Source organism: Marmota flaviventris, chromosome X, assembly GCF_047511675.1.
Source record: "Marmota flaviventris isolate mMarFla1 chromosome X, mMarFla1.hap1, whole genome shotgun sequence".
Lineage (NCBI taxonomy): Eukaryota > Metazoa > Chordata > Mammalia > Rodentia > Sciuridae > Marmota > Marmota flaviventris.
The window spans coordinates 38,717,025-38,777,972 of NC_092518.1; the positions used below are offsets into that span (position 1 = coordinate 38,717,025).

The 60,948-nt window shown below is 38.4% G+C and overlaps 2 protein-coding genes across 5 annotated transcripts; one reads left to right on the forward strand and one right to left on the reverse strand.

Moving 5' to 3' along the window:
- Window positions 1-8,528: 8,528 nt before the first annotated feature.
- Window positions 8,529-37,459, forward strand: LOC114085979 (KRAB domain-containing protein 4). 4 transcript variants are annotated; one of them, XM_027927292.2, is made up of 6 exons: window positions 8,529-8,610; window positions 10,417-10,461; window positions 13,184-13,310; window positions 13,628-13,738; window positions 21,082-21,125; window positions 22,705-22,791. In XM_027927292.2, exons 2-5 carry the CDS (start codon window positions 10,447-10,449, stop codon window positions 21,123-21,125), a joined length of 297 nt encoding a protein of 98 aa, XP_027783093.1. In that variant the 5' UTR covers window positions 8,529-8,610; window positions 10,417-10,446; the 3' UTR covers window positions 22,705-22,791. The 4 variants fall into 4 exon arrangements, with proteins under 4 accessions (XP_027783093.1, XP_027783094.1, XP_071462481.1 ...); XM_027927293.2 differs by having other exon boundaries at window positions 13,628-13,723; XM_071606380.1 differs by lacking the exons at window positions 21,082-21,125; window positions 22,705-22,791 and adding an exon at window positions 35,552-37,459 and having other exon boundaries at window positions 13,628-13,723.
- Window positions 37,460-38,049: 590 nt separating this feature from the next.
- On the reverse strand, window positions 38,050-48,472 carry Znf674 (zinc finger protein 674). Its single transcript, XM_071606061.1, is given in 8 exon segments — window positions 38,050-38,374; window positions 38,376-38,435; window positions 38,437-38,623; window positions 38,626-39,052; window positions 39,211-39,252; window positions 39,254-39,492; window positions 39,893-40,099; window positions 48,016-48,472. Coding segments are annotated over 8 exon segments (1,944 nt in total).
- Between the last annotated feature and the right edge of the window lie 12,476 nt (window positions 48,473-60,948).

The following is a 60,948-nucleotide window of genomic DNA, read 5'->3' on the forward strand; positions in this document are numbered from 1 at the left end:
TACAGCACCCCTTTATGTTCAAAACACTAGAAAAACTAGGGATAGTAAAATCTATATAGCCTAAACTTAAGGCCAACATTATTCTAAATGGAGAAAAATTGAAAGCATTCCCTCTAAGAACTGGAACAAGATAAGGATGCCCTCTTTCACCACTTTTATTCAGCATTGTCCTTGAAACTAGCCAGAGCAATTAGACAGAAGAAATAAATTAAAAGGGATACAAATAGGAAGAAGAACTCAAATTATCACTACTTGACAATTATATGATTCTATATTTAAAAGATCCAGAAATTCCACCAGAAAACTTCTAGAACTAATAAATCAACTCAGCAAAGTAGTAGGATATAAAATTAACATCTATAAATCAAATGTGTTCCTATATATCAATGAGGAATCCTCTGAAAGAGAAATTATGAAAACTACCCCATTTACAATTGCCTCAAAAAAAATAAAATATTTGGGAATCAATCTAACAAAAAAGGCAAAAGACCTCTATAATGAAAACTATAGAACACTAAAGAAAGAAGTTGAAGAAGACCTTAGAAGATAGAAAGATCTCCCATGCTCTTGGATAGGCAGAATTAACATTTTCAAAAGGGCTATACTACCAAAAGTGTTATACATGTTTAAAGCAATTCCCATTAAAATACCAATGATATTCTTCACAGAAATAGAAAAAGCAATCGTGAAATTCATTTGAAAAAATAAGAGGTCCAGAATAGCCAAAGCAATCTTTAGCAAGAAAAGTGAAGTAGGGGGCTGGGGATGTGGCTCAAGCGGTAGTGCGCTCGCCTGGCATGCGTGCAGCCCGGGTTTGATCCTCAGCACCACATACAAACAAAGATGTTGTGTCCGCCGAGAACTGAAAAATAAATATTAAAAAATTCTCTCTCTCTCTTTTTTTTTTTTAAAAAAAAGAAAAGTGAAGTAGGATATACAATTCAAGTACTAATCAAAAGAAAGTTGCTATACCTGTGGGTTGAATGATTACCCAAAAGACATGTCCATGTCCTAACCCTGAGAACCTATGAATGTTACCTTATTTGGGAAAGGGGTCTTTGAACAATTAATTAAATTAAGGATATTGAGATGAGATCATCCTGGATTACTTAAATGAGATGTAAATACAAAGATAAACTGTCCTCATAAGACATGTAAGAAGAGAAGACAGCCGGGTGTGGTGGCACATGCCTGTTGTAATCCCAGTGGCTTGGGAGACTGAAGCAGGAAGATCATTAGTTCAAAGCCAGCTTCAGCAAAAGCGAGGCCCTAAGCAACTCAGTGAGATCCTGTCTCTAAATAAAATACAAAATAGGGCTGGGGATGTGGCTCAGTGGTTGAGTGCCCCTGAGTTCAATCCCGAGAAGGAGGAGGAGGAGGAGGAGGAGGAGGAGGAGGAGGAGACAGAGATGAGAAGAAACCATGTGAAAACATAAGCAGAGACTGGAATTATATACTATGAATCAAGGAGTGCCTGGAGCCACCAGAAGCCGGAAGAAAAGGAAGGAAACTTTGGAGGGAATATGACACTGCTAACACCTTGATTTTGGACTTCTGCCCTCCAGAACTGGGAGAATCAATTCTACTTTTTTTTTTATTAGTTACACATGACAGAACAACGATCTTGACATTTCATACATTTGAATTAAATGGGGTATCATTTCTAATTTTTCTGATTGTACAGGTTGCAGAATCACATTGGTCATACAGTCACGTATATACATACAGCAAATTCTACTTTTTAAGCTACTAATTTTGTAGCAATTTATTATGGCAGCCCTAGGACACTAATACAGATTTTTGTACCAGGAAATAGGGTACTCATGTAACATATATCTAAAAATGCAGAAGCTGTGGAAATGGGTGATAGAGGCTGGAAGAACTTTGAGAAGCATAATAGAAAGATCACAGACTTATTTGAAGTGACTGTGGAATATGGACTATGATTCTGGTAAGGGCTTAGAAGTAAATAAGAAGTATTAGTAGTAATTCGTAGTATTATTAGTAGTATAGTAATCTTTTATCATCATGGAGAATTACATATATTGTCATAAATAGAATATTGGTAGACATAGGAATATTAACGGCACTTCTACTAAGAATGCAAAAGGAAATGAGGGACATGTTATTGAAAATGGAGGAAAGGGGATCCTTGTTAAATAGTGGCAGAAAATTTGGCTGAGTTGTATTCTACTGTTGTATGGTAAGCAGAACTTCTAAGTGATGAACTTAGATATTGATCAAGGAGATTTCCAAGCAAAGTGTTAAAGGTGTAGCCTAGTCTCTCCTTGTTGCTTAAAATAAAATGCAAGAGGAAAAAGACAAATTGAGAAAGTAATTGTTAAACAAAAAGGAAGGAGCATTTGATGATTTGGAAATTCTTTTTAATATTCAGTTTGTAAATGATGCTAAAATTAAGAAATTCACTGTTCAGAGAACATGCTCTGCAGAGAAGGAAAAGGGTATAGCTAGATAAGCTTTTGCTGAAGAGATTCAGTGTGCAACACATGAATCTACTCAACTATTTCAGCAAAAGCCAGGAATCAAAGGGCAGAATCCATCACCTGTAGTGACCCACCAGTAAAAGTTTTGTTTCCCATCCCTGTGACCTTATACTTTACTGGCATAGAGTTCTTAATTTCAAAGGGAGGAAAGCTTCCACCAGGAATACACAACAATGATTGCATTATACTGGAAGCTACAACTACCACCCAGCTGGTTTGGCTCCTCATGCTTCTAAATCAACAGGCAAAGAAGGAAGTTGCAATACTGGCTGGGATGACTGTCTTGATTACCAAGGAAAAATTGGGCTGCTACAAGACAATGGAGGTAAGGAAGATTGTGTCTCTACTGTGACACCAGGGTATTTGCTGTCTGAAATATGAGTCTGTGAGTGCAAGATTCCTTAGGGCATCTCTTAGTACTACTACACCCTGTGATCAAAGTCAATAAAAAACTATAGCAACCCAATTCAGGCAGGATTGCTAATGAGTCAGACATTTAAGAGATGGTTTTGGATATCAACACCAGGCAAATAACTAAAACCAGCTGAGCTGTTTGCTGAGGGTAATGGGAACATGAAATGGTAATGAAAGAAGTTAGTTATAAGTAGGTACCTAATTATGACCACATGAACCATTTCAAGAATGAAGACTGTAATTGTTACAAGTATTTCTTCTCTCTTTTGATATGAATATGTGATATATATGTAGATGTATGTGTATATATACATATATATGTGTGTATAATATTTTTGTCTTCTGATTTCTTATCATCTTATCATCTAACATAAGGCCAGGTGTGGTGGTACACATCTGTAATCCTAGTGATTCTGGAGGCTGAGGCAAAAGGATTGCAAATTCCAGGCCAGCCTGGGCAAGTTGGCTAGATCCTGTCTCAAAATTAAATAATAGAACTGGATATGCAGCTCAGTGGTAGATTGTCCCTGGGTTCATTACCCAGTACCAAAAAGATCATCTAGCATATTAACAAGAGTTAATTTTTACATCACAGTAACATCACCACTCCAGTGCTTTGAGGCTATTATTAAGTTATAGGATATCAAGAAAAGTGAGCATCATCCAGAGAAAAAATTTGCATCTTCCTCCAGAGAAAAGATTGGTGTATTTTTTATTGTATGCAGGAGAGTTAGATCATGTTAGGTAGAAGTATGACTTTGTTCTTGTGCTTATTTGGAGATTAAGTATAGTTCAAGGAATTGTAATATGTTGCCAAGGTGCCAAGGGGTGAACTGTGATGGTTAGTTTTATATGTCAGCTTATCTGGGCTATAGTATCCATTTTTCAAACAAATACAAACCTAAGTATTGCAGAAATGTGATTAACATCTAAAATCAGATGATTTTAAGTAAAGATTATCCTCAGTAGTTTGAATGGAGTACAATTACAGTAGTCTCCCCTTATCCACAGGGGAAATGTTCTAAAACCTCCAAGTAGATGCCTTAAGCCTCAGAGAGTACCAAACCCTACACAAATGCATACAAATCGAATGCCTTTTCTATCTTAATCAAGGACTCATTATGCACTGTGGATATAACTCTTACAGTTTGAGGTGTGATAAGTACAACTAGCACAAATTGGATAGAAGATTCATTTTTACCATAAATCTTACCAAATTCAGCATACATTTTTTCTTTCTTTATTAATTCAAGAACTTTCACCTTTTCACTTAAAGGAAGTACTTTACAGTTTCTCTTTTGCCAGCATCACTACACTTGTGTTTTGGGGACATTACTAAGTAACATAAGGGCTACTTAAACATAAGCATTTGCAATACTACAACTGTTGATCTGATAACCAAGATAGCTACTAAGTGACTAACAGGCAGGTAGCATATACACTGTAGATATGCTGGACAAATGGAATGATTCACATCCTGGGCAGAATAGAGCCAGACAGTAGAAGATTTCAAGCATGCTACTCAGAACAGCATGTAATTTAAAACTTGTAAACTGCTTATTTCTGGAATTTTTCCAATTGATATTTTTGAATCACAGTTGACCACAGTTAACTGAAACTACAGAATGTGAAACCATAGATAAAGGGAGACTAATATATTGACAAATGATAGCTGCCGTGGATGTAGAAGACTGTAATGGTGGCTCAAGGGCAATAGGTTACCCTTCTCAATCCAGGTTCTTTAGCTTCATTTCTCTGGAAAGAGATTCCTCTAGGTCAGAATCAGTGACTCAAGAATTCCTTAAACAGGAACCCAACTCATGAAATGGGAGTCTTATTTCTTTATAGTTTGCTTATGTTTGCTGAATATTCACTGGGTAAATGGGGCCCTCAGGAGGGCAAACAGTTTCTCTCCATTGATGGGTATACTCTTGACAGTGCCATACAAAATAAACCCTGGACTCTTTTTCCAAGCTCAGCATGCTCCATGCCTGATGTTTCTATGACTGCAAACTCAGCCTCTGACCTCCATGGCATTTGGGAAGAATCTAGGAAGTTCTCCCAATTCATCTGAAGCATCTTAGGTCCTATCCCCAATGAATTAGTTTAGGGCTTCACCAAGACACCCGGGGATTTGATGTCTGAAATGTGAATCTGTGAGTGCAAATACATGCTCATCTACAAGGACAAATGTGTACAAGTGTATATCAGAAGAATGGGGAGCACAAATTAGGACTCAATATCTAAGGGGACTAGGGTCTGGAGAAAAAGACAATGACACAAACCAGTTTTGCTTGCCTCAGCAGCTGATGCCTCCATTTGCGGAGTGACACTGAAGATTTCTGCTGGCCTTGAATTCAATCTGGAAGAAGGAAGAAGGAGTCAAATATTTCAATTTTAACAGGATTCTCAAATATGTACCAAATATTATCTGTTGGCATTCCACAACATTCCCACTGCCATCTTCTTCTCTGGATTATAGGAGCTGAAAATCTTGAGACACTTCTCATACTCCCTTGTCAATGCAATCTCTCTGTACAAAATTTGGTAAAGGGAGGTAGAAGCCATACTTTTGCTCTAACAGGAAGAGCAAATAAGTGTTTTTCAGTAGATGTGAATTTCCATGGCATCCTGCTGAACTCCTTTCTAAGCTTGGAACCATGGACATTCATGCTATCAGCAATAGTTTTCTGACCTCTGGGTGGCAGAAACAACTTCCTGACTTTCTGAACTGTGGTGATTCTGAAAGCTGGTGGTGATTCCTGATCTATGTTCCTCCATACTCTTTCTCACTTCCTGGACTGGTGATGAGCAGAGTGCCTCAGAAGTCTTGTTGAGGAAGGCAGAGTTCACAACAGCCTCTTTAGTGTGGTTTAGAACACTAAAATCTATTCCTCCTATTTAACAGCCTTTTGCTACTCCTATCCATACTCCCTTTATCCTCCCTGTTTAAGCTTAACTTTTGCATAAAAATGTTTGCAGCTGGATGTAAGTGGTGATCCAGGGCAACAATGGTGCCAGGCACAGACACAATTGTGCAGGGAGAGGGCAATTTCCCACAGTATGGAAAAGTCCCGCCAAAATACCAGCATGTTTCATATTGCGGCGGAGAGGATAACAAAAACTAGCCCCATTTACCAGGTATCTGCCAAGAGCTATTCTTGGGGTTGGAGTTCTAGAGATGTTTAAAGGAACATCAGCAGGCTGTCTAGGGCAGGTGGTACTTGGCTGAGGCAGAAAAGAGGCCCAGTAAACACTGGATCCACGCCATCTCTTCCAGTAGATTAGTAGATCCCAACAGCCCAAACAGTGTTTAATTCATGTGTTTAATTCCTGAATGCTATGCCCTATCCAAAGCATTAACCCTTCTCTTTGTGTAAGCACCTGTTCCTGCAGAATCAGGATATGGGGACAATCTGGCTAGAGCCACAGACCAGATGCTTCTGCAGCTTGGGGTTTCTCCACTGTCCTCAGGACACTGTCATAATAACATAAGTATTTTCTGCCTAGTGAAAGTGATGTATGAAAAGACAGTTATTTGGACACCTCTCCTCTAGAAATAAATAGGTTGGTATCTCTAAACCTGGCCATCCTTGACATATGCACAGAAAATAGAGTGAGAAATAATTCATTGCTCACATGTCCTAGTGAAAACATGCTCTTTTCCTAGGATTTCTACACATGGCTTAGACGGAACTAGTTCCCAGGAGATTTCTGTACTGAGTATTCAGAACTGGGCTCTAATTCATCCAAAACACCCGGAGAATGTGAGGGAAATTGCTGAGGGTAAAGAGAATGAGGAGGAAGATACATATGTAAATAGAAATTAAATATCTGATTGATTCCATAATCATCTTTGACACATCTATGAAAAGTGCCTGGCATGTGTTAGCTCCAGCACAAAAGGTGTACCTCAAGGTGTACCTGGGCTGGGACTCTTTTATTCCTGACCCAAGGAGGCATGTCAGTGACCAGTCAGTTATAACAAGCACAGAGTGCACACTTGGCTTCTTTCTCCCAGAAAGTGACAGGCAACAGAAGACTTTTCTCAAAGCCACTTTGTCACTGGCTAGCACCCCCCAGAGCACACAGTTCTCTGCTACTTACTTTACAATGTATTTCCCCCCCCCCCAAAATAAACACCAGATTGTTCCAGGACATCTATGGTGCCAGGAACAGAAGCCCTTCATTTATGTTACAGGAGAATGATTCATCTAGATTTCTTCCCTCATTTCAGAAGGTTCCTGATCCTGCAGCACAACTTCAAAGCCCCTCTTCCCGGGCAACTTCCGGCCAGAGCGGGAAGTTGTGCTGGGGTTGCCAGGACTCAGCCTGACCCAGGGTCTGGCTCCACACAGCCCCGCACGGTCTGTACGTGGCCTTGCCCTCCTGCTGCTATTGACTCCAGAAGCGTGACTTCTTCCTATTCAAAGGAGCTAAAGGAAGCCGAAAGTGTGGTTTCGGTGATAGAACAGCGCGGGACTACAAATAGAAAACGGGCTTTTGCCCCCGCGCGGGAGGGAACAAGTCCGCTGGGACGTCCACGCGGGGTCCGCTCCCCTCTCCTCTCTCCAGGCCTTTCCTACAACTCGCTACGGAATACGGTCGCAAGCTCTAGTCGCTCCCTCCGGCCTCAGTGTGAACACTCAGTACCACGTTCCCTAGCAGGCGCCAAGCGCGACATTGGCAGTGTTGCCACGCCCTCGCCTCCCGCCCCCAAGCTATGGCGCATGCCCAGTTCGGCTAACTCGCGTTCCCAGGGGGTGACGGGAAGCGGAAGTACTCGGAGCGCCCGGGAGGGAGGCTCTAGTTCACAGAAGCTGTTGTCATCCGACACTGAGGTTTTGGGACTTGGCGGAGAAGTAAGGGGAGGGGTGATGGTGACGGGCTTGATGGGGAGGAATGGCGGGGCTGTGGGGTCGTGTGTTGGCGCACCTTTGGGGATTGAGTGACCCCGGCAGTGGGGTATGTTGGAGGCTAGGCTCTTGAGTCAGCGAGTCATGGATGGACTGATGGCACTGAGTCATTCAGTGACTACTACTGAGTCCTACTAAAGGCCAGGTTTCCAGACCGGTTCTCACACTAATCTGCACGGGAGCCCTATGCAGTGGTGCTGCAATTAACTTTATTTTAGAGACAAAGCAGGACAGTGTGGCTCAGTACCTGTCTGAAGTCACGTGGGTGTTAATCTCTAGAGATCCTTTTTCTTTTCCGGGTAACACTTAGCCCTTTCCAATGTGTCCTGTCCTTTATTTATTATGTTTATCTTTTCCTTTCTCCCCTACTAAAATTAAAAAGCTCCAAAGGAGAATGGAAATCAGATTTTGTTCACTTATATGTCTCCAATACATAAAAGAGGCACGTAGAAGTTACTCAACTCATGCCTTAAATTAATAGAAGTGGCACAGCTGGCCATCAGTTGGTTCTAGAGTCTGGACTCCTAGTACAGCAGTGTTGAACTCAGTGGCAATACTGGAGCTCATCATGAATGTTAAATCTTGAAACTAGAAAGAGTCACTATGCCTCCATGAAAAGTAGCATAGGGGTCGTAATGGAATCTTCTGTGGTCATTGTGTTTTCAGGGCAGAGTGTACAACTGAGACCACTGCTAACCAATTTAAGACTCCAGATTATCAGCACCCTGGCTTCCTCAGTCAGTCTAAGAAGCCCCAGCCTGAGACCTCTGGAGGAGGTGAGCTCTCTGGGTGGGAGGCAGAAATCTACTGCTGCAATGATGGCCCCAGCTATTTGCATTTGTCTCTGAGTTCCTTGATACTGCCTACTTGGGAACAAGAGAGTTCCTCTTGAGTGAGTTGGAGGAGAAGCCTCAGCCCAGAGTTGGAGACTCATAGAACAACAGTCCTAGAAGAGTTGGACCTACAGTGGCCTTTGACCTTCCATTCAGCTGAGAGAGCGAGACTGACTTAACTTCCATGTGCCATCAAATTCCATGTGCCAGTAGGTAGTTTGATCCTAACAGGGAGAAAGAGAGATGAATGTCATAGGTGGCTGGAGGCATGGATGGAACAGCTGCCCTGCTACAGTGGCTGCAATGGCAGGATGAGGCTGGGAACAGTTACACCTTTCTCCTCTCCCTAGCACATATAAGTTCACAGCATTATGCTCCCTTCTCTTGTCATTGAGCCTTCTGTATTTGAGTTGGTCCCTTAGCATTAGCATCACACACTCTGAAGTACATGCTGAATCTCCCTCCATCCTGACCAAAGTGAAGAAATACATTTTAAATTTTTAGAGTTTGGAATTTCAGAGCAATCTCCAGGCATGCTGTCATCCAGTTCTGTTGCCTCTTTCTCATGTTTTCGAAATGGCCTGAGAACGTGCCTTTAAGCTCCCCAGGGCTGATCCTGTTGTCCTGATGCTGCCATAGTGACTGTTGCAGTGTAGGATGGTTACTTTGCACTGGAGCTCCTTGCTGGAACTTTCTTTGGAAAACTTCCCAACAAGGAAGAGCATGACAATCCAAATGCCAGTGGTGTGAAAGGAGAAAGTGACAGGGTAGGGATAGATGGTGAAGGGCCAGTGAAGAGTGGAGGGCCAGGAAGGCAAACACAGACGCACAGTAGTTTTCAGCTTCCCAAAGAACTGACAGTGCTGGAATATGACCTGTCCTCAACTGTCCTTTTCCTCAGCCTTCTCAATCCCATTTAGTTTCCTTCCTCTAAACCACATCAAAGGATTCTTCTCATTCACCATCTGCCAAAGGTCTCTTCATCTGAGTGTGATTATAAATGATGTTTAATATTTTAAAATTTTTATATTTCTCAAATAAATAAAAAAAGAAAATTGAAATCATTCAAAGGTAATCAGTGCCATTTCAAAAACTGCTCTTTGGAACCATACATATATATTGCTTAACATAAATGAGATCACATTGTACTTGTTTTTTTTGTAACCTGCTTTTAAAATTCTAAGCACAGTAATTTAAAAAGCCTATGTAATGGGGCTGGGGCTGCAGCTCAGTGGCAGAACACTTGCCTTGCATGTGTGAGGCACTGGTTCAATCCTCAGCACCACATATAAATAAACAAATTTTAAAAAGGCATGCTGTTCATCTACAACTACACTTTTTTTTAAAAAGCCTATGTAAATGTGTCTGTTTTTATATTTCTTATTTTTAATAGTATCCTTTGCTGGAAGTTTACTTGCTTCCAAAATTTGGAAATGACTACAGTGAATATCCTTGCAGATTTGTGCACATTTATTATTGTTTAGTTCTGATAAATTTCTTGCAATAAAATTGTGGAGATAGAGGAGGTATCTTTAAACGTAAGTCATACTTCTCTCCAGTAAGGAAAGCAAAAATCCCTGTGTAAAACCCACATGATCTTAGCGTAATCCCAAGGAAACAGACTGGGTCTACCAGGCCATGTTTCTAGATCATTCTCCCCAGGGTTCAAAGATGATTATTATTAGGCTGATACTGGTGGTGTTACGGCTGTCCCCACTGATATTGACCCTCCTAATTCTGCCCTTTTAGGCCTCCATCCTTTGTCCAGAGCAGAACAGGATGGCCATTTCCCAGGTAAGTCCCTGATTTCTCCCTACTTTGTCTTCTAGTAAAATTGAGCAGCTTTTTGTAATGTGTATAGTAAACTTAAAAAAAAAAAAAACCCACCTAATTATCCCCTCTGTCCCATTTTCTACTGAACCTATCTACCTCAGGGACAGAGAGATGAAGACAGACAGATAGATACAGGGGAAAGGGAAGACAAATTCTCTACTCCTTCCTTTGGCATCTGTACCTCATCTTTCCATATATTTATCAAATATACATTTCCTTAAATCTGTATTTACCTATATAGACTCATCTTGCTTTTTCCATTTCTTCACTTCTAGGTCACTTGTTCTTATTCTTTACATTTAAAATATAAAGGTAAATTTGCCCTTAATGTTTTAATGTACATACACAAAAATAATAGTCAAAACTATCAATTTCTCCTCTCCCAGTCCCACATTCTTCCTCAGAGATGCACACTATTAACATGTTAGTGATATCCTGGTGTAGATGCTTTTATGTCAATTCAATTAAGCAAAAATATATATGTGTATGTGTATATAAATGCACACACGTTATATATGCATATGTAACTGTATGTGAATATCTGTATGTGTATATAAATGTACACATGTTATATATGCATATGTAACTATGTATGTGAATACCTATATGTTTACATTACTGCCATCATACTCTCCTATCCATCTTTTACCACCTTATTATTATTAATAGTAGTATTCCTTGTCAATATGTAAAGATTAATTCAATTCCAGTTTTGTAGAATGGATATTATCACTTAATTATTTGTCTATTGATAGATAATTAGGTTTTAAATTTTCTTTTAATATTAAGACAGTGCCTCATAAGCAATGTGCTACATTTCTATTTGTTCTGTAACGTGTTTATTGAGGATATACCTGAAAGTTGGATTTTTGAGTCAAAGGTATTCACACTTTAAGTTTGCCCTAAGTCTTTACTAATTACTACTTTCACAGAATGTTAAAAGACCAGATAATTTCTATGTTCAAGGTTTCCAGGCTAATGAAAGATCAAAGGGAATCAAATTTACTTTATGAGTGCATTTAACCTTAAATGTGATGAAGATATTACAAAAGAGAAAATTATAGACCAATTTCACTTAGGATATAGATGTCAAAATTCTAAAACCATATGCTGAGTTGAATGTGAATAAGTGTAATTGAGCATGTTTCAAAGTAATTTTTACTCATGGCAAAATTTCAAGCAAAAGCTTTGTTAAACAAAAGAAGAAAAATTAATTCTTTCTGTCACCCATCCCCAAGTCTTTCTCTCCTTCAGTTTTCATACATTCTATCTAGATACATGAATCAGTTTTTCGTTTCTTTTTCCTTTTTTTTTTTTTTAACTATGGATTGAGCACAGGGGCACTTTACCACTCAGTTACATCCCCAGACCTTTTAATATTTTTCTTTATTTTGAGCCAGGGTGTGGCTAAGTTGCTGAGGCTGACTCCAAACTTCCTGTCCTCTTGCCTCAGCCTCCCTAGAGTAGCCAAGATTGCAAGCATATGCCACCATGTCTATCTTCTTTCTCTTTCATATGTATAAGTGTTGTTATTTTTCCTTTTACTAGATTTAAGCTTCACAAGTTCAGGAGATTTATTTATTTTATTAATCTTGACATCCACAGGACCTAACACTTCGGTGTCTATTCAGTAAATATGCATTGAATGTATAAGATATTTTAACACTCTACTTCCCCTACAAAGTTTAACATAATTTAAGTATATATAATCCTGTGTATACATTAGTCCCACTTTGCCTATGGCTTTGCTTTCTGTGGTTTCAGTTACATGCAGTTAACTTTGGTCTAAAAATATTAAATGGAAAATTCCAGAAATGAACAATTTATAAGTTTTAATTTGGATATCATTCTGCATAATGTGATGAAATCTTGTGCTCTCTTGTTTCATCCTTGTCAAGCTTCCATCGTCCCTTTATTCAGTCTATCCACATTGTGTATGCTAGCCACCCATTAGTCTCTTATTAGTCATCTCATTTATCCGATCCACTGACAGAGTATCACAGTACTTGTGTTCATATAACCCTTATGTAGTAACATTATATTAGATGCCTATGTCATTTTCCTCATTTCATCTCATCATATAGACACCATATCTCACATCATCATAAGAAGTATGGTACAGTGAGATATTCTGAAAGAGAAAACACATTCACATAACTTACAGTTTATTGTTATAATTGTTTTGTTTTATTATTGTTGTTAATCTCTCACTATACCTAATTTATCATTAAGTATGTCTGTATTGGAAAAAAAAAACAGTATGTAAAGGGATTCAGTACTATCCATGATTTCAGGCATTCATTGGAGGTCTTGAAATATATCCCCTGCAGATAAGGGAGGACTACTATAATACTCTGCCATATTGCAACTAGTGAACAACATAAGAACAAATGTATAGAGAAAGACAAAATACTGTAGTGTCTTAAAAGGGGGTGCTGAAGACAAACCACATAGATTTTAATCTCTAGTTCCCAGCTATGATCTGGGATAGTTACTTTATGTTCTGTGCACCTTATATTCCTCATCTGTCAAGTTTCTCCTAGGATGGTGATGAGGATTAGAATCTTTAATACAGGTAAAGGTCTTAGAATGGGCACAGCATATGCACTCAGTGTGCATGAGGTGTCATGTCCCAATTCCCCCAGCTGATCCCTTTGTGTTAAAGAGGAATGTGCTGTTACAGGAATCCCTGACCTTCAGGGACGTGTTTGTGGACTTCACCCTGGAAGAGTGGCAGCAACTGGACCCTGCTCAGAAAAACCTCTACAGGGATGTCATGCTTGAGAACTACAGCCACCTGGTGTCTCTGGGTGAGGGACTGCTGCACAGGGTGACATGGAATGCCCCCAGGAGTATCTCCCTCTCTAAGCTGCTGCAAACTCAGTGGCATTGAAACCCTCAGTGAGTTTGGGCAGGAGGCTCAGTGTCAACAATTCATAGTTCCATTAGGTCACTGGATAGGATATTTGTGCTCTCACCTTCTAGGTGACTGTTCTGTACAGGGGCAAGTTGCTGCGTGCATGGGGTAGTCACTGGGGCTGCACCATCTTCAGCCTGAAGGGATGGACCTTGGGCTGGAATGCCCGCAGCATTAATGCCACAGTCTTATGTCATTTCCCCTGAACAGGGTATCTACTTGCCCAACCAGATGTGCTCTTCAGGTTGGGACAAGGAGAAGAGGCCTGGAGGGCAGATGGAAGGACTCCGATACAGAGCTGTCCAGGTGAGCAGAATCCAGGTGCGTCAGGCCAGGATAAGGAACCCAGTTGTGTGTAGGAGCTGGGCCCCTGGGCTGCACTTAGGAGCTCTTCTCAGCCCCCAGACTTGTGACGTGACTCTGGTCTGAAGAATGAGCTATGGTGATATCCAAACGAGGCCCCTACCTTGTTGGCCTTTTGTGATCTCTTGTGTTCTTCACCTGGCATTCACACAGAGGGTGGTCTTTCTGGTTCTGAGATCCCACCTCTCTTCCAGCCTCCTAGCTTGCTAGGGAGAAGTACCAAGCCCATTCTCATCCCTTTCCCCCTCCTTTCTGGAAGCTTTTAAGACTTTATTCCCCCTTCTTGGACTTTTGTGTTTTTACTGGAATAATTGTAGGCAAAACACCAATTTCCTGTCTATTGGGCATGCTGTACAGGGGCAAGTTGCTACGTGCATGGGGTAGTCACCGGGGCTGCACCATCTTCAGCCTGAAGGGATGGACCTTGGTCTGGAATGCCCCCAGCATTCCAAGCCCTTTCAGTCTGAAATTTGGAGTCTTTGTTTTAGCCTCAAGAAAATTATTCTACCTGGTTACTTGCCGTTGGTATGGACGACAAAGCTTTGCTAGCGACCTTTAACTCTTTTAGGCCAGGTACCCACTATGTTCTCATCTGTCTTTGCTTTGAACCCAGGTACCATAAACACTGTTTCTGTTTTCTTATTTCTTCTCAGACTCTTACAAATCTGACTTGATGCCATCCATCCATTTGCTTCTCTCAATAATACTTCCTTCCTTCTCAACTCTTTTTGTATTATTCAAAAAATACATAAACTTGAGAAGCCATTGCTCCCAGGTTGAATATTTCATTGAACCATGTTTCAGTCCTGGATGGATGGAGCTGCCTTTTTCTTTGATTAGTTGGTTGTTTATTTTCACTTTCAGCTGCTTGTGGAGATCCAGAAACTCCAGATCTATTGGTCTCCTTTTGCTCTCCCATTTGTACTAATCCTCTCCATGAGCCCATCCCAGAGAAATTTGATTAGAATGCTCTTACTCTTCATAGTGTGGCACATGGACCAGCAGCCTGTGAATTTCTGGGACTCTATGGTGTCAGGCCTCACTGAAGATTTACTAAATTAGAATGTATATTTCAGCAAGCTCTTCAGAGAACTTGCAGGCACAGGACAGCTGAGGATACTGCTCTATTTTTCTTTTCTTTATTTTTTGTGGTGCTGATGATAGTATCCAGGGCCTTGTACATGCTAGGCAAGTACTCTACCATTGAGCTACACCCACAATCTGAGAAGCACTGCTTTTTAGAGATTCATTTCAGAGCAACATTCTTGGTCAAATGTAGAGGCACCCTGGACCGGTCTTTGTGGCCCCCACTGCTCTCCTGCTTCTCCTTGGTTTTTTTTTGTTTGTTTTTTTCAGCTATAGTATCGTTGTTATAGCTCAGTGCACCACCATATCTGCTGCCTCACAGAGATGCATGAGGATTCCAGTGTACTGATGGCACAATTTCTTAATTTCCAGTGATACCTGGAATTAGAACGAATGTTCTCATTTCACTGGTATCCTGAAAGGGATGAAAACTATATTCAGGATAGTCCACCCTCCTGATTCACAATGCCTGTCTATTTATTTAGTACCAGGGACTGAATTCAAGGGTACTTAACCACTGAATTATATCTCCAGCCATTTATATTTTTTAATTTTGAGACAGGGTCTCTCTAAGTTGCTTAGGGCCTGGCTAAATTGCTGAGGCTGGCTTTAAACTTGCAATCTTCCTGCCTCGATTTCCCAAGTCACTGGGATTACAGGTGTGTGCCCCCACACCCAGCACAATGTCCTTATATTAAAACTGCATTCTATTAAAATTTAATATAGACATGCACATGTTCAGTCTGAGTGCAGAACATAGGATAAAATGTAATCTTAGATTCATTCCCAGTTACATCTCCCAAGAGCAGCCTTAACTAAAGGTTTCTGTTTTCAGTTCTTCTGTTGAGCACCACCATAGGTCTAGGGAATATCTTTATTCCTACACTTCTTGAATTTTCATTTGTATCTCCTCTCAATGAAAGATAAGAATTAGCTTACTTACCCTTTGGCTTTCTGCTCTCAGCTCTTCATGTTACTTAAATTCTTATCTCCTTTGTTACATTTATAACTTTAAATAACATTTTTTTGCATTCCACATGGTAATTTCAAATGCAGTAGCTCAGGAGGCTGAGGCTAGAGGATTATGGGTTCAAAGCCAGCATAAGCAACTTAGTGCAGCCCTGAGTAACTCAGTGAGGCATTGTCTCTAAATAAAATACAAAAAGGGACTCAGGATGTGGCTCAGTGTTAAATGCCCCTGAGTTCAAATCCATGGTACCAAAAATAAAATGCCTAGCACACAGAGGAGTGTGCCTGTAATTGCAGCAACTTGGGAGGCTGAGGCAGAAAAATTGAAAGCCTGAGGCCAGCCTCAGCAATTGGTGAGATCCTGTCTCAAAATAAAAAAGAAAGAGGTCTGGGGATGTAGGTCAGTGGTAAAGCCCCTTGGTTCAATCTCCAGTTACCCCCCCCCCCACACACACACACATATACCAAAAAAAAAAAAAACCCTATAGCTTATTTCTCTACTGAACACACAGAACCCTAGATAGAAGAGTGTGCATCTCGTTCTTATTTACCCAGTGTTGGACTGGTGGAAGACAATGAATAAATATTATATCGTTTTGTACCTGGGCAGAGGAAGGAGACTTGTTATTCATCCACACACAAGTGGCTAAGAGTATGGACTTTGTAGCCACATAGTCTGGGTTCAAAATCTGGCCATTTCTCTCAGTAGCTGTCACTGTGGACAAATGGCTTTGCCTCTCTTCACTCATTGTAGAAGGGGGCTAATGATAAAACTTAGTGATTATCAAAAGTTAATGAATTGATGTATGTAAAGCATCTGAAATGGTACCTGGCATTAAGGAAGCACTCAAAATTTCATCACTGTTTTTACCCATACAGAAGGGGGGTTTTCTGTTTGTTTTGTTTTATGGAGTGATTGTTAACCAGATATATATTTCATAATTACTATGGAACTCTCACAATAGTCATGAGTAGGCCCCACTCTCTAGAAATTTTTTCAGAAACCTGGGGTGGGCCTGGTTATATGGATTTTGAATAACATTCCAGAGAGTTCTAATGTCCATGTTTAGTTAAAGGTATGCTGCTTAAAATATCTGCTAGAGAGATTTCAAGGAAATGGGAGACATAGCAAAGCCAGAATCCAAGAGCATGGGATCAGGATGGGATGGGAATATAGGAGCATGTGGACTTGCTCCTAGACAACCCTCATAATTCCCAAGGGTGGATGCAAAAAGCAACTTGAATTGCTTCCCATTCTTCCATACTTAATCTATTTGGGGACTGTAACCCCCCCCCCCCCATGCCTGGATAGGTCTCTGATAGTTCTCTAGGCTAATTTCAGATAATAAAAGTCTCCTAGGAACTGTTGGTCTCAAGAGTAACCTCATTATAATAATAAAAAACTATCATCAAATCCCATGTAGTAGTAGAACCTCTGAAATTTATGTAACATTTATTGATTTTTTCACAGAACGAATTTTTAGCTTTGTTAATTTCTTTGTGGTTTCCTCTTTGTTTTGTTAATTTTTCTCCTTTTACTTTTATTTCCTCTTTTCTATTTAGGCTGGATTTGCTTTGCTATTCTTTACCCAGATTTTCCCCCCAAAATTTTATTATGAAAATTATCATAAAGAACAAGTAAAAGAGTTACAGATTGAATGCACATATAATATCTCCACCTGGATTCAATAATTAACATTTTGCTATATTTGATTTATCTCCTGTCTGTCTGCCAATTCCTCTGTCCTTCCATCAGTTTACCTGTATTTTTTGCAGTGCTTTTCAAAGTAAGTTGCAGAGACTCGTACACTTCACCCCCTGAATTCCCTATAGGCATATCATTGGTACTTATGAGGTATTTTAATAAAAGGATATGCATTATTGGCATGTGATCTTTGGCTATATGTTGTAATATTCTAACATAATTCTCTGTATATATTTTTTGTATGGTCATTATATATTTATGCTGATGTTACTGTGTTGCTTTGTTTTCAAGTGAGATTTATTGAGCTATAATAATGTCCAGTATGAAGTTCACCTTCCCTAGGTACACAGTTCTATAATTTTGACAAATATAATTATGTGACTATCACCACAATCAAGATATTCAACATTTTCATCTCTCCCCAAACAACCTTTGTTTCCGTTTATAATTAAACTTTCTCTCCACCCCAGGCTTCATCTCTTTCCCTTCTAGTTTGTTTGTTTCTAGAATTTCATATAAATGAGTCATATATGACTTCTCTCACTTACTTTAATGCTTTTTAGGTTCATCCATGTTGTGTATGCATCAGCAGTTTGTTCCTTTTTATAGCTGAGTAGTGTTCCAGTTTATCGATGGACCAGTTAATGCACATTTGACTTGTTCCCAGTTTTTGGCTATTCTGAATGAAGCTTGTGAACATTCTTGTACAGGTATTTGTATGATTGACATATGATTTCATATCTCTTGGGAAATATGAGATTTAGAGTGGGATTGCTTGGTCTTATGGTAAGCATATATTTAACTTTGTAAGATATTGCCAAAGTATTTTCCAATGTGGCTGTATCATTTTGTTTTTCCACCAACAACACACCTTTCTAGTGGGTATGTAGGGGATCTCATTGTGATTTAAATTTGCATTTATATAATAATTAATTATATTGGGCACGTTTTCATGTGCTTATTTGCCATCTCTGTACCTTCTGTGGTCAAGTATCTGTTGTAATATTTTGCTATTCTGGTTTATTATTAAATTGTATGGGTTATTTATATATTCTGGCTATAAGTTTTCACCAGCTATGTGTTTTCCAAGTATTTATTCCCAGGCTGTGGCTTGTTTTGTTATTAATAATATCTTTCACAAATGTTTTTTGTTTTTGATAGAGTCTAGTTTATCAAGTTTTTCTTCTGTGATCATACTTTTTTGTGTCCTATTTAGCAACCTCTAACCCAGTAACAAAGATTTTTTTCACATGTTTTATTCTAGGAGATTTATCATTTTAATAGTTATATGTAAGTCTATGACTGATAAGGAGCTAATTTTTGTATCTGGTGTGAGGTAAGGGTTAGCATTCTTTTATATTATTCTTTGCATATGCATTTCCAAATGTTCCTGTAACATTTTTGGAAAGGCCATTCTTTCTTTATTAATTTACTTTGGCATCATTTTTGAAAATTATTTGAACACTTATGTTTCAACCTATATACCAGTGTCACACTGTCTTAATTACTGTAGCCTTATATTAAGTGCTCAAATCAGGTAGTATGAGTCCTCTAACTTTCTTTCCCTTTTCATAATATTTTGGCTATTCTAGGTCCTTAATATTTTTTTTTTACAAATTTTAGAATCATCTTTTCAACTTCTGTCAAAGGCCTGCAAAGGATTTTGTATGAGATTGCATTGAATCTGTGGATCATTGATATGTTAACAATATACAGTCCTCTAATTCATAAATATGGTATATCTCTCCATTTACTTATGTCTTAAATTTGTTCTCTGTAATATTTTGCAGTTTTGAATGAACAGGTCTTGCAATATTTTCTTTAACTTACCCCTGTATTTTATGTTCATAGAAGATAATATAAATGGTGTATTTATGCATATACACATACATATTTGTTTTATATTTCAATTTCTCATTGGTCATTGCCAGTTATAGAAATATAACTGATTTTTTTATGTGGTTTTGTATCCTGGAACCTTTCTAAGCTCACATATTAGTGCTAGTAGCTCTTTTATATATGGCTTGGCATTTTCTATATAAATTATCATGTTATGAATAAGGACAGTTTCTTTCTTTCCAATCTAGATGCCTTTACTTTTTTTCTTGCTTTATTGTACTGGTTAGGATCCTTGCTATAATATTGACAAGGAATAGGGAGGGCAATATACTTGCCTTGACCCTGATCTTAGGACAAATACATTCACTCTCACAATTAGGTATAAGTTTACTTATAGGATTTTTCATAGATGACCTGATAAAAGTTGAGGATATTTCCTTCTAATCCTGCTTTTCTCCAAGTTTTTATCATTAATGAATGTTGAACATACTTTTTATGGATCAATTGATACATTGTATTGTTTCTCCCTAAGATAGTTGCATTTTATATTATTATTGATATTATTAGATTTAGGCCTATCATTGTATTATTTCTTTTCTGTTTGACCTCCCTCCTTTTGTTTGTTGTTCTGCTTCACTGTTCTACTCTTTGGAATATTTGACTATTTTTTTTAATTTAACTTTTTATTTTTATGTAATTGTAGGTTCTCATGCTCTTGTAAGAAATACTACAGAGAGACCACATGTACTCTTTATCCTGTTTCCCCCAATGGTGACAGCTTTAAAAACCCTGATACAAATCACAGCAAGCATATTGATATTGCGAAAATCAGGATACAGAATATATTTCTGTTACCACAAGGATCTCTATATTGCTATTTTATAGCCAGATCTATTTCCTTCCACTCCCAACTCTTCCTTAAATTATTAATTTATTCTCCATTTCTATGATTCTTTCATTTCAAAATTATTATATAAATGGAGTCATGCAGTATGAAACTATATGGGATTGGAGCTTTTCACCCAGCATAATTCTATGGAGATTCACCCTGTTGCGTGTACCAATAGTTTCTTTCTTTTAATTACCGAGTAGTAATTCGTCAAATGGATACACCATAGTTTAACATTCCCCCTTTGAAGGATATTCCTATTTTCAACTTTGTTGATTTCTGTTCTAATTTTTACTCTTTTCTTCTGATGATCTTTCTTCATTTCTAACATATACATTCAGAACTGTAAATATCCCTCCAAATTCTGCTTTAGCTATGTCTTACAAATTATATGTTTTTTTTTTTTTCATTTTTGTTTCATTCAAAATATTTTAGATGTCCCTTAAGGCTTATTTAGAAGTAAGTATGTCTTTAAATTTCCAAATATATGGGGTTTTCCAAATATCTTTCTCTCATTGATTTCATTGATACTGTTATTGCACATATTATTTCTTATAAATTTGTTATATTTTGTTTTAAGACCCAGAATATGTCTTATCTTGGTGAATGTTTGATATGCACTTGAAAAGAATGTGTATCCTGCTGTTGTTTGATGTAGTGTTTTATGAATGTCAATTAGTGGAGTTGGCTGATAGCGCCATTCACATTATCTATATTCTTGTTGGTTTTCTGTCTATTCGTTCTATCAATTATTGAGACAAAGAGTGTTGAAGTCTCCAACAATAATTGTGGATTTGTCTGTTTCTCTTTCAGATGTATCCATTTTTGCCTCATGTATTTTGAAGTGCTGTTATTAGGTACATATGCTTTTAGGATTGTTATTTCTTCTTGGAGAATTAACCATTTTATCATTTTGTAATGTCCTTCTTTGTCTTAGAAATCTTTCTTGTTCTGAAGTCATTGTCTGAAATTATTGTAGTTACTCCAGCTTTCTCTTAGCTAGGTTTTCATGTTATATATCCATCCCTTTACATATTTTAAATTGAAAGACTTTATTTTTAGTACAGTTTTAGATTTATAGTAAAATAGACCAGCTAGTACCAAAAGTTTCCTTATACCTCTCCCCGACCCCAGTTTTCCCTAATAGTAACATCTTGCATTAGTGGTGTATACTTGTCACAATTTATGTGTGAATGTTAATACATTATTAACTAAAGTCCATATGTTACATTAGGGTTCACTCTTTGTGTTGTACAGTTCTATGGAAATGCTCAAAAATCCACCATTAATGCATTATACAGAATAATCTCAGTGCCATAAAATTTCCCTATGCTTCACTTTTTCATCCTTTTTCCCCTCCCTCCTGGCAAGCACTGATCTTTTTACTGTCTCTGTAGTTTTGTCTTTCCCAGAATGTTATATGTTTGGAATCACACAATATATAGCCTTTTCAGACTGGCTTCTTTCAAATAGCATATGTATTTAAGTTTCCTCTATGTCTGTTCATGGCTTGATAGCTCATTTCTTTTTATTGATGAATAATATTCCATTGTATGGATGTACCAGTTTGTTTATCCATTCAGCTACTAAAGGATATCTTAGTTGCTTCCAGTTTGGGGCCATTATGAGTAGAGCTGCTATAAACATCCATGTACAGACTTCTGTGGACATGTTTTCAACTCATTGTGGATCATTTCCCTTTGAAGTTTATGATTTTTTTTTTTACTGTGAACTCCTTTTCAGTGAGAGTTCTTTTTTATGAAAGCTATGGAAGCATCACTGTAGAATGGTTTAGAAATGGAGCCCACTAGTTTCACTAATGTAGAACCAATTTAGGTGTATTTTTCAACTTTGGGGGTCTTGTATGATACTTCAAATGTCCATTTGGGATGTACTCCCACATGTGGTAGAGGACTAGGGTTCTGATTTCTTATAAGTAACTCCTTATTCTTCTTACCATTTTCATTAACTAGTGGGTGACATCACTCTAATTCCTATTTCACAAACAGAGATAGCTTTCATGATTCCCAGCTTTAAACTGGGAGCTCAATTCTAGTTCTCTGCACATTTATGCCCTGTGGCCTGGAATTCACACTCATGATTAGAGCCTTAATCTCTCAACTGCAAAGCCACACAGATTCAGTTTTTATTCACCCTCTCACTTTAAATTTCTTCTTCATTTTTGTCACCTAGTAAATTTCTTGGCTTTTAGCTTGGCTGCATATTACATTTTTTGGGTTAAATTTGGGCCAGCATTTCTTTGCATTTGCAGTCAGCACAGGTAGGGGTGGTGGAACATGGGGAGGATCCATCCACATCAGCTTAAGTCATGTTGATAGGAGTTCACCACAGGGCATTTAGGGCTTAATGTTTTCCCATAATATTATAGTTTAAAAAGACTTACAAATTGAAGGATTTATCATATTTTTCCCCTAGAAGTCTGGCAAGTTGATGAGCAGATAGATAACTACAAGGAAAGTCAAGACAGACCTCTGTGGCAAGCTGCAGTCATAGACAAGGAAACACTGAAGGATGAAAGTAATCAAGATTGCAGAATATGCAGAAAAATCATTTATCTGAGCAAATGCTTTGTTTCTGTAGGACGAAGACTCCCTAAGTATTATTCATGGAAAAGTTGTTCAAACCATAATTTTAATTTTCTTAGTCAAATCAGAAGCTATGTAAAAAAGAAAAATGATGGTGTAAGGTAAATTGGAAATTATATCTCCATTCTAATCTTGATAAAGCCCAACCTGCAGAGAAATTTTTTGAACCCAGTCAACAAGGAAAAGGCCTCCACCAGAAGCAAGCCCTTAATAAAAGATAATTCAAACTGGGAAGAAATTCTATAAATGTACTGAATTTGATAGTGTTTTTCTAGAAAACCAACCTTGTTGCCCATCAAAGAATTCACACTGGAGAGAAGCCTTATGAATGCTGTGAATTTGCAAAAACCACCAGCCAGAAGATAGCCCTCATAGCACACCTGAGAACTCATTCAGGAGAGAAATTCTATGAATGCAGTGAATGGGAAAAACCTTTTTCCAGAAGGCACCCCTCATCAAAAATCAGAGAATTCATATAGGAGAAAGACACTATAAATGCAGTGACTGTGAGAAAGCAGTCAATAGGAAAGTCACTCTCATTTAATATCAGAGGATTCATACAGGGGAGAAAAATTATGAATGCAATGAATGTGGAAAACTTTTCAGTGTGAAATCAACTCTCATTGGGTATCATAGAACTCATATAGACGAGAGAGGCCCTATGATGACTGGGAAAGACTTCAGTGGGAAGACACCTCTCACTAAACATCAGAGAAGTCACACAGGACATAAAACCTAAAGTCTACAAATAAACTTTCAGGTGGAATAACTATTCTTTAGTTATACATTATTACACACTGTGCATCAAATAATTCATTGAAAGTAATCATGTAAATCCAGTGAATATCAGAAAGCCTTCAGATATTGCTCAGCCTTTATTTGATTTAAGAAAACTCAATGTTGTAATATTTAAAGAATGTAATAAACATAAATTTCATTTATGAGTTGTAATATATTGTTCATCAAAGAATTTATGAAGGGCCAAAACTATGAATATAGTGAAATTTTGGAAAGAAAATCTCATTTTATATCAGAGCTCTTATGTTCAGGAGATGCTATCAATTTCATAAGTTGAAGAGCCCAGTTTTCCTAGGTACTATGAGGAAAATCATGTGTCAGATACCTCATTATACATTTTATAGAAAAGACCACAGGTTTATTATTATATAAACACTCAATTATATACATATTCTTTGTGAATATGTTATAAACCTTTTGAAAGTATAAATATTCCAGGAAGACTATAAAAACAATCCTTGCTTGGTTGATCTGACAGATTAATTTGTAATAGAGAATCTCTAAATGAACCAGGTATGGTGCATGCCTGCAGGAGGATCAAAAGTTCAATGTCAGGAGCTGGGGTTGTAGCTCAATGGTAGAGCACTTGCCTGGCATGCGTGAGACACTGGGTTCAATTCTCAGCTCCACATATAAATAAATAAAATAAATAAAGGTCTATCAGCAACTAATATATATATATATATATATATATATATATATATATATATATATATATATATTCGTATATATAGTAAGTTCAAGGTCATATATAATAAATATGTATGTGTGTATATATATATATATATATATGAAGTTCAAGGTCAGCTTTAGCAATTTAGCCAGACTATCAAAATGAAAAAAGGGCAGGGGATGTGACTCAGTGGTAGAATACTCCTGGGTTCAATCCCCAGTACCAAAAACCAAAAAAGGCAAGAATCTTTAAATAGATTAGTTTGAAAGGGGATGAGCTAGCAGGATCCCCAAACAAAAAGGACTCAAAAAGGAGCAATTACCCATGGATTTTATCTATCATAAGTACAAAAGTATAAATATCTTATGGGGAAAGTTTATAGCCTTCTGGGATGCCTTTCTTAGGAAAAGTCATTATATTCTATTTTAAGTAATTTAATGATGGAGTAATAGGAGGTTCAGGATTTATAGGAAAGATTCTATAAGAGCAATATTTTTTTTTTCTTTTTTTTGCATAGTATTTAGGATTGAACCCAGAGGTGCTCTACCACTGAAATATGTCCCTCTATCCCTTTTCATTTTTTTTTTTTTTTTTAGAGACAGGGTCACACTAAGTTCCCCAGGCTGGCCTCAAACTTGTGATCCTCCTCCCTCAGTCTTCAGAGTAGCTGGGATTACAGGCATGTGCCACCAAAGCCCAGCAGTATTAATTGAAATCAAAATTTTTAGCCAGTTGAATATCCAGTGATAGGTGATTGAGTATTGATACATTCTTAAATTTGAATAATATGCTGCCATTAATGCATTCATATTTTAAGAATTTTAGAAAATGTTCAAGATTACAGAACTGTACTTTATGATCTGTGTTGTAAAATGACATTTGGGAATGATATGCACTATTTGATTTCAGTGTATCTGGGTTGTGTGAATATAGGCAAATTTTAAAATTATATGCATTTATATTGCATTTATGTCTTTTGTGTATGTGTATGTGTTTATCACATATGTGGAGAGAGGCACAGAAAAATAAGAAGAAAAATGCATTCCAATATTAATAGTGGTTAATTTGGATATTAGAATTGCTGATTTTTAAATAATTATTTTAAATATATTTTGCTTAGTTTTCTGATTTTTCTTTCTCATATGTTTTTCTATCCAGAACTCTTTTTTAATACATGACTATTCTGCTACTTTCTGTTCTGCTCATATCATCTTACTTTGACATATCTGCACATATTTACATATTTATTACTTTCCCATGTGGTCATCTGTTTGATTTCAATGTTAAAAGAATATATCATACACCTTTTAGAATGGATATCTCACAATTTTAACAATAGAGTGATTTTTCCAATGAGAATTATAACGTCTTCATACTTTCTTTTACACTTTATCCTCACCAAATCCCGTGACCAAAATCATAAGCCACCGTATTTTATAGATGGGAAGCACTGCAGTGAGTGATTCAAGGTCCTACAGGTAATAAGAACAAACCAATGCAAACCCAAATTCCCATATGAAAAGGCAAAGCCCTTTTCATTCTGCTCTTGGTGATTGTCACTGGATACTCTTTTCTCTTTTCCTCTTTTATCCCTACTATTTCTCATTAATTCTCAACGTGCACTGTGGTTAGTATCTCTTAATATTGACTGTTTATGTAAGTAAAGGCTGTTCATTTTATAAAAACTACATTGTGTAATGGTGCTGCCATGAGAATCAGGAATGAATTCCTCTGATTCTCATGGCTACACTATTCAGTAAGGAGGGTAATGACAAACCACACACATCTCCAACCACACACAAATCCTGATATTTTATAGATGAAACAAAATCATAGTATTTCTACTTAAAACTTGATGTAAGCAGTATAACAAGCGTTAGCATCTATGATTCACATTCCAATGAAAGTTATTCGTGGTTTTTACAATATTCATCCCTCTAGACCTCACCCAATAGAAGAAAGGAGGGGACATCCTATCTGGTTATTTAATCTCTTCATTTTTATTTTGAGTTTAAACATTTAAAAAGAAAGTAATGGTCAGGCTGGGATTGTAGGTTAGTGATAGAGTATTTGCCTAGCACATGTGAGGCACAGGGTTCGATCCCTCAGCACCACATAAAAATAAATAAGAAATAAAGGTATGAAATTTGTTTTTTAAAAAAGAAAGTAATGGGGCTGGGGATATAATTCGGTGGTAGAACACATGCTTAGCTTATGTGAGACCCTGAGTTCAATCTTCAGCTCCAAACTAAAAAGTAACAAGCAGACTTTCATTTCCATGTATACTGTAGTTAGTCTTGCCAGGCCAGCAATTATGCTGCAACAATTGGCACAGGGGTGGGGGGAGAAGTAGAAAACATATTTAAAAGTCATAGAGCTGAAGAAACAATGAGGTCTAGATGAAATAAAATCTGAGAAAGTGAAGTGCTTTTACATATGGTACTGGGGATTGAACCCTGGGATGCCATGCCATTGAGCTACATTCCCAGCCGTTTTTTTTTTTTTTTTTGAGACAGGGTCTCACTATAAGCTGCCCAGGCTGAAATTGAACTTTTAATCCTCCTGCCTCAGCCTGCAGAGTCACTGGTATTACAGGAGTGTACCACCATGTCCAGCTGCAGTAGTTTTTCTAGATCAGCTGACAAGTGCTTTCCATTATCTTATCTGGGAGCATTTGCTGATTCTTGGTGTGCTGAGGATAGGCTTTGGCTCAGGCTGATGAACGATACAGGTGGAAAGAAATTCACAAGTGATTCCAGAAAATATATAAGTCTAGAAGATCTCTGAGCACGTCTTTTTTTTTTTTTTTTGTCCATAGAACATTTACTGAATTTATGATGGTATGAGAGGCTTAGAAGCTGAGTCAGAAAGGTAAAGTGAAATCTGCAGTTCCACTGTATTTGGAAACAGTCCAAATAAAAGAAGGGGCCTGCTACAGTCATAGTGATATAGGATAAGAACTTAGCTCAAAACCGATTATGGGGAGAGCTAAAACTCAAGCAGTCTTCCAGGTCTGAGGAGACAGAACCAACAGGCTCTCAAGAAAAAATTCAGAAGAAAAATCCCGAGGAACAGTGATGAACAAGAGCTGGGTTGTCATTCATATATATATATATATATATATATATATATATATATATATATATATATATATATATGAAGTATGTATGCTACAACTAAAAAATGCAATAGCCAAAATCTTACTGTATGGGTTTTAATACCACATTGGACATAATAGGAAAAAAAGAAAAAAAAATATATATATATATATATATATATATATATATATATATTTTTTAAATGTAGATGGATACAATACCTTTATTTTATTTGTTTTTATTTTTATGTGGTGCCAGGAATATGAACCCAGTGCCTCATGCATGCTAGGCAAGTGCTCTACCACTGAGCCACAACCCCGGCCCCTGGGTTGTCTTAATACTTCAAATCAGCCCTCATTGGATTGTAGTGATCAGTTCTAACTCTATCTCTTACAGAGGAAAAAGGCAAACAAAACCAACTGCAGCCTCTGTTTTATTTTCAGTATTGGGAATGGAAACCAAGGCCTCACACATGCCAGGAAAAAACTTTGCTACTGAGCTACACCCCAGCCCACCTCTATATTTTTTAAATACACAATGTCTGACAAAAACAGACAAAAGTATTACTAGGTATTAGAAAAGGCAGGGAAATGCAACTAAGAAAATTAACAACAGTTGCAGTAGTTGAAATCATAAGAATGAATGATCTCAAAGGACCCCTCTTTCTTCAATAATCTCCTGCAACCTGTGAATGTAATAAGATATTTCTTCTCTACTTATATTTTATTATAATGGCCAAAGGGCAATTATCTGAGTGAGCTTAATCTTTTTACACGAACCTTTTTTTTAAGCAAAGTTTTCTCCAGCTGGTTGGCAAAAGGAAATCAGAGATTGGAGGGATTCAACACATGGGATATTTTCTGTTATTGAAATGGAGAAATCTCATGGCAAAGAACTGTAGTGGCGCTCCAGGATCTGAGAGCATCTTCTGGCTGAGGCAGCCAGGAAATGAGGACCACAGTCCTACAGCCACAAGGAACAGAATTTAGCTAACAACCTGCATGCACTTAGAAACAGATTCTTCCCTATACACCTTCAGATACCAGCCCAACCCGGCCAACATCTTGATTTTCCCCTTGTGGGACAGAACTCAGCTATACCAATCTGAACTTATGACCTACAAAACATTTGAGTTAATAAATAGATATTGTTTTAGGCCACTAAGTTTGCAATTTGTTTTGGCAGCAACAGAAAACTAATTAAGCAAATTTAGATGGTTTTGATTCTGAAATTACAAAGCACTTTAAATGCCATGCTAAGGGCAAAAATAAAGCAAAATGGGTAAACGATGGAGGATTTAAAAATATTTGGAATATCTAAAAATGCATGAAGTATGTATGCTACAACTAAAAAATACAGTAGCCAAAATCTTACTGTATGGGTTTTTTTTTTTTAAGAGAGAGAGAGAGAGAGAGAGAGTGAATTTTAATATTTACTTTTTAGTTCTCGGCGGTCACAACATCTTTGTTTGTATGTGGTGCTGAGGATCGAACCCGGGCCGCACGCATGCCAGGCGAGCGCGCTACCACTTGAGCCATATCCCCAGCCCATTGTATGGGTTTTAATACCACACTGGACACAACAGAAAATAGGATTCATGAATTTGAAGACAGATCAATAGATTGATTTCAGAGGAAAATGCAAATACAGACTATGAGAGGCATTTGTGACACAGCTAAAAAGTAAGGCATATATAATTGGGATCCCAGAAGAGAAATATTAAAGACAGAATAATAATTGAGACAATGGTTAAATATTTTTGAAAAGCCAGTGAAAGATATCAAGCTAAGGAATCAAAAAGCTCTGAGAATCCCAAGCATGAATCATAAGACCTCAAATTTAATTTCCATTTATGATGGAGTAATGAGGTCCAAGTTACCCACCTCCTATAAACAACTAGAAATAGTAGATGATAATATTTGAGGTAACTTTCTGTATATCAAACAAAAGCAACACAGTATTATAAAACTGAAAAAAGGAATACAAATGATATGAGTCCCATGCTTGCCCTGGTTTTATGCCTGGAGGCTCTTTGTAAAATGAGATGGGTGGGGGAGCACTCCCTAGAAGAGTGTGGTGGTCAGAGTTGAGGAAAAAGATTAGTGTTTGGGAAGGCTGAGACAGCTGGAAATTTCAGGGCACTGTACTGCAAAGAAGGGAGTTGTTGACAAGAAGGAGCAATAGAAAGGTACATGGGAGATCCTTGAGTTTGTTGTTGAATATTTAGCTAAGTATGTGAAGAGTGAAACTTCTCAAGGCCAGGAAAAGAGCAATTGAGGAACTATAACTGAACAGTTTCCAGAGGTCACATGGGGTTGGAGTGTGTGCCAGAGTGGAGAATTCTTGTTAATCATCCCAGGCCATCAATTCCTAGAGGGAATCATGTCTTAATAATGGGGATACGTGAGCTCTGGAGTGAAGGCAACCATAAACCTAGCCTAATAATGCTAAAATTAAGGCATGAAGGAATGAAATTGATTCGCAAGTATCATAACTCCTTATTAGAATGAAGTCCAATACTCCTTAAAAATATAAAATTCAATGATGCATTCAACAATGTAAATTTATTATGTCTGTCATTCAGATATTAAAGAATGAAGACATGAGAAAATGTGTTGCATATCTAAGAAGTAAAAACAGATGATAGAAACAGATCAAGAGTTATGTTTTGGATCTTAAGTGTCCCCCAAAGGCCCATATGTTAAAGGCTTGGTCATCAGCCTGTGGCACTATTAAGAGGTGGAGAAATCTTAGGGAGGTGGAACATAGTGAAAGTGAGGTCACTAGGGGAGTAAACTTGAAGAGGCTATTGGGACCCCAGTTCCTATCCTATCTTTCTCTGCTTCCCTGACACCCTGACATAAGCAGGCCTTCTCCACCACACACCATTGCCATGATGTACTATGCCACTACAGACCCAAAGTGATGGGGCCAAGTGACTATGGACTGAAAATGAGCCAAATTAAATCTTTTCTCCTTTAAGTTTATTTTCTAAGATATTTTATCACAGCAATGGAAAGCTGACTAACACACCAAGAAATGACAAATATTAGAAATGTTTATTGTCATCAAAAATGGCATAATAAAGAACTCTAAAACACTACCTCTTCATAAAATTAATGAAAAGACTATAATGGAGTCCACTTCATGCTTTGAATATAACCCTGGTTGCTCTACCAGTGGTGGCTTATTTTAAAATTGACATGATTTTTTTCTTCTCTCTCTCCCTGTCCCTAACCGTGGGAGAAGCAAGATTAACCTTCCAATCCTAGGCCTTTGGTTACTGACCATAGGAATAAAGAAATCCAGACTTTGGGGCTGGCACCTGTGAATCTAAGAAATGGCTCTATCTCAAGGATAAAAATGAATTATGATTCCTGACAGGACATAGCCTTTATATTTCCTCCTTAAAAGTCCACGGTCTCCCTCTGGCAGTTAGAACTACAGGTTCTGGGAAAGGAGTCCCCTGTTTTTTTCCTTTGCTAACAAAGCAATAATACTTCTTTTTTTCTTTTTCTCCAAACCGTGTCCATGTAATTGGGTTGACCTTGGGAATAGACTGAGCATCTGGTATCAAAACTAGCAACTTTTTTTTTATTCTAGGAATAAAACAAATAGCTTGTAGCAACTGAAGAAGTATGTATTCAAGGAAAAAAAAAAACTGAATCTCAGTAAAAACAGCAAACTTTGTGACATTTTAACTTACCATAGTCCCATCCCATGCTCCCTGACTCAGAAGTCATTTAGAAAATGATAATCTGAATTCACAGTATCAATAACAGAGGGAGCAAAATAGACCTCATTTGTAAAGAATTATCCTTAAGAATCTGTCTACTGGCTTCATGGAAGACTCACTACAAAAGTTTATCTTTACCTATTTCAGAAATTTCCAAATGCAAAAGTGCAGAGCATTTGTTTAAAATATTTACAGGCAAATATTTTATTCCCTGTTACCTGAGGAAATAGATGACAGTTGAAGAAAACAATATTCTGATAAAATGCTTGGGAAGAAAGCCTTCTGAATTAAACACTTTGGGAAATAGATTTTCAAAAACTCCTAAGTATTGCCAGGAAACTAGAATGCCAAGGACATGCTCAGGGGAGTGTTCATGCTCTGGAAGGCACTAATTTTTTACTTTTGGCTGACCTTGGGGTTCTGCTGACCTTGGAGTTCTGCACAAGCAGGATGTCAAGGCTAGGACAGAGTTGTAAACTGCCTGGGTACATGGTGAAGGTGTGCCCCAAAACACAGAGCCACTCTGCAAAGACAGATTTTTGGTTTCAAGCATTTAAGTAAATCTTTATCCAATAGAACACTGCTAGGCTAACTGAACAGAAATGTCAGCAACTGCACACAACAAAGAAAACCTACATCAAAAATTAGTTCAGAAGCCCAGCATAGTGGCACATGCCTGTAATCCCAGCAATTTGGGAGGCTGAGGCAGGAGGATTGCAAATTCAAAGCCAGCCTCAGCAACTTAGCAAGATTCTAAGCAACTTAGTGAGACCTTGTCTCAAAATTAAAAATAAAAAGGGTTGGGGATGTAGTTCACTGATAAAGTACTCCCGGGTTCAATTCCTAGTACAAAAGAAAATTAGAAAAGTTACTAAACAACCACTATAAAAAAAGCAAGTCCTTAATTAAGGGGAGAATTTAATTTCCAGAGTTGCTACATTATAATAGTGTAAAACTGTTTTAACATTTATATTTCAACTTAATTAAATACATCAGTAGAATAAAAAAAAAAGCCAGGCATGATGACGCATGCCTGTAAATCCAGCTACCCAGGAGGCTGAGGTAGGAGAATTGCAAGTGCAAGGCCATCCTCAGCAACATAGTGAGCCTCTGTTTAAAATACAAAAAAAAAATCAGGGCTGGGGGTGTGGCCAGTGGTAGAGTACCCTGGGTTCAATCTCCAGTACTACAAAATAAATGATAGATAGATAGACAGACAGACATGATCTTTTCAATAGTTACAGGAAAATTATTTGGCAAGATTAATGTACATTCATGGGGAAAAAATCCCTTTCAGTAAACTGGGAATAAAAGGGAACTTCCTTAGTCTGTTAAAGGACATTTAGAAAAAGCCACAGCCTGTATCATATTAAATGTTGAAAGCTTAAACCCTTTCTCTCGAGTTCATTAATTTTCCTTCACCTGTGTCAATTTTGCTGATAAGCCTGGCATCCCTGGAAATAAAATTGATGGGCATCCAGTAGGATATCTGTTTAATATTACCACTGGAAAAGGTCAAGATTAAAAGAGCAGGAGTCTTAGGGCAATTGCCTCCTTTTAAAAATGAGGGTCCTTTACTTAGTTCCCAGATCCTAGCCAATCTTCAGACCCAGAACCATTTGTAGCAAGATTTGCCCATGTTCTTCAAGGAAGGATTATACAACATTGTAGCAGGCATACATTTATAATGCTTACCCTCATTTTTCCCCAAAGGAAACTATGACATTTATTTGAGTGACTATACACTAGGGAAAATGGAATGCCCAGAAACTTTTAGACACAGCTTTCTGAGTTGGCACCTATAATAAAATGCTCAAAGCATCATTGTGGCCCTCTTGTAAGAGAGGGAGTCTATTGGGTCCAGATAATAAATGGAATACAGTGTAAATCTGACTCATAGTGGCCCATTGCATCTGCAAACCTTCCCAGTGATCATGTCCCCATTCTCCAAGTGCATAATTGAAATTTACATACTTGGAGGTTGGATTCCTCTCTGCCTGGGGTCCTTTATTCTGTGCAGTAAGATCTTTCATAGTAGGGAGAACCAATGGAAATATCTTCCTCCTCCTTCCCCCACCAACCAAGAGTGTAAATTAAAACAACATTTCACCCTAGGGGTGACAGGTATTAGTGCCACCATTAAATATCAAAAGGAAAAAAATGAATTGTGGTCCCTATATATTTAATTCACTATTCTGGCCACTTCAGAAACCAGCTAGTTCCTAGAGAATGACTGTAGACTACCACAATTAAGGTAAGCTGCATTGGGATCTAGAGGTAACATATTCCTAGAAATGCTTCTCAGGCCCATATAACAGTTGACACAGAAGGCTGCCAGCTTTGAGTGGATCCTAGAGTAGGAAATGCTCTATAGCATGCCCAGGCTGTAATTTCTTAGATCATGTGTTCTGGATGGCCCTATGGTGTTCAAGCTGTCAGTGGTGGGAAAAGATGTAGTATGAGGATGCATCTCTGAGATTTTTAGAGCAAGGCCATGGAATCTACAACAGTGAACTATGATACTTTTAAGAAACCACTCTCTGTTAGGTTCCATAAACCTCATTTTACCATGCTTTCCATTCCACTTACTGAATAACACAAATATGCAAATTTTAATTTTTACTGTGGTCCAGAACAAGAGTCCACTTTTATTTTATTTTTATTATTTTTTTGGTACCAGGGATTGAATCCAAGGGCACTTAACATTGAATCCAAGGGCCCTTTTAAATATTTTATTTAGAGACAGGGTCTTGCTGAATTGCTTTGGGCCTTGCTAAATTGCTGAGGCTAGCTTTGAATCCGTGATCTTCCTGCCTCAGCTTCCTGAGCCACTAGGATTACAGGAGTGTGCTACCATGCCTGGCAGGAATACACTTTTAAATTGGTTTGATCTATCATGCACACTATATCTTTAGCCTTATGACCTAGCATACTATGTGGTGCTTTATGTATCTATGGCAGATAAAATGATGTATGGAGCCTTTGTAAAATCCCTAAGTGTGAGTCACAGTACACCCCATCAGCATTTTTTTAATTGGTAGCAGGGATTGAACCCAAGGGCACTTAACCACTGAACCATATACCCAGTCCTTTTTAATTATTTTTGTTTTGAGACAGGATCTAACTAAGTTGCTTGGGATCTCTCTAAGTCTCTGACGCTGGCCTCAAAATTGCAATCCTCCTGCCTCAGCTACCTGAGTCCCTGAGATTATAGGCATGCACCACCATGCCCAGCCCCATTATGATTTTGAAACAAAGCAATATCATATTCTGCAGATAACTATTCTTTAGAAGACATGTTCTTTTTTTCATTTTTAAAATTTGTTCTTTTTAGATATATATGACAGTAGAGTGTATTTTGACACACATACATGAAGTATAACTTATTCAAATTAGTATCCCATTCTTGTGGTTGTACATGACGTGGAGTTTCATTGGTTCTGTGTTCATATATGAACATAGAAAAGTTATGTCTGATTCATTCTACTTTCTTATTCTCATCCCCCTCCCTTCCCTTCATTCCCCTTTGTCTAATCCAATGAACTTCTATTCTTTTCTACCCCTCTTATTGTGTGTTAGTATCCATACATCAGAGAGAACATTCAGCCTTTCGTTTTGGGGAAATGGCTTATTTCACTTAACATGATAGTCTCCATTTACTCCGTTTACTGGCAAATGCCATATTTTCATTCTTCCTTATGGCTGAATAATATTCCATTGTGTATATGTACCACACTTTATTTAGCCATTCATCTGTTGAAGGATACCTAGGTTGGTTCCATAGTTTGGCTATCATGAATTGAGCTGCTATAAACATTGATGTAGCTGCATCACTGTAGTATGCTGATTTTAAGTCCTTTGAGTATAGATTAGGTCAAAAGGTGGTTTCATTCCAAGTTTTCTGAGGACTCTCCATACTGCTTTCCATAGTGGTTGCGCCAATTTGCAGTCCTACCAGCAATGTACGAGTGAACCTTTTTCCCCACATCCTCAAAAACACTTACGTTAGTTGTATTCTTGATAATTGTCATTCTGACTAGAGTGAAATGGAATCTCAGTATGGTTTATTTTGCATTTATCTAATTGGTAAAGATTTTTATATATTTGTTGACCATTTGTATTTCTTCTTATGTGAAGTACCTGTTCATTTCCTTTGCCCATTTATTGATTGAGTTATTTTTGCATGTGTATTTTTTGAGTTCTTTATATATGTCCTGAAGATTAATGCTCTATCTGAGGTGCAGGTGGCAAAGATTTTCTCCAATTCTGTAGGATTTCTCTTCATGTTATTGATTATTTGCTGTGAAGAAACTTTTCAGTTTGATTCCATCCCATTTATTGATTCATTTTTAAAAATATTTACTTTTTCTAGTTATAGTTGGACAAATACCTGCTGCTGTGGGGTGAAGTGCCATTTTGCTCATGGCCTGGGTGAGCTGCCCTAGACTACTCGCCATCCCAAGTAAAAGATGAAACTCGCCACAAATTCTACCTCCAGAGCTGCTTCCCCTACGGCTTAAAGTGAGCCTTCATTCACAACCCCAAAGAGGACCTGGCGGCCCCTGGCCACGCCCATGTGCTACGCCAGAGCATCAGCTTCTCTGGCTTGCCCTCTAGCCGCTGAACCTCTCTACCACCACCAGGCCTGGCAGGCCATTCTCTGTCCTCATGTTACTTCCCACCCTACAGCTCCTCACCACCACCTTGGGACCTTCCACTTGCACCTTCTGACATTCTTAAAATGAGGTGTTTCTACTACAGAACCCTAAAGAAAGAAATCAAAGAAGACCTTAGAAGCTGGAAAGATCTACCTTGCTCTTGGATAGATAGAATTAATATTATAAAAATGACCATACTACCAAAAGCACTATACAGATTTAATGCAATTCTGATCAAAATCCCTATGGTATTCCTCATAGAAAGAGAAAAAGCAGTAGTGAAATTCATCTGGAAAAATAAGAGACCCATAATAGCTAAATTAATCCTTAGTAGGAAGAGTGAAACAAGTGGCATCACTATACCAGACCTTAAACTATATTACAGAGCAGTAGTAACAAAAACAGCATGGTATTGGCATGAAAACAGAGTGGTAGACCAATGGTACAGAATAGAGGACACAGAGACTAACCCACAAAATTACAATTATCTTATATTAGACAAAGGCGCCAAAAACATGTATTGGAGAAAAGACAGCCTCTTCAACAAATGGTGCTGGGGAAACTAGAAATCCATATGGAACAAAATGTAATTAAACTCCTTTCTCTCACCATGCACAAAACTCAACTCAAAGTAGATCAAGGACCTAGGAATTAAACCAGAGGCTCTGCATCTAATAGAAGAAAACGTAGGCCCTAATCATGTGGGATTAGGCTCCAACTTCCTTAATAAGACTCCTGTAGTACAAAAATTAAAACCAAGAATCAATAAATGGGATGGAATCAAACTAAAAAGTTTCTTCTCAGAAAAAGAAACAATCTTTGAGGTGAACAGAGAGCCTACATCCTTGGAGCAAATTTTTACCCCTCACACATCAGATAGAGCACTAATCTCTAGGGTATATAAAGAACTCAAAAATCTAAGCACCAAAAAAAAAAAAAAAACCAACTCAATCAACAATTGGGCCAAGGACCTGAAAAGACACTTCTCAGAAGAGGATACACAATCAATCAACAAATATATGAAAAAATGTTCATCATCACTAGCAATTAGAGAAATGCCAATCAAAACCACTCTAAGATATCATCTCATTCCAGTCAGAATGACAGCTATTATGAAGACAAACAACAATAAGTGTTGGCAAGGATGTGGGGAGAAAGGTACACTCATACATTGCTGGTGGGACTCCAAATTGGTGCAGCCAATATGGAAAGCAGTATGGATATTCCTTGGAAAACTGGGAATGGAACCACCATTTGACCCAACTATCCCTCTCCTCGTTTTATACCCAAAAGACTTAAAAACAGCATACTTCAGGGACACAGCCACATCAATGTTTATAGCAGCACAATTCACAATAGCTAAACTGTGGAGCCAACCTAGATGCCTTTCAATGGATGAATGGATTAAAAATGTGCATATATACACAATGGAATTTTACTCAGCAATAAAAGAGAATAAAATCATGGCACTTGCAGGTAAATGGATGGCATTGGAGAAGATAATGCTAAGTGAAGTTAGCCAATCCCAAGAAAACAAATGCCGAATGTTTTCTCTGATATAAGAAGGCTGACTCATAGTGGGGTAGGGAGAGGGAGCTTGGGAGGAATAGATGAATTCTAGATAGGGCAGAGGGGTGGGAGGGAAAGGGAGGGGGCAGAGTATTAGCAAGGATGGTGGAACGTGATACACATCATCATCCAAAGTACATGTATGAAGACATGAATTAGTGTCAACATACTTTATATACAACCAGAGATATGAAAAAATTGTGCTGTATACATGTAATAACAATTGTAATACATTCTGCTGTCATTTATTTTTAAAAAAAAATAATAAAAAATAAAAATGAGGTGTTTCTGACATTCTTTTTTTTAATTTTTATTTTTTTTGTGGTCCTGGGGATTGAACCCAGGGCTTTGTGCATGTGAGGCAGGCACTTCACCAACTGAGCTATATGCCCAGCCCTCATTCTTTTTTTAATGTAGTTAGCTTTTAAATTATTTTTAGTTGTAGATGGACACAATGCCTTTATTTTATTCATTCATTTAATGTGGTGCTGAGGATTGAACCCTGTGCCTCACATGTGCTAGGCAAGTGCTCTGCCACTGAGCTACAACCCCAGACCCCTGACATTCATTCTTAATGACTCCCCAGGATGAATTATTTGATGTACAGCATGAAGTACAATTACTAGTGAAATTATCTAATTTTTCAAGAACATTTGTACATTCTCTCTCCTGTATGACTTACCTGATGTTTATTCAGGGTTGACTTCCCACTGAAGGCTTTCCCACAGTCTCTGCATTCAAAAGGTTTTTCTCCCATGTGAGTTCTGTGATATGTAAGGAGAACTGATTTCACATGGAAGGCTTTCCCACATTCCCTGCATTTGTAGGGTTTTCCTCCTGTATAAATCCCCTAACATTTAATGACAGTCAACTTCCTACTGATGTCTTTCCCACAGTCACTGCATTCATAGGGTCTCTCTCCCATATGAATTCTCCGTTGTTTAATCAGTGGTGACTTCTCACAGAATATTCCCACATTCATTGCATTTATAGGGTTTCTCTCCTGTATGAATTCTCTGATGGACAATAGGGTTGCCTCTCACTGAAAGCTTTCCCACATCTTCTTCATTTGTAGGGTTTCCCTCCTGTATGATTTCAATGATGGCCAAACAGATATGATTTTACACTAACAGTCTTCCCACATGTGCTGCATTAATAGGGTTTTTCTTTTGTGTGAATTTTCTGATGAACAGAGAGGTGTGACTTTCTCTTGAAGTTTTTCCACATCTACTGCACTCACAAGGTTTCTCTTTTCTGTTAGTTTTCTGATGTTTAATAGTGATGGGTTTCTCATCAAAGGTTTTTCTATACTTACTGCACTTAGGTTTCTCATCTGTGTGAGACATTTGATGTATAATGCTGGACTTAGCATGCTTGATTCTATTATAAAATGCTTGTCTAATATGTGTTCTTTCGTGTCTAATAAGATGATAAGAACTCTTAAAGGCTTCTGCACATTCACCATATACAAATGGTCTCTTTCCCATGTGAGTTTGCTCATGTTTAATAAAAGTTGCCTTCTGGATAAAGGCTTTCCCACATCCACTGCATTCATAGGGTTTCTCTCCTGAATGAGTTCTCGGGTGTGCTGTGAGGGCTATCTTCTGACTGAAGGCTTTTGCAAATTCAAAGCATTCATAAAGTTTCTCTCCAGTGTGAATTCTTTTTTTAAAAAAAAATTTCTTAGTTATACATGGACACAATGTCTTTATTTTATTTATTTATTTTTATATGGTGCTGAGGATCAAACCCGGTGCCTCACAGGTGCAAGGCAAGCGCTCTGCCACTGAGCCACAATCCCAACCCCTCCAGTGTGAATTCTTTGATGGAAAACAAGGTTGGTTTTTCTGGATAAACACTCTACTATATTCAGTACATTCATAGAATTTCTCCCCAGTTTGAATTCTCTGACTTTTATTTTATTGCTTCTGGTGGGGGGCTTTTCCTTGTTGATTGGGTTCAACAGATTTCTCTGCAGGTTAGGATTTATCAAGATAAGAAGGGAGACATAATTTCCAATTTACCTTACATCTATAATCTATCTTTCTTACAAAGCTGCTATTTTTAAATTTATTTTTTATTTATTCTTTTTAGATATGCATGACAGTAGAGTATATTTGAACATATTATACACAATTGGAGTATATCTTATTCTAATAAGGATCCCAGTCTTGTGGTTGTACATGATGTGGAATTACACTGGTGGTGTATTTATATATGAACATAGGAAAGCTATGTCAGATTCATTTCACTCTCTTATTCCCATTTCCCTCCCTTCCTTTCGTTCCCCTTTGTCTAATCCAATAAACTTCTACTCTTCCCCTCCCTCCTTTTTGTGTGTTAGCATCAGAGAGAACATTTGACTAAGACCATTTATATATATATATATATTTTTTGGTGGTACTGGGGATTGAACCTTGTGCATGTGAGGCAAGCACTCTATGAACTGAGCTATATATAGGGCTGGGGATCCAGCCCTATATTACGTTTTAAATATCTTCTCCATGAATACTTAGGGTGTCTTTGCCTTATAGAAACAAAGAATTTGCTCAGATAAATGATTTTTCTGTATGTTCTGCATTCTTGAACATTTTCATCTTTCAGTGTTTTCTGGTCTATGAATGCAGCTTGCCACAGAGGTCTGTATTGACTTTCCTTTTAGTTATCTATCTGCTCATCAACTTCCCAGAATTCTAGGAGAAAAATGAGATGAATCATTAAAATTTTACTACAATATATGGGATAACATGGATCTCTAAATGCCCTGTGGTAAATTCTTATCAATATTATGATCATAAGGATGGATCCTCCCCATGTCCACCACCCCATGTTTCCAATTGCAAATGTAAAGAATGCTACTATGAATTCTAAAAAATAATGTAATATGCAGCCAAGCACAAAGCCAAGAAATGTATTATGTGTCAAAAATGAAGTGGTGGGAGTGATAGGAATTTAGCTCAATGGTAGAGCACTTGGCTAGCATACAGAAGGTCCTGGGTACTATCCTTACCACCCATAAAAAATTGAAGTGAGAATGTACAATGATGTGGTAAAGTAAAAGTGAAGCTTGGAGCCTTGCATAGGAATCCAGACCTCAGGGCACAAGTGTTCAAGAAAGGAGAACCTATTTTTTGCTTCAAGCTGGCATAACAAGGGGCCTGCATGTTTATTAAATACAAACTAGAAACACTCCTTGCTGGCCAAAGAAATTGTTAAGAATGGTGTTAGATAAAAGAAATCAGAAGCCTAGTTCTGTGATTCAATCTGCATGATTACAAGTGTAGTACAAGAGCCCATAACGAAAAATTAACATAAAATTGGTCTTGTTATTAGTAGATTCACAGCAATGGAAAATTTTCCAAAAAATATTTCCCATGTTTTTATAGCTTAAGGCTCACAGAACATCTATGGAAAACCAAATCAAACATGTAAAAATAATTTAGACCTTACAAGGAAATGAATCATCAATAAAGAGAATCAACAGATACATTAAAAGATTCTCCCATTTCTAGAACTGTATATAATGTAACAATCTAGATTTTAAAGTAAATATATTCCAAATATCACCAGGTGTGGTAATGCATACCTGTAATCCCAGCAACCTAGGATGCTGAACCGGGAGGATTGCAAATTTGAGGCCAACCTCACCCAACTTAGCAAGACCATGTCTCCAAAACAAACAAACAAACAAACAAAACAAAACAAAAATAGGATTGCAACTCAGTGATAAAGCTCCCCTGGCTTCAATCCCCAGCAGCCCCCCAAAATAGATAAAAAATAAATTAAAATATTCTAAATATACAAAGAGTTAAGAACTAGACTATGGGGGAAAACTTGGATACAAGCTAGGATACAAATATGAATATAAATTTTTTTTAAACTCTAAATAGAGAGGTTGAACAGTACACTATAAAGATAAATTGAATAAGTTAAATGACGGATTGTGGGAAACCACCCAGGATATAGCATAAAAGCTTAATGAAATGGAAACATAAGGGAAATAGAAATAATTAGAAGCTCCAACATAAGCTCATTAAGAGATCCAAGTGGAAAGGAAAAAGAAAAGGGAGTGGGGCTGTAGGCCAAGAAAAAGATTAATACAGCAGCCCTGATACTGTTCTCCTTACAAAGGCCAGCCTGCAAGTTAGCCCTGGGCTGACATCTGGGAATTTGGATTTCAGGAATGTTCTCATAATTTCCTGACTGGTAAGCGTGGTTTTCTATGCCTCCACTGTTTATACAAACACTGTGTTTTATGCTGAACACCTGTTTTCCTTTTGGGAGTCTGGAATTTTGGTATATGCTAAGCAGTTTGTCTGTATGACCAGCCTCCAATAAAAACCAAAGTTTCTGAGTCTCTAATGGTCTCTCCTGAGCATAATAAACATCACACCTATGTTGCTGCATTTTTGATGCTGGGTGAAGAGTGCTCTGTAAGCCCCCTCATGGGAGGGTGACAGCATAAGGGAGCCTGCAAACGGACTCTTCCAGACTCTGCCTGTGCTGTTCCCCATATAATGTGGTTGTATATTCTTGGCATCACTACAATAAACTTATCTGTGAATACAACTATATGCTGTGTCCCATAATTCTTTCTAGAAAATCTCAGAATATAGGAGTAGTCTTGGGGATCGCTGACCCAGAATATATTTGAAGAGGCAATGACATAGTTTTCTAGAGTGAAAGGAAGGCATGAATCTTATACCCACAGTCCTCAGTGTGGCAAATAAAAGTAAATCCTCACTCACACAAAGTTGAGTGCAACCACAAGACTTAAAAATCAGAAAGAAAAATTTAAAAGCTTCCATGGAGAAAAATTTAAATCCCTTATAAACAATTATATCAATGTCAGATATTTAAAAATATATATTTTTAGTTGTAGATGGACACAATAACTTTTATTTTACTTATTTATTTTGTGTGGTGCTGAGGATTGAACTCAGTGCCTCACACATGCTAGGTGAGTGCTCTACCACTGAGCTCCAGCCCCAGCCCATTATTGTCAGTCTTTTTGGGGAAAAATAAAAAGAAGCCAGAAGTTTAATGAATAATATTTTCAAAGTTCTGACAGAAGCTGTCATCTTAGAACTCTGTACCCAGATAAATTATTGTAAAGAAAGATAACAAAACCAAGACATTTTTGGACAATAAAGCAGATAATTTATCATAAATAAAGCCTGGCTAAAGATAATGCTTAGTACTTGAATCATTCAGAAGGATAATGACTCAAGGGGCAAGAGGCAGAGGGTAAAGAAAATCCATCTAAGGCAAGAAAAAGGGTCATGAAAAAGCTGGCTATATAAATAATACAATAAAATATGAAAATAGTAACATCAGAGTAAATATGTGTGTGTGTGTGTGTGTGTGTGTATTCAACTAAAAAGTACAACCTTACTTAAGGTTATACAAAAAGCAAACTAAAACTTTGATAAATTTGATTACATTGCAATTAAAACTTATTTTCAAAACAACTCCATAAACAGCCTAGACTAAGAAAAGGCTGTTGAGGGGCTGGGGTTGTAGCTCAGTGGTAGAGCACTTGCCTAGCATGTGTGAGGCCCTGGGTTCCATCCCCAGCACCACATAAAACTAAATAAGCAAAATAAAGGTATTGTGTCCATCTACAACTAAAAATATTTTTTTAAAAAGGCTATTTACTATACACAAAATTGAAGTCTACAATATACAAAGAATACATACAAAGCAAAAAGAAAAGATAAACAGCCCAACAAAAACATAGATAAAGGATATAAACAGGCAGGCCTTAGAAGAGGAAATCTAACTAGTTAATAACACATGAAATGTTAGATTTCCTAGTAATCAGGGAAATGAAAATTATAAGAAGATACCAATTTATACTAACTAAAGGACCAAAATTTAAAGCATCTACAATTCTCTCCTGTTTCTTGCAGTAAGTTCTAGTTCTATCATGCAGCCCTGGCCTAAATCACATACTTTCTGTGCCATTTGTTTTGCCACCTAAGGCTACAGAGCTTTGCATTTTAACATTGATGCTTCCTATTCAAAAGCTGAAGTTTTAGATTTTTCAGGAAGCTACATCTGCCCACCAGGCTACAATCCATGCTTTAAGGGAGTTGATTTCATATGATGGTAAAATCTACTCTTTTTGCTTCAAAGGCTGGCAATAAATACTAAGTACTTTCCCAGTCCAGAGGCCTTCTGCAGGACTTAAAAGGAGTAGATAAAAACTGCTTAATGTCCTTCAGCTGAAATATACCCCTTAAAAGTATGAGTGTTAAACCAGGCATGGTGGTACATGCTCATAATCCCAGCAGCTCAGGAGGCTGAGGCAGGAGGATCACAAGTCCAAATCAGCCTCAGCAATGTAAAGCATCTTGGTGAGCCCCTGTCTCCAAATAAAATGTAAAAAGGGATGGGGATGTGGCTCAGTGGTTAAGCACCCCCTGGGTTCAATACATGGTACAAAAAAAGAAAAGTATGTGTATTAAGTAAGGTTGAATAATCTAAGGAAAAAATTTCTTTGAACAATCATTGCAAAGCTGTGATATTTTTCTCTCCCAAAATAAGCGAGATAAATGTATGTTCATCCTACCCTAGTCTAGTAAGAAGGACTTCAGGGAGATTACTTGCTTGATATACGTCCATTAGCATTTGGGGGACACAGGGCACTTGGCACTTAACTTCCACCTACAAAAATTGTACAGTTGACACATTGTGGCATCATATGGCAGCAACGAGGTTGTATGGAGGTGAACTGCAGGTCTCACTACCACCACAGAACACACACACACACACACACACACACACACACACTCGTTCTACAAGCCAGATATGCACCCTGGATATGAACAGGTCTGGGTTACATTGGAAAGAGGGCTTTCTGGTAGGATTGAGGTGACTTCAGTAGAATGACATTGAAGGTCACTCATGGAACCAGGGAATATATTAAATAACTGGTTGGAGAAAAGGACCTGCCTAATGGAGGAACACTGGACATTCCAAGGACAGCATAAAAGTGCCAAGGACAGGAAGATTCAGTCTTTGGAATCTGCCACATGCAGAAAGTACCAGTATCAGATTATATTTATATGGATAGTTCAAACTTTATTTTACTCTTTATAGTCTCCCTTCTTTCTTACCCTGCTTCACTCAAAGAGCCAGAGATGGTCTAGTAGTTGAATAGGGGAGTGGGAGGGTAGGAAAAGGGATAGCTGGAAGAATAAAGAAAGAAAAGACTAGTCAGGTGTGGGGTGCACACCTGTAATCCCAGTGACTCAGGAGGCTGAGGCAGGAGGATCACAAGTTCAAAGCCAGCCTCAGCAACTTAGTGAGGTCCTAAGCAACTTAGGAGACCCTGTCTAAAAATAAAAAATAAAAGGGCTGGGAATGTGGCTCAGTGGTTAAACACTCGTCATTCAATCACTGGTGCCAAAAAAGAAAAGACAAAACTGAGTGTGCCCATGTTGCCAGTAAAAGGCAGAACTAAGGTGTGGGGAGAGAAAAGTTCCATTTAAATGAAGTCCATAGTTTTAATGATTACCTAGTTTTCATTTTAAAATTTTTAACTGATACTTAAAAACATAAAATACTACATATTAATGTGATACCATATGATGTTTCAATACACGCACACATTGTATAATGTTTATATCAGTTTAAACATATCTGTCTTCTCAAATATAGCTTTCATTTTCTTAGCTAAAATGAGACAACCACTGATGCTCAGAAATTGAAAACAGAATAAGAGAACATTATGAACAACTTTATGCCAATAAATTTGACAGCTTAGATAAAACAGATTCCTTGAAAGACAAAATTACTGAAGCTCATCTGGAGAAATAAATCATTTGAATAACCCAACATCTATTAAATGAATTGAAATTTTAGTTAAAGACCTTCCCACAGAGAAAACTCCAAGCCCAGAAGAATTCACTTGAGAATCCATCAAACACTTAAAGAAGAATTAATGCCAATATTACACAAATTCTTTCAAAGAATTGAAGGGAGGTGGGAATACTTCCCAACTCCTTGTATGATTTCATTATCTTTATTGTGGTAATGAAATTGTAGATATAAAATTCAAAAGTTATCAAAATATTCACTTTAAAAATGTGTAATCTCTTGTATGCCAATTCACCCGAAATAACTGGTTTGAAACGGCTAAATCAGTACTAAGGTAGTAGTAGACACTGACAATGCTATATTAGAAAAGAGAGATTTCTCTTTTTTTCCAAAGATAAGAAAATTTCACTGTTTATTACTTTATACCCACTAAACTAGCAAAAATTTAAAACCTGATGATAGTGTGCTTTGGCAGAGATATAAAATAGCAGGAAATCTAATACTGTACTGATAGGGATGTAAGTGAAAGAACTACTATACTCATTACATAGTAAACATTAAAATGAAAACAACTGCTACATCAACAATTCTAAACCCAGGTATATAGGCGAAACTCTTACATAAACACACCAAGGACTGTACAAAAAAGCTCAACACCATTGTTTGTGATGACAAAAAGGTGTAAATAGCTCAAATGTCAATCAACAGAACAGATAAATGAAGCACATTCATACAATAGAATAGAGCAAATCAAAGGAACAAACCAGTTGTCTGTATCAATATGCCAAATAGATGAATTCTAGATAGGGAAGAGGGGTGGGAAGGAAAGGGAGGGGCAGGAGATTAGCAATGATAGTGGAATATGATGGACATCATTATCCAAAGTACATGTATGAAGATACGAATTGGTGTTAACATACTTTATATACAACCAGAGATATAAAAAATTGTGCTGTGTATGTGTAATAAGAATTGTAATGCATTCTGCTGTCATTTATTTATTTATTTTTAAAAATTTTTTAATTTTTATTTTTTTAGTCATACATGACAGCAGAATGTATTTTGACATATAATACATACATGGAATGTACATACATCAATCATATTGTCTATTCTATTCTGCTGCCCTTCCTATCCTCCCTACTCCTCCCCTCCTCTCCCATCCTTAGAAAAGAGAGATTTCAAATCAATGAATTAAGCTTCTACCTTCTGAAACTAAGAGCAAATTAAATTCAAACTAGCAGAAAAAAAAGAATCAATAAAGGTTGAGATCAATAAAGTCGAGAATGAATGAAACTGAGGGTCCCATTTCTGGCCACAAAAGAGTAAGGGAGAGTATTATGGCCTCTCCTACTGATTACTGCACCCAAAAATTCCAGACAAAATACATAAAGCAACTACCTGAGGCCTCTGACAAGTAAACAGAATTAGACTATGAAAGGGAATCAAAAAGTAGGGATGCCAACTGGGTGAAGTGGCCCACGCCTGTAACCCCAGTGGCTCAGGAGGCTGAGGCAGGAGGATCGTGAGTTCAAAGCCAGCCTCAGCAACTTAGCAAGGCCCTAAGCAACTTGGCAAGTTCCTGTCTCTAAATAAAGTATGAAAAAGGGCTGGGGATGTGGCTCAAGTGGTAGTGTGCTTGCCTGAGATGCGTGAAGCACTGGGTGTGATCCTCAGCATCACATAAAAATAAAGATATTGTGTCCACCTAAAGCTAAAAAATAAATATAAAAAAAAAGACCCTATCTCTAAATAAAAAATAAAAATGGGCTGGAGGATTTGCAGGTAAATGGATGGCGTTGGAGAAGATAATGCTAAGTGAAGTCAGCAAATCCCCCCAAAAAACAAATGCTGAATGTTTTCTGATATAAGGGGAGTGACTCATAGTGGGGTAGGGAGGGAGAGCATGAGGGGATTAGATTAATTCTAGATAGGGAAGAGGGGTGGGAGGGAAAGGGAGGAGGCAGGGGATTAGCAAGGATGGTGGAATGTGATGGACATCATTATCCAAAGAACATGTATGAAGACTCGAATTGGGTGTAAATATAATTTATATACAGAGATATGAAAAATTGTGGTATATATGTGTAATAAGAATTGTAATGCGAAAAAAAAACAAAGTACATGTATAATGACATAAATTGACGTGTAATACGGATTGTAAGGCATTCCACTGTCGTGTATTAAAAAAAATAATAAAATCATTTCAAAAAATGGGCTGGGGGGTTGGGGTTGTGGCTCAGTGGTAGAGTGCTTGCCTAACACATGTTGGGCCCTGGGTTCGATCCTCAGCACCATATAAAAATAAATAAATAAAATGAAGGTGTGGTGTCCAACTACAACTAAAAAATAAATACTAAAAAAAAAAATGGGGTTGCCGCTTTAGAAGCCTAAGGGGTTGATGTGAGAGAGAACTGGTTTTAAGGCTTGGGGCTTTGTGAACAGAAAAGCGGAGGTAGGAGGCGAAGGAAGAGGCTATAGGGCTGGGAAAGGACTGAAACACCACAGAGACAGGAACTGAGGGGCGCGCCAGTTGGTTGCCCAAGGCTACAGTAGAGGGGGGCAGCTCTACTAGGCCGCAGCGGCCACGGCCTTCGACTTCCGGAAATTCCAGAAGCGGTGTCCGCCACTGCGAAGTGGTGGCGTTTATCAACGAAGAGGTGCTCAGTAATGGTGGTAGCCCAGACTTCTACCTGACCTTCCCTTCACGGCCCTGAAACGAGGTGGAAGACAACCTGCAGTCCTTCATGGCCGACCCTCAGGCGCCGCGCGCGCGCGCGCGCGCCATTAACAGGGCGGGTGCCTGGAGCTCCAGGGCCCTTGGGGTGCGAGTGGCCGCTAGGCAGCGGGAGCAGCAGGTGCGTCAGGTCGGGCGGCTGAGGGGGCAGGTGGAGGAGTGCGAAGGAGCCGCCTGGGCTCTGGCCTCCGAACTGCAGCGGCTGCGTGAGGAGAGGGACGACGTGGTTTCTCAGTTGCATAGAGCCAGAGATGGGGGAGCGTGACGCCCTGCGTGAGAGGCTGATCCAGTTCCAGCTGTCCCAGGAAGTCGCTCCTGAATAGCCATATGAGCCGCACAGGATTGGGGCATGGCCTGTGGATGCAGGGGGACAGAGAGAGGTGCTTGCCACAGGGTCGCAGGGTACGCAGGATGTGGAGTCTGAGGCCCAGATGGCATCTCCAACAGCTCCAGGAAATTTGGGTGAAACTGAAGAAGCTTGGGGTCCCAGTGTGTGACTCCTCATGATATACACTTCTGGCTGTCAGCAGCTGCTTCACCTAAGACCTCAACTGGCTGGAGCTAAAAAGAGAACGAAGGCATCAGGAAGAAGGAGACATTCTAGCACACATTTTGGAACAAGACAGAGCAGACCAATTTTGTTAGAACTCAATCCTTCTGTTGGAGAAAAGGGATTGACATTGCAAAGTACAGAAGGGTTGAGAGAAGAAGTAATCTTAGAGATTGTAGCAAATTTGTTTAATTTCATTCATTAGTTTAATAAACAAAAAGTTATTGATGCCCTAGTATGTGTTAGAAACTATAACTCTGTTAATATCTAGTGTACACATTATAATCTGTTGGGTGAGATTGGTTAGATGACAAGAGAGAGCCTAATTTGAGATATGTGGAGCGGGGTGTCTCCTTTGTCTTGCATGAAATGTGACCTTTGGATAAACTCAGTTGAAATAACATCAATGCCTGAGATTGTGGCTCAGCAGTAGAGCGCTTGCCTAGCACGTGGGAGACCCTGGGTTGGATCCTCAACACCATATAAAAATAAATAAACAAAATAAAGATTAAAAAAGAAAGAAATAGCATCAAGATCCAATTTTGGATTTTAAAAAAAGGTTCCACTTTTGTGGTTCTGGGGGGCAATGTCAAAGACGCTTTCATGAAAGGGTTTGAGTGACCAATTGCTTGTCACATTAATCCCAAAGAAGATGAATGAGCAGTGGCAAAAAATCAGGAAAGTATCCTGGCAAAAGAACAGTCAGGGCTTTGCTGATTCCCTTTCTTGAGACACATCTATTTTTCCTGGCTGCCCTGCAGCCTGCCTGAAAGATCACCGGGCTGTCTTGTAAAAAGACAGGGTTGGGGGAGGTATTTTCTACATACTCTAGTCCTCAGCCCCCAGCTGTCCCCATCCCTGGTTCCTTTCCAATGAACAGTGGATGAAGAACAAAATGCATTCCAAAGACAGACTTCAGGGCTGCTGTACTATGTATGTATGGTGCTTCTCTTGGAAGGACTAATTGGGCTATAAATAGAACTGGAGGAGGCAAGAAATCTCCAGAATGCCCCTGGGCCCCTTGCCTTCCACTGAGTATGTTATCTGCAGATTTTTTGCTTCACCAAGACAGCTGCAAACCAAGGGGGAGCCAAGGTAGAGCCCAGGAAGTGGGAGGTGCCATTCTGAACAGGTTTCCCAGAGTTCCCCTGGAGATCCAGCACAGCTCACCAAGATCAACCATTTTGGGGGGGTTTTCTGATCCTAACTAGTAGTAAAGAGTTTATACTTATAAAAAAACAAATGGACTGGTGGTGTGGCTCAGTACTTAAGTGCCCCTGGGTTTAATTCCTGGTACCAAATAAATAAATTAAGTAAACATGCCACCCAGTATACCAGTGGGATCCCCTTTTATCCTTTTTCTTTTCTCCAAGACTTTGGTCCAAATGTACCAGTGGAATATGAACACTTCTAAGTGATAAACTCATGCAGGGGCTGTGTGTACAAGAGAAAGCAGAAGTGCATACTGAATTTTGAAAACTGAACTAATATTTAAACCACAGCTCAAGTCTGAGACTAACATCTGAGTGAAAAATGTATGAGACAAACCTAAAGCAGTACAGAAAAGGGTTCAAAAACCTCATAGACACAGTCACCATTCAAGTCTCAAACTAATCCCTGAGTGGAATCTGTACAAGTCAGAACCAAAGGAGCATAGAAAACTGAACTTATTAGAACCAACACCCAGAGAAGGCAACACAGAACTAGTGGGCTCAACCCAACCCATTTATTAACTGATAAACAAAGATTAAAAGCAACAACATCATTACCACTATGCAGAATAGAATCCAAAATTATTCAACATGACAAATAACCGGCAAAATGTGGTCAATTTTCAAAGGAAAAAGATAATCAGCAGATGCCTAGGTTAAAATCATACACAAACCATGAGACTGATGAAAACAACAGATGATTATGACACATAAACATAGAAGCAATAATATTCAACAGAAAATGAGTGAAAGAACTAGCAATATATAAGAGGGATAATAGGTCATGATCAAGCAGAATTTTTATTGGGGATGAAAGCCTGGTTCAATATTTGCAAATAAATGTAATCCACTATATTTTCAAGCATGATCATTCTGACTGATGTAAAAAAAGCATCTGCAACCTTCAACATCTGTTCATGATAAAAACTCAGAAAAATTATACTTAATAGTAAATGGTTTTGCTCTAAGATCAGGAATATGGCTAAGATGTCATTATGTTTATTCCTATTCAACATTGTACTGAAGATCCTAGCACTATAAAAAGCAAAAAAAAAAAAAAAAGGAAGTAAAAGACATTTAGATTGAAAAGAAAGAAAACTGTCTTTGTTTACAACTACATGATTATTTACATAGAGAATGCCAAATGATCCACAAAAAAGCTACAAGTATTATACAATGACTGTGCTTAGGAATGTCCCATGATACAGGGTCAATATATTTTTGTCAATTACATTTCTATAAAACAGCATTAACCAATGGGAAATTAAAATCCAAAAAAGTACCATTTATAATGCCTTATTATAATACAAAACACTTAGGGATGAATTAAATAACATGTGCCATACCTGTGCATTCAAACCTACAAAGCATTACCGAGATAAATTTGAAAAGACCTAAATAAATAGACATACATGTTCATGACTTCAAAGATTTAATATTACCAATCTACTGATGAGCCACAGAGGCAATATAATTCCAAACAAAATCCCTGTGGGCTTTTATATAGAAATTCACAAGCTGACTCAAAATTTATATGAAAATTCCAAGGACCTGGGACAGCCAAAACATTTTTAAAAGGGAAGAAAAAATTGGAAGATTCATACTACCTGATTTGAACACTTTATAAGGTTATCATAATTAAAAGTATTTGTATATACACTGATGCATATGTGTTCAACTGTTTTCAACAATAGTGCAAAGGTAGCTTAATGGAGAAAAAAATAGACTTTATAAAAAAAATGCTGGGGGCTGGGGATGTGGCTCAAGCAGTAGCGCGCTCGCGTGGCATGCCTGCTGCCCAGGTTCGATCCTCAGCACCACATACAAACAAAGATGTTTTGTTCGCCGAAAACTAAAAAATAAATATTAAAGAAAAATCCTCTCTCTCTCTCTCTCTCTCTCTCTCTCTCTCTCTCTCTCTCTCTCTCTCTCTTAAAAAAAAAATGCTGCTGGAATTGGGTGCAGTGGCACATGCCTGTCATGCCAGTTAATAGGAGGCTTGGTTAAGAGGTAGGAGGTTAGCTAGACAACTTAGCAAGAGACCTACTTTGCCTTTCTTTTTTTGGAACCAGGGATTGAACCCAGGGGCACTCTGCTACTGAGTCACATCCCCAGCCCCATTTTGTAATTTTTTTTTTTTACTTTGAGGCAGGATCTCACTAAGTTGCTGAGAGTCTTACTAAGTTGCTGAGGTTGGCCTTGAACTTATAAGCCTCCTGCCTCAGCCTCCCAAGTCACTGGGATCATAGGCATGCACCACCAAGCCTGGCTGAGACCCTATCTTAAAATAAACAGGTAAAAGGCTTGGGAGGAAGCTTAATGGTAAAACACTCCTGGGTTTAGTCCCCAGTACCATAAAAAAAATACAAAATGAAACAAAGAAATGACCCTGCCACTGGAGAGCTGGAAATATACAGCTCAGTGGTAGAATGCTTGCCTAGCATGTGTGAGACCCTGGATTCCACACCCAGTAACATACACACACCCTCACACACACATGCATGTGCACATACACACAATGCTCCTGAAACAACTGGAAAAATTGGATATGTGTATGTAAAAAAAAAAAAAAACCCTGATACCTCACACCAGATTTTAAAACTTATAGGCCTATATGTAAGGGATAAAATTATAAATCATCTAAAAGAAAACATGAGAAATCTTTGGTACCTTGGATTGTAGATTTGTTAGATAGGATACAAAAAGCATGAAATATAAAAGAAGAACTTGGACTTAATCAATTTTAAAAACATCTATTCTTCAAAAGATACTATGAAGAATAAAACAAGTATAACTAAAAGGTACAAATTTAAAAAGAATGAAACAAGTCCCAGCCTGCAAGTAGAAACTAGGACCATACATAGCTGATAAAGAACTTGCATCCAGAATATATAAAAAGAACAGTTACAACATAAGATCAAAGAAAAATGGCAAACATTACAACAAACACTTTACTGAAGAAGATATACAGATGTCAAATAAGAACATGAAAAGATCCTCAACAACATTCATTATTTAATAAATGCAAATTAAAATCACAATGAGATCCCTCAATATACCTACTCGAAAGAAAGATTAACAACATTAGTAATACTTAGTGCTGGCAACAATGTAAAACACCTAGTACTCCTATCCATTGCTGGTGGGAAAATAAAATGGAAGGGCCATGTGGTAGTGTCTTATAAAGTATTCTACCTTGAAAGTAATATCCTCTCAAGTTTGTGGGGGTTTTTTTTTTTGTTGTTGTTGTTATTATTATTTTTTCAGTACCGGGGATTGAATTCAGGGGCACTTGACCACTGAGCCACATCCAAAGCCCTATTTTGTATTTTATTTAGAGACAGGGTTTCTCTGAGTTGCTTAGTGCCTCTCCATTGCTGAGGCTGGCTTTGAACTTGTGATCCTACTGCCTCAGCCTCCCAAGCCACTGGGATAAGTTTGTGGGGGTTTTTTTAATTAAAACATAATATTAAAAAAAGAGTTGAGAGAAGGAAACTGATATTCAGTTGCATCAAGTCAAATACATAAGAGTTGGAGAAGAAATTAAAAGAGAATATAAATCAGGTGTGGTGGCACACACCTGTAATCCCAGCAACTCAGGATACTGAGGCAGGAGGATTGTAAGTTGGGGACCAACCTCAGCAACTTAGCAAGGCCCTAAGCAACTTAGGGAGACCATGTCTCTAAATAAAAAATAAAAGATGGCTGGGGATGTGGCTCTGTGGTGAAGCACCCCCGGTCCAATTTTTGGTGCCAAAAAGAAAACAGCAACCATATGAGAGTTTAGTGTTTGGCCTCAAAGTGTGGGTATCTGGCCTGGTAGAGTTAAAGGCCACTAGCAACACCTTTTGTCCATACTGAGTCCAATAAGAAAGGCAGCATAATTTCTCTATAGCGAAAAAAAATTCCAGATTTCAGACTGAAAGGGCCTACAGCATGCCCAATAGACAGGAAATTGGTGTTTCACGTACATCCATTCCAGTAAAAACACAAAAGCCCATGGAGGGAAAACAAAGTCTTAAAAACTTCCAGAAAGGAGGGGGAAAGGGATGAGAATGGGCTTTGCACTTCTCCCTAGCAAGCAGGAGGCTGGAAGAGAGGTGGGATCTCAGAACCAGAAAGACCACCCTCTGTGTGAATGCCAGGTGAAGAACACAAGAGACCACAAAAGGCCAACAAGGTAGGGGCCTCGTTTGGATATCACCATAGCTCATTCTTCAGACCAGAGTCACGTCACAAGTCTGGGGGCTGAGAAGAGCTCCTAAGTGCAGCCCAGATTTTATTTTATTTTACAGATTTTATTGTAATAGGAATTTTCCTTATCTCTCTGAGTTTTGAAATCTGGTCTGTGAAAAAGGTCACAAAAGTCCCCCTTCAGGGTAACTTGGATTCCTCTTATCAACTTTATCTCAGGCCTGCATTTCTCCTACAGACTAACAGGTAGTTTGTTGAGGAATGTGACATATCTTACTTAAGCCAGGCAGGACTATAGCTAAATTGCTTCTTTGAAAAGAAAGCATGTGAGGGTCAGTACACTGGACCATTCTCTTAACCTCGTGTTCTGTTCCTACCATTTTCATCTGTCTGCCCCCTATCAAAAAGAACCTCTACAGGGATGTCATGCTTGAGAACTACAGCCACCTGGTATCTCTGGGTGAGGGACTGCTGCACAGGGTGACATGGAATGCCCCCAGGAGTATCTCCCTCTCCAAGCTGCTGCAAGCTCAGTGGCATTGAAACCCTCAGTGAGTTTGGGCAGGAGGCTCAGTGTCAACAATTCATAGTTCCATTAGGTCACTGGATAGGACATTTGTGCTCTCGCCTTCTAGGTGACTGTTCTGTACAGGGGCAAGTTGCTGCGTGCATGGGGTAGTCACTGGGGCTACACCATCTTCAGCCTGAAGGGATGGACCTTGGGCTGGAATGCCCACAGCATTAATGCCACAGTCTTATGTCATTTCCCCTGAACAGGGTATCTACTTGCCCAACCAGATGTGCTCTTCAGGTTGGGACAAGGAGAAGAGGCCTGGAGGGCAGATGGAAGGACTCCGATACAGAGCTGTCCAGGTGAGCAGAATTCAGGTGGATCAGGCCAGGATAAGGAACCCAGTGGTGTGTAAGAACTGGGCCCCTGGACTGACTCTAATAGGATCTGACTTGATCACAGGAATTGAGAGTTGAAGGGGGGTTTTCACACTGCCTCAATTTCCCAGAAGGCCTCAACCCTGTAACATTTGATGCCATCACTTGGTTATCATCGGCTATCATTAGTTATTGGTTATCCTCAGTTACCCCAATTCTTCTGTGGTTGCTTTCTTTGTTCAGCCTTTTCTGAAACTCTCTTCTCCAAACTCTTGAGAAAATTGATGGGTTTTTGTCCAAAGCACACTCTAGTGAAAGACCAAGTTTTCTTGGTTGGCATTTGGATTTCACAGTCCCTAGGAAGCAACAAAATCATGGGACCTCACTCAAAGCTTCTAATTACCTAAGGTAAAGGGGTGACCTTCATTTCTGGGTCTGGGTGCCCTATTTAATGCTCTTTGCTTCCCATGCTCAAAATGACAGTTTTCCTTGCTCCTTAGCTTTCTGTCAGATCTCTATGTCTCCGAGGCTTGCATCTGGAATGTAAGCTGCATGAGCAATTATACTAAAACCAGTTCAAGATCAGAAGAAAAATGTCACTTTTAAATCCAAGCTGTTGTGGGACATAAATGACTGCTCTATCTGTTCTTGTACTCTGGGATTCTGCTGTCACAGTAAGTTCCTCCCTAAATGTTAGAGAACAGGAGAGATAAATGGAGGAGATCTGGAAAGGCTGGCTATGCCATATCCTGGAATTTTGAGGACTCTTTAAGAGGTCTACATTTTGTTTTGGGAATAATGCAGCAGGTGTTACCTCAAATCACAGAGACTCAGCTTCAGGGAGCTGATTGGATAGGCCTGGGAAGGTCAGGGGATGCCCTACTTCTTGCAGGGTTTCCTCTTCTCTCCAGTTGGGCACAGAGAAGGAAAATGGAAAGATCCCATATGTACAAGTCTTTTTTACCTTGAGAACTTGTTCCTGAGGACCTCATGGACTCCCAAGATCTTTAAATATCTGGACTGACTCTAATAGGATCCAAAAATGCATTCTGGCCTAATATAGATATTCCATGTTCTCCTTTACTAGAGTAATTATGGCTATCCATTTTCCCCTCAGAATTTCTGTCTTTTTTGAGCTCATGGTTTTTGTGGAGAATTCACATTTGGTCCTGTGCACCTTAATTAATATCTTTTGTTCTGATTAGTCTTGTTTTGTCTAACTGGAGTTTTTTTACTAGCCTCTGTTTTTTCCTGCTGTCTTTATTCACAAGTCAATTATTCAAGGAGAAGATCTAAAATCTTTTGTTTCCTGTTGGTTTTTATGTAAATTTGTGCATACCTGTGAATTTCAGGTTGTATCTATATGTGTGTTTTTGTCTATATATTGCTTACATGGTACCAATATTGGCATGTAAATAAATGAACACTCAAATTTTTTAAAAAAGAATGTATCCAAATGCCTTTTATGTCACATGACTTAAACCTCTGAGAAAAAGTTCAATTTCAGTGAGATAAGAGTAAGATGTCTTAAAGAGCATTAACCCACATGATTTCTGGGTAGTCAATCAAGAGCATTGTTTTCTACAAAATGTTTGAAGTGTAAAGTTCATTGCTGTTATGGTTTGGATGTGAGGTGTCCCCCAATAGCTCACATGTGCGACAATGCAAGAAAGTTTGGAGGAGAAATGATTGAGTTATAGCCTTAACTAGTCAGTGAGTTAATCCCTAATGGGATTAACTGAAGTGGTAGGGTGTGCCTGGAGGAGGTGGGAATTGGAGTGTGGCTTTGATATATATTTGTATCTGGAGAATGGAGTCTCTCTCTTTGCTTCCCAGTGTGAGCTGCTTCCCTCTGCCACACTCTCTCACCATGATGTTCTGCCTCACCTTGAGCCCTGAGGAATGGAGCCAGCCTTCTATGGACTAAGACCTCTGAAACTGTGAGCCTTCAAATAAACTATTCCTCTTTTACAGTTATTCTGGTCAGATCCTTTAGTTACAGCAGCGAAAAAGCTGACTAAAACAATTGCTTCTAGGAGTTTTCTTCAGCAGGGAAAAAATGGTTTATACTGGTAACTACACTTGTCTGATACCTTGGTTTCCATGGGTAACCTACAGTTAACAGTTAAAAATGTGTAAATTAGATTTAATATGAATGGATTAATCTTCATAAATGTATTTGTTAAAAGAGATGTCTGACTAATTTGCAAAGTTAAAATACTAAAACATCAACTACTAAATAAAAATTCAAGTACTCTTGGCTTCTTGAATTCCATAAAGCAATATACATTTGGTTCTATTAAATGTGTTTTTATAAATTGATAAGTAGAAAAACAGTTTAAGATGCCTTTGTTTCTAGGTCTCCACTAAAAGTAAGATTAGTAAGAGTTAAAATTCTAACAGGTATAATTCTGTATGCAAAGAGTACAAAAAGTTTCAGCTGTGTGTCAAAGTACTGTAAAAACCATAAAGTGGTTATTAAAAGGAGTAATTGACAAAAATATTCAGAAATTTCATAAGAATTGTTTCAGAATGTAAACTTAAGAAACTGGAAAAAAAGAGGTATACGAAAGTTATTGTTGTGGAAATATACTTCAGTATGGAAAATATTTCTAGATAAGAAAGTATTTTGTATAATAAAGTAAACAAGTTGTAGTGTATCTCAGTTAGTTGCACAAGGTTTTTGTATGTTTGTTTTTTGTTTTTTGCTTTTGGTACCAGGGATTGAACCCAGGGGTGATTAACTACTGAGTCATGTCTCCAGCCCTTTTTTGTATTTTATTTAGAGACAGGGTCTCACTGAGTTGATAAGTGCCTCACAAATCTGCTGGAGGTTGTCTTTGAACTCTCAATCCTCCTGCCTCAGCCTCCCAAGTTGCTGGGATTACAGGAGTGTGCATCAGTAAGTTGCACAAGGTTTGTGGAGGGTAAATATCACAGAGTCAGCAACTGGAAAAATAGAGTTAAAAGAAACCATGTGTGGGTAAGTACAGTGGGCCCATTTTATTCCCTTAACCTCACATTCTTCTGTTCCCACCATTCAGATCTGTCTTCCCCCTATCATTTTGAGCAGGGTCCAGTTGCTGCCACTCCTCCAGGATGAAGTCCACCAACATGCCCCTGAATATCAGGGATTCCTTTAATAGCACATTCCTCTTTAGCATAAAGGGATCAGTGTTGGGGAGGGGGGAGGACTGGGACAGGACACCTCATGCACACTGAGGGCATACTCTGTGCCCAGTCTGAGACTTTAACTGTACTAAAGATTTTGATCCTAATGATCATCCTGGGAGAAACTTGACAGATGTGGAATGTGCAGTGCACAGAACATAAAGTAACTATCCCAGGTCACAGCTGGGAACTAGAGATTAAATCCACATGGTTTAGCTTCAGCATCCCCCCCCCCTTTAAAAACCTAATAGACTATATATTTATGTAACTAAAGTCATTTTAAACTTTATAGGGGAAATAAGGAGATAGACATAGCTTCCCATGGCAATGCATGAATTTAATACTTATTTATTGAATATAGACCAAACTGGTAAGTCATGTAGATGTAAAGATTAGTATAAAAACGAAACAACTCCTGAACTCAAGGAGTTTTGCTATTGTAGAGAAAGTAAAACAATATGTACAGGTTCATGTAGGAGAGGGTGGGAAGGGGCCTGCCTTACCTGGGCAATGAGAGATATGGGACTGGGTCCAGGTGACCCAGAAAGGAGGAAGTTGATTTTGTTTGAGTATGACAATGAACAATTTGCAGGGGATACTGAGCTAGAACAAATAGTTCTTAATCTAGCTAATCAATCATGACCAACTATTCTAACCTGAGCTCATCAATCATAAAACAAAGAACAGGAAGCTAGAAGATCTGTGGCCTGGGTGACTGACTCAAGCAAAAAGGGTACTCACATCTAGAAGTGCCCTAATTCCTATTAAAGATCAAGAACCCATCTGATTTTGCTCTGGATTCCATCCTGCCTTCAATTCAATGAGACATTTTGCATCCAAAAGGTCCCAGTTGGTCCCAGCTGGAACCAGTTAACTATGATGTGCAGAATGACAGAGGACAGGAAAGCTGGCTGAGCATGGTGGCTCACACCTGTAATCCCAGTAACTCTGGAGGCTGATGCAGAAGAGTACAAAATCAAGGCTAACTTCAGCAACCTAAGGAGGCCTAAGCAACTTATGGATACCCTCTCTCAAAGTAAAAAGGACTGAGGATATGGCTCAGTGGAAAGCTAAATGTCAGAGTGGTGGTTGATAGGCAGGTCTTCCCAGCAGAAGGGCTTCTCAGAGCAGCTGAGTTCAAACTACCCCTCCCATATGATAGCTTGGGTGCCCTGGGAACAAAACCACACTGAAGAGCATAAGGGGCTTTCAGGCTAAAAACTCATAAGCTACTCCATATACCAATATCTCATTTAATAGTACCATTGGCATGGCTTCCAGGGTCCCATAAATCCATTGTCACTCAGCCCATTTACAAGAGTGACAACATTCAGGAAAACCCAAATCTATGGCTTCACAGAACTCCCAATCTGGATGCAATTTGTTCACCAATCAGGAGTCATTTTTCATCATAAGTATTGTTGCCTGGTGTGATATTGTAAAATATAAATTTGATCTTTGTCCCTGCTTCTTGGCAAAAAGATCCTAAAATCTTTGGAGTCTTCTGGGGAGTGGTAGCAGTGGTTACTTCATATGCTAATGAGATGACTGCTGGCTGGCAGCCCTTAGGTACCTCCAGGATAGAGCCTGGTTGTGGGAGAGACTGACACAGAAGTGGAGGGTTAGAACTTTCAATCTCATCCCTCAACCACTGGGGAAAGAGAGGAATTGGAAGTTATGTTATCACCAATGGCCAAGAATGTAATCAATCATGCCTACATAATAAAGCTTCCATAAAGATCTGAAGGGTAGGGTTCAGAGAGCTTCTGGATAGCTGAACACATGGAGGTCCATGGAGGGTGGTGCACCCAAAAGGGCATAGAAGCTCCAGGCATTTTTCCCTGTACTTTGTCCTATGCATCCCTTCCATCTGGGTTCATCTATATCCTTTGTACTACTCATCATAATTAATGGGTAAATGTATGTAAGTGTTTCCCTGAGTCCTGTGAGTGACTCTAACAAATTTATCAAGCCTGAGGAAAGAATTTTAGGAACCCCAATTTATAGCTGGTTAGTCACAAATATATCTGACCCTTTACTATGGGCAACTGATATCTGAAGTAAGCGGCAGTCTTATGGATCTGAATCCTCAACCTGTGGGATCTTATGCTATCTCCAGATAGATAGTGTCAGAATTGAATTCAAGAAATTGCTTGTGTGGAGGAACAACCTCCAAACATTTAATGCAGAAGTGTTGTGTTGAATAAGAGTAGAAAGTAGGAAAAACACCTTTTCTCCCTATCTCTCATGCCTGGTAATGTAGCTATCATCCTACCATTATCAGGTTTCCAGTAACATTGAAGTGGCACCTCCTTTCTCCACAGAAAAACCCTCTTCACCATGGCTGATTTTGGGACTGTCAGCAGAAGAGTCCATTGTAGATAAACTTCCTATTTCCATGTTGCCCTGTTTACTTGGCCACTGGCCGAGAAGATACCAGCACTCCAGGTGCTGGACACCCCCTTACTAGTTTTTCACAAATATATCCAGTATAGTACTTTGAAGAAATGTGCAAACAAGGCCTCTGGCCTTGAGCTGGGCTTCACAGAGATGTCTACATTTCTAAGAGAAGTTACCCATTGGGCTCCATGGTAACAGCTGGCAGGGGGAGGAAAGAAAGGGGAGAAGAAGCTCTGCCCTTCTCAGGTGTTGTCCTTGAAGAGTTAACATGCCCAGAACAGTGAAAGAAAAAGCTGCCTTTATGTGAACTTCTGCAGACTGTAAACTTCTGAGCCCCTCCCCTTACATGCTGGTATAAAACTCTGAAACTCCCTGAACTCGGGGTTCAGGGGATTGATTGATTACAGCAAAAGCTGTACCCTCTGAACCTGGCTGCAGCCAAATAAAACTGTTTCCTGCTATCTTTGGTGCCTTGCCTTGTTTATCCCTACAACAACATAAAACTAAAAATGATGTTTATGATGAAAGTTAAAAAACACTAATGTATCCTACACATAAAATGTCAGA

What these genes read in the sequence shown, in the direction of transcription:
- LOC114085979 (XM_027927292.2), top strand. An exon ending in CAGCCACCTGGTGTCTCTGG is followed by an intron (nt 13,311 to 13,627) that starts GTGAGGGACTGC and finishes TCCCCTGAACAG; the next exon opens with GGTATCTACTTGCCCAACCA. An exon ending in TCCAGGTGAGCAGAATCCAG is followed by an intron (nt 13,739 to 21,081) that starts GTGCGTCAGGCC and finishes TTTCTCTTTCAG; the next exon opens with ATGTATCCATTTTTGCCTCA.